The 72,089-nt window shown below is 36.8% G+C and overlaps 1 long non-coding RNA gene across 1 annotated transcript; it reads right to left on the bottom strand.

The window, feature by feature from the left end:
* Positions 1 to 31,513: 31,513 nt before the first annotated feature.
* On the bottom strand, positions 31,514 to 38,473 carry LOC130606571 (uncharacterized). Its single transcript, XR_008974015.1, has 3 exons — positions 38,406 to 38,473; positions 34,589 to 34,648; positions 31,514 to 31,648 (listed from the first exon to the last, which is right to left on the bottom strand). It is a non-coding gene; the product is annotated as an uncharacterized LOC130606571 (long non-coding RNA).
* Positions 38,474 to 72,089: the final 33,616 nt, after the last annotated feature.

The raw sequence follows: 72,089 nt of genomic DNA, 5'->3' as shown, positions 1-72,089 counted from the left end.
ACTTACTAAATGTGCATACAAAAAGTGTAGAAGGAATTTTGTGGCACCAGCACTGATGATGAGAGAAAAAACTCTTTCAAGTCTGAAAGAATCACATTTCTGTCTATAATTGGGTGCAATAGATTAGAAAGGACTATTTGAATTACTTTAAGGTAGTGTGCACCTTTAAAAGCATGTTATGCAAGTGCTGTTAATTTCCCTTTAAAACTCTAAAGGTAGGAGTATATTAGAATGTGAGGGTGGTGCCATCCATGATTCTAATTTTAATAACACTTCCTTGAAGCTCTCAGGAATTGTTTCGCATTAAGGATGAGAAATTCAGAAATAAGGGAGTGGCTGACAAATATTTTGCTCATAAACAATGCTCTCTAATAGTGGCCGTTCTTAATCATGTTGCGTGTTTCAAATCTGGGCACTCAAGAGAACTAACACAAGAGAGAGTTTCAGTCTGTGAATCAGGGAGAAGATGGAGCGACCAAGAAAGATTAAGATCAGTGTATCAAACAGGGCAAAACCTGGCTGGGTGGTTTAATCAACTGGCATCACATTTTTAAAACCAGCCTAAATGATAGGGACAGAGGTAGGACATGCAGCTTGTAGTTGTTCTTTAATCTGAGTGCTGCACCAGCTGTGTGGATATGAACAGTACCACAGAAATATATTTATGCATAAGACTTTCGCTACTGCAAAGAGTCTGCTCAGGCTGAAATCTGAAACCAAAGACTTCAGTTGGATACCTGTGGATTTTTATTTTGCTTGTTTTGTTTCCATATATTTGGTTTGAAGGATTTAAAGAATGAAAAATAAAGAATTTCACATCAGGATGAAGTTTATACTTCAGGGGGGTTTAAGGCAAACTGACCTCTCAAAAAAAAAAAAATTAGAAAATTATTTTTGAGCCTTCACCTTTTTAGCTGTGTCTTTGTTCTGGTATGAAAACTTTAAAAAAAAAAAAAAAGCTGTCTTGAAGTAGCAGAAAAAAAAGGCACATTCTACTAAAAAGAGTCAAAATTAAGTTTCTCAGATATATGGCCTTCTCTCTTATTTTCTTAACCAAAAATACTCAGTTTTGACTATAAATCATGAACATTTCAATTCCTGCCAAACTGCATTTTTAAACAGTTAATCCATTTAGGGATATTCAGATACTTTGGTATATCATAACATAGAGTTACCCTATCAGATTAACTCATTACTCTTAGATTATGATGTTTCTAAAATTGCATCTATCCATAACCAGATGTCTTATGATTTATATCACTCCACAAGACTATTTGCAGTTGGAGATAAAGGAAACACTAATGGTCCATATGTGGCTAATATAAAAATAAATGATACAGCAAAGGGAACAAACAGTTGTTCAGATTCTGTAATATATATGATTGCTGAAGAAATGCACTGTTTAAAGCAAAGAAGAAAGTTTGAAATTTTAAATTATGAGAAACTCATGTCATACTGAAGAATCGTAATCAAGGGAAAATAAAGATATTTGGAATCACACATAAAATACAAGGCCAGATAGTTTTACGCAATTGTCAATTATAACAGAAGGAACTGATTCTTTCCTAATACACATAAATTGATTTAACAAGGTAACGCTGGAAAAGAAGCACAGTATACCATGTTAAAACAATTGGCTACACAAAAACAATATCAAGTATAAACTTGACACTTCAATGTGGCCAAGTATAACTGAAAAAAAAAATCTAAACTACATGTAAAATTATAGGAAAAAAAATAAGAGACTTTTTATATGCTAAAATATTTTCAAATGATTAATTTAGAAGAATATTTGAGAACACTGCAATTTCTCCAGTAGAAGCAAAGCCACGCACTGCACCAGTTCAGTGAGTGATGATTACTGACAGATATAAGGTCACTGATCTTTCAGTTTGAAACAGGTAATTACTCAAAGCCGGAAAGTCAGTACATATCCTTTAAATCAGTAGGAATAGTAAAAAATTTAAAAATCGCCTTCTTATGACCCAGTATTCAAAACAGATTGCAAAGTATTTTTTATGGCAAGGGTACATATAAATTTAGTTGAGTCTGAAAGTCAACAAAACCAAGGTAACTAGTGACCTTGCTGTACTTTAAGGAAAAATGGGTCTGTTTTTTTCTAATATGTTTGACAGCTCCTGTTCAAATCTTACAGTTAATCTTTGTTTTGAGATTTTAAAAAACATGATTTTGAACAGATGTGATAACACAGCATTAGTAGCAAAAGGGGAAAAAGTGCTTTATCTTTCGTAGACCCACTATGTAATTGGTTAAGAAAAGGCTTGAAGAGACCGCCTGTAAATTGAACTTTGAAAAAATATGAACCTAAAATATTTTTTTTTCTCATTTTAAGGATGTATAGGTGATTTTGTGATTAAGGTTGCTTTTCATACTGATTTTTTTAAATATTGTTTTTTCTCAAGTGTTTCAAAACTGTTTCAAAATGTTGACTTAAAATATCACATTTGATTTTTTTTGTGTTTTCACACAATTCAGACCACCCAAAACTATCTCATATAAAACATAAACCAGAATTAAACCATCAAGATATACATACTAAATAATGAAATATTTTTCTCTCTTATTTGAGAGAAAAAGGAAACTTGATGCTTCCTCTAAAGCTAATCCTAGAGATCACAGTGTGAAAACAAGGAGGAAAGAGCTAAAGAGATCACGAGTAAAAGAAATTGTGACTCAGGAAGTCCAGTTTTTCAAGGGAAGACCCCCCATATCTGTTAAGCAAAAGCTTGAAAACTGTCACTTTTTCGTCTGAGTGAACAAGCATCTATCCCATATCTAGTGTTGACTCAGATCCATATTCTGTGAGAGAAGAGGCCATGTGTGTGCATTATAGTAGCAGGTACAGCTACTCTTCCCTGAGTTGCAAGACCTAGGGGCACATGCCTATACTGCAGAGACTTGATAGGGAAGTTTTTGTCAGGAAAGAAAGCAGGAGGGATCAGGTCACAGCCTCACAAAATAATTCTGGTCAGCAATGTACAGCCTACAGGTCACTGATACAGCACTCCTGTTCTAAACCACTGCAAATAAGAATACTCTCCATAGTAATTTCTCAACAAGCGAGCAGTATAGATGAAGGTCAATCACTGACCCTCCAACTATCTTTAGGAACGTAGACATGAAACACAACTGTTAGGCAGGTAAAGGTCAACAGGGCAAGCCTAGCTCTTCAAGTTTCTGCCAGAGTATTCCCAAATCAATGTCAGTTAAACTTTGCCTTAATATTGCTTTATTTATACCGATCTTGGTTTTGATTTGTTATTAAATGCCATGTGCTCAGATATCTGATTAAATCATGTGGAGCACTGCAATCATGAGTTCAGATTTCAAAAAGCTGATAACCCCATCTCTGTTGTTCATAGAACTGCATTATTTTTTATCAGGACTGATTTTTGACAATACTTATGGGTGTTTGTTTGCTGGTACTTTGCAGTAAAATAATTAAAACTTGTCCAGTATAAGGCTAGATACTGGGCTGTCTTCAGGATTCTAAGAAATTGTTTGCTGACTTGCCTTACATGAATCTGGCAAGTGGCTGAAAGGCTAACATTGACCTGGCTGTCGTAGTTACCTCACAATGTACGTAACAATGATAACTGCTCTGAAAACACTTTCTGAAGCAGACTTAATTATTATGTGTTATATTAGGAAGTGATCTAATTCTTGAAGAATTTCCTAGCCAAAAAAAGAAAGGCAGAAAATCCACATGGCAATCAAAGCACGTGACATTATTTTCAATTACTTGATTTTTCAATATCTATTTTACTGCAGAAGACTGCAAATGGAAGCCCCACTGCTTCTTAGAAGTGGACTGAAGTTTCTCCATTCTGCTGTAGGATGTTGCTTTCTAAGCATTTATACAGTAGTTTAGTAAAGAGGCAAAAATGTTTGGCTACTCTTGATGCTATTGAAGGGTACAGTGACAAACTGGCCTAATCAAAGGTTCATACACGTCTGAGACCAGATGTATGTTTCACCTTCACAGCTATCTCTCAGTTTCTTGGTCACTCCAACAAACAGCTCTGGCACTGCCTTTTGGCAAAGAGGAACTAAATCAGCATCATTCACCTTGGAACAGCCGCAAACTCCTTGAATCCTGTGGTGGGTTTTTTTATTGAAGCAAAGGGAGCAGGTCCTCTGGCAGTAGGACACAAACTGTGATCAATAACAGTATGCTATTCCTCCTCTGTGCTTTCAGCTGCGATACAGTTGGTGTTATGAGCAGGATGACCTTGTGAACCATCCATTTGTTCCTTATCCTGCACTGCAGTCATGTCACAGTAATGTGATAGTTGTCCTGCACAGCCTTCTTCAAACCTAGTATTTCTAATGTTGTTTCCCTTGATTTAACAGCTCACTGCTGCTGACAGGGTTAATTCACATTCTTCTTTCTAATCTCCTTTTCTCCCAAATACAAGTTTCTGCATCTTAACTTATGTGAGTGCTTGCCAGATTTATTTGTTAACCAATTTAACACACTTAATTACAGAAGGCAAACTCAACAAAACATTTTAGTAGAATAAGTCAACATACAGACATGTACATGAGCACAGAGTGGAAGTTAGCTCCATAGAGGTAGCAAGAGAATAATAAAGTGAGAAAAAGATGGGGAGAGAGGACAAGTAACAAGGTAAAGAAAGTTTTGAAGGTTTTATACAGCTACAGAGTTAAGTACGCAACTGTAAATAGATAATTTCCATTAAATTTCTAATTTGAGACCAGAACTCAAGAGACTTCCAAGAGTCAAAAATGAGAAGCTGACCACAAGGGGAATTCAATTTACACAGAAGAACAAATAAAACCAGTCAAGTATAAAAACCTGGTAGCACATACTTGTGAAAGGATGTTGAAGGCAGATAAAATATGGGGAGAATCTTCAAGCTGAGTAGGGAGACAAGGTATTTGTTGCACTGAATTTTCAAAATACAAGTAGAATGACATTGCAAAACCACAAAAATACTCACAGCACATAAACACAAGCCTTTGAACACAGTCACCATATCTTGCAAGAAATATATTCTTTTTTTAAATCATTCTAATAATGATAAAATGTACCTATTGAGAAATAAACATATGTACTCTTACAAAGGACATAACACTACTTGTGTTTCCCACAGAAATTAAACTGTCCAGAATTAAAAGCATTTCAGCAGAGCAGATTTCATCTACTGTAAAAAAAGAAGCAACGACATTCATGAATAGGACTTGTTTATGGGAACCGTTTGGGAGAAACCATGTCCTTTGACTGGAATACTACATTAAACAGAAATGGAACATGTATTAGATATAAATGGGACATGGGTGCACAAATGAATTTAAGGTCTGACACTATAGTAAATGAAGAGAAAAATCTACTGAAATAGAATATGGACAGCAAATCTTATCTCTCATTCTGGGAAGATAATTCCTAATAGGGGTGTACATGAACTAGCTATAAGGTTAAAACAAAAATATCTGACAGATTATGCATTAGAATTATGTCAGAAACAGAATATCTATACTGAAATGAAAATGTAACAGATTGCAAGCTCCACTGAAAGAATTGATATTGTAGAAAAACAACAAAACATGAAAATGGAAACGGAAAGAAAAACCTTACAAAAAGAGAATAGATGTGTATAAGTGCCAGAGGAATATCCAGATCATAATAAGCATCCAAATGTCATAAAGCAGTTTATAAGTAAAATAAAATAGATAATGTTAATAATGTAGGCATTTTAAAAAAAAATAGATAACAGATAGAAATATGTTACAACATATGAAATTAAGAAAGAATGTGCACAGGAATTTGGTGATATACATATAAATATACATAGAAAGTTTTTCAGGGAAAATTATCCAGAAAGTGTATTATTAGTAATTATGACTGCAAATTCTGTAATCCAACACACAAAATTGTATTTACTAGACATTATAACATGACAACGACAAATAAGAAACCACAATGTAGTCATCACAAGTTAAAAATGATATTATAGAAAACTACAATTGTGAGGGAAAAATAAAAAAATAAATTACAATATCACCAACCAGATGAAGAGAAAGCATCCACTTGAGTAATTAAAAGTCTGACGCAGAGGAAATTTCAAGAATTGTTCAGCCCTCATCTGAAGCTGTATAAAAACCCCAAAGCCTCCAATTAACCTGCCAGACCTATGCTAACCTACACTGTCAGTGCTGGGGTGCTAACCACCTGTCAAAGTACCCAGCACTAAATGCTATGAAAAGTCATCCTGAGTCAACCTTCTTCACATACACTGCACATATTTAACGTGTTTTCTCGGACAATGCAGATCTCTTTCACCTGTACCAGTCAAGTAATAATGTAGTAGTAGTTCCAAAATTTAAAGGTCTCAGCTTGGGTGACATCTGTAATTGACTTTAGACTGTGAATCCAACTTCTGCCCTCTCTGGCTTATGAAACATAGTCCTGGACAACCATAGACGCTCATGTCCAAAACAGCCAGCACTTAATTTGGAGAACAAAAGATTTCTCCTTCACACATGTTGAGGTGTACCCCCTGTTTATCATCAACCCTTCCGTTCCTTACTGAATTTATAGAGGAGCTAGGAAAAAAACATCTGCAAGATCACCTGGGTGATGCAGAGACTATATATTTGAGACTACACAGACTTCGGTCATCTCACTGAGCAGAAGCAGCTTTAGTGTTTTGTTAGATGACTGCAGCCTGTCAGTGCATAGATGCAAGATACCCACTCTCATCATCTGGAGTGATTGGCTTCACCAGCAGGAGATAATGGGGGCTTTCCTCACAGAGGTGCTGGAGGCAAGCTGAATGAATTAGAAAGATTTACATCCTTCCTGGCAGGACTTATCCAAAATAGTTATGGGAAAACATTTCTCCATGACTCAGTCCCTCATTTATCAATCCCACATTCTTTCTCCACATCTATTTGGTATCTGCTTGCAGAAGCAAGATGTGCTCAGACAACACAGGTTCCAGAGGAGGTAGTATTTACATGATGCAAATTTTGCCTTTCCCTTCAATGCCTGGGATGGCTTAGTGTTTGGAAAAAATCAGCTCATGAGTGAAGAACAGCTTATTGAAGCTGAACCTAAATGAAATACAGATAATGTTGATGGTCAGCAAAAAATCACTTTGAGAACTGGTGTTTATCATGCAGCTTTCTTTGGCTGAATATACATCATCTACTTTTCCTCAGTTGAGTCTGTAACTTTTGTCCATTCTGAGTTCCCTATTATCACCACTTTACTGGTAGTTTAAAAAAAAATTATGTACCTGTACATAACATTTTTTGTAGTCAACAGAATGGTTTCCCAGAAGACTCTTTCATCCCTGATGCAAGGTGTATTTCCCTTAAATTCTATTGGAGATGACAAGTACCAAGGCATTGATATCTTTCCAAAGTGATCTGAAACAAATAAAAGATCCAGTCAAAAGAAAATGTTGCACACCATACGTCACAGAAGGAACATACCAGACATGACAGATGTTAGTCATATGTTAGAAAGTTCCTAGTGTAACAACAGCAGCTGAATAGGATCAGACACTTGAAAGCCACCACAAACTGCAAAATACTTTTGATTTCATGTAAATAAAATACCTTACTTCTGCCTGCAGTCTGATCCTTCAATAGACTGAATGATGGAAATCATTACTTATACTGCAATACAGCAAGGAATCAGGCCCTTAGCTCTACTTACTCCTTCAAATAGTAGGTACTCAAATTTTCTGTACATATCTCAGGACTGTAAAAAGGTATAAGAATAGCAAAGAAGTTTGTATTTCTTTCTCTGCATACAGAGAAAATTGATTTTATTTCTATGTGACTTAATGAATTTGTATAGCAAAAATTTTATGTGACTTTTTTATTGCTTAATGTTTTACTTTTCAGATTATTTGGTCAGTGGTTGATTAGCACAATTATACACAGAGCTACTAAATCAGCTGCTTAGTAAGATTTAAGAAGTTTATTAGCTTCCTCAGTAATAAAACATTTGCCTAAATGTAAATGTATTATGACTTCCAACATTTAAGCAGCAAGTAAGGTATTCAGTCTTTCTAGATGAGCAATATAGTAGCTCAGTAAACCACTGAAATATGTATATCATTAGTAGGAGAACAACATGGAAAAGAAATACTAACAAATAAGCTTTTTGCATTCAGAAGCAAGTGCTTAATATTGTTAAATTATCTTTGCTGAAAGAAAATTAGTAACCAGCATAGAAAAAAGTAGTAAGAATTTTCTGATGTATATAATTGCATAATATTCACCTTATTCTCTTTCTCTGGCATAGAACAGTAGTTAACCAGATCTTAGCCTCGACATATATAATTCATATTAATGTAACAAAAATAGCTATAATGTTTTGCTCTCTCTTTTTCATGTATTCCCTACAATGCACCACTGGTGGGCAGCAGCCAAGTGCAGTGTGGGTGAAAGGGATTGTAAGATCAGAATGAAACTTTATGAATCAGTACAAAAACTTACATAAACCAGAGAGATAGCATTGTAGGCTAAGGGGGTTCTTGCTCCCAGATGTGCCTCTCCAAAAATTCAGCACACTGCTTTCTAAAAGTTAGGCTGGCCACTGAACTAATTTAGAAGTGATATCACGAATATCAGAAAAAGACACCAAAGCAGCAAAATTTAGAGTAAACCAGCAGTGATTTAAGTCACTTCAGATGGCACAGTGCCTTCCATTTTTTAAAGTTTTTTCACAAAAAAAGACAGATGTCATGTATTGGCACCAAATTACTGCAACAGTGCTCTGAAGCTGTTGTCCTAAAATTAAGAGGTGCAGGAGGAATCAGAAAAATATTTGAAAGTTGCATGAGTTCAAGGAAAAATGGTGAGAGACAAAACACACTGGCATACTAGGCATTGTGCTCAAGGTGAGGAAAACTCTCCTACTTTTGCCACTGAAGTGATGTATGACATCAGGGAAGCATTTGTTCTGCATATTTAAATTGAAACCTGAGAGCTTTTACTTGCTCTGCACAAAGAGGTCCTGTACTTGAGAGGGATTGCTAGGCATCACAGCAGTGTCCAAAGCCAATGGTAACAACTACATTAATTGCCTCATATTATAAGTAATTATTACTTATTACTATAGTTTTTTGTTGGGTTTGGGGGGGGGGTGTAGTTTTATTGTTGCTACTGCTTTGGGCAGAATAGAGCTTGGAGGGATTTAAACAAAAATTTGTTATAACTGTGTGATAATAGTCCCTTCTGAAGCTATTTCATTATGCACTTCTCTTTCATTCTCAATTTTTCATCCTTAGATCACCTGCAATGGCGAGAGCCCTCTTCACTACATTTTACAGACGAAGCTATTTGTGATGTCTCCCTTGGCCCTGTTGCAGTGGCTGCGAATGGAATTTCCTCTTTTTGTCTAATCTGTGTGAAGATACATTTTCAAGACTCAGTAAGTTTGCTCGGAACAATCCCAGATTTATGAAAGCTGTCTGCTTAGGATTGAGTTTGGTTGATTGACATTAGTATCTGCAAGGTTGTTAGCTTCAATTTAAGCTTTTGGGACATTCATAAAGTAACTCTCCTGTGTCTCTGGACAAGTGGGAATTAACACATCACTTTCGCTTGCTGTCTGGATATTTAAGAGTATCTCTGTCTTCTGAACTCCTGAAGCTTAGAGAAAGTCACATTTGTTTAAAATCAACAAAATAATTGAAAATTTGGGGAGATAGAGAAGTGGTAAATAGGCAGACAGGCGCATATCAAATCACCTATGAAATTCATCAAGCTTGAAAATGTGCATGTATGAAGAAAATTTCATAGTGTATTGATGAATGTTTCCATTGTGGAAACTCAAGAAATGAGAAGGTCCTGCTAAATGCAATTTCTGGAGACTCTTCCTTCTTGCCTACTCTTTGGTTCCCATTAAGCTAGATCCAGTTCCAGGTCCCGTTCTTGCACTCATACAAGGAGAGTTTTCAGAACAGTTGAAAAAATCCAAATGATCTCTTCTTCCACTGGGAGAACTCCTAACCATGCAGTAGTACTTTAAAAGTCATAGGAGAATGTATGGTGAGCAAACCATAGGCTATGTGCTAGATCTGCAGGCTGCAGCAAAGGAGGATAGTCCAGTTCTTCTGCCACAGCTTCTCTGAACAGCTTACGGTGTTCAAAGTAAAACACTCTACTCTGGATGCTCTTTGGCGGTATTAGCCTCAGTATGTTGCGTGATGATGCTAAACTGCCAACATTTTCCTGAAGTGCACAAGCGAGAAAAATTTCAATATTTATCTCTGCCAAAAACTGCAAGCAAAATTTCATGGGGAAAAGGGGTTTCTTAACCATTAGAGAATTTCTCCTAAATCCAGTATCAGTTCTGCTGTGAAAATAATGGAGGGATGAAAACTGTTTGAGGAACAACAAAAGTCAGAGCATCATTTCAAACGCAAGGAATCTAACATATGGGTGTAATTGCTATTCTTTCACATAAATAAGAATTTAAGAAACATGCTTGAACCAGACACGCATGAATACTTTTTGTGGGAGCAGTATAATTTATAATTTTTCCCACCACATGATCCCTATTTTCAGCTCATAACACACATGCCTGTTATTCAGGCACTCCTTAAACACATGGGGTTATCAGATCTCTTACGAAGTCAGACGAAGTCAGGGAGCTTTGGCGCAATTGTATTTGTCTTTTCTGGGGTCTTCAAGATGGGACATTTCTATATTGCTTTTTTACAAAATGGTATAGCTGCAGCTGTAATGAGGCATGTTGCCTTTCACCCCCATTTGTATTAATTATTATATCTTGATCATTCATAACACATGGTTATACCACTCCAGCTCTCCATGTTAGCGTGTTCTTGTCCACTATAAGTTGTGTCTACCTCTGGTCTGACACTAAGAATGGCTTTCAAATACAGATAAAAAAAAGAAACTAATAAAAAAACAAATAAATAGATAAAACTAACAACAAAACCAACAAATAAACAACTCCCACACAAACACACACTCACATAAACTAGAATACATGCAAGAAATAAGGAATATTACATAATATAAAAAAAAAGAAAAAAACACACAGATGAAGGTAAAAACCCAATTTAGTGGTCATTTCTCCTGATTGAAAGCTTCCACACTTCCAGATTTTGTCTGTGTCCATAACTGACACATCACTTAGGTGGCTGAGGCCATCTCAGCAGAGGCAGAGTACCTGAGCTTTTCCAGAAACAGAATGTGCCACCCGAGGATGACAGTGCACAACTGCATGACCTGTGGGCTCCCACTCAAGAGAAGCTGGTTACTAGCTGCGTTCCACCTTTACCTACACTGGGGCAAAATGAGGGACCTGCTGAGTCACATGCATAGGCTCAGAAACTCTTCAAAACTGAAAGAAACTCATTAGACTGGGGGTTATAGCTCCTCCAGAAAATGTGCCACCCTAGCTCATTCCTTCTATATATCTGAGATGTTCTTTCTTGAGTTTATAATCAATATAATCCCTCTGTTAAGGGATTTAATGTCTGCTAAACAATTTCACATAGTTGTGCTACTTAAACTTCTGATTATATTTACTACAAACTATTGGACTTTCAAGTTATTTTTTGGCTTGTGTCCTATTAGACACAATAGGTACATTAAATGTGATTTCCCCTAAACAGGGATAAAGATTACAGTAGCTGATATTCATCTACAGTAGGACAAAAGTTAACCATGAACAACTATGCCAAAATTGAGAGAGCATGTGAGTTATTACTGTAGGGTAACTGCGATTTTTATTTTTTTTTTTAAGAAATCACTTTTACCTAATAGAATGGTTAAAATGACGTCCACTCATACTACATTTGCTAATTTGCTATCAAAATAAATCTGCACCCTTCACTTTGCATGGAAAAAGACAGCTGCCTCCATTTAATTACTACAAAACATAGACAAACTGCAGCTGAAATGGTTACATGGGGTTTCCTCTTTTATACATTGCATAGAAGGTGGATAACTGGGTTTTTTTCAACTTTTTTCAAAGTAAAAATTTCAACACTTTAGTTCATCTGTATGTGACTATTAGTTTTCATAGAACCATAGAATGGTTTGGGTTGGAAGCAACCTTAAAGACCATCTAGGTCCACCCCAGCTGCCATTGAACAGAGACACTTTCCACTAGACGAGGTTCCTCAAAGCCCCACACCGCCTAGCCTTGAACACTGCCAGGGATGGGACAGTCACAGGTTTTCTGGGCAACCTGTGCCAGTGTCTCACCACCCTTATAATGAAGAATTTTTTCCTATTACAAGGAATTATCTGTTCTACATGAATTACAGTGTTATAGAAATGCTTCATTCTAGTATTCTGAAAATATTAATTTCCTTTCTGTAATATTACATAATATTTCTGTAGCATTCTTTCTATTTCCATTGCTTCCAGACTCATGGTATTTCAGTTCTTCCTGTATGCCAGTTTAATCTTTCATCATGTTGACACCACCTCTTGTCTTCTTCATATTTTATCATTTTAGCATATTTTGTTTCATAATAAAAGCATTCAGTAAGATCTGTGTTTTAAGAAAGCCCCTCCCGCCTCAAAGTTTCTTCTCTTTTTATTCTCTGGATCTACTGCAGTGAATCAATTAATCTCAAAGTCTTCTCAAAGACTTCTTCTTGGTGTCAGTATAAAGCTGTAGTGCCTCTCCTTTTATTTTGCCATATTTTTTTCCCTTAAATAAATTAACTTTCCAGTCCTTCAGGAAGCCTCCTTTAACTCCAGCACTCAGAATAGTCCCACCTATGTTAGACCAGTGGCCTCATAATATTTTTAAGGGTGCCATGTTTCCTTTCCACAATTTCTATATAACTTTTTTAAAAAAATTAGCCTCTGGCCCTGACAGTTGTGAAAAAAAAATTAACTGGATGCAGAGGTTCTGTCTGAGTCTGAAATCTTGAAAAAAAAGCTTTAGGACCTTGAGTTACCTTCTTGTCCTCTTTTGAGTCTAGTATTTCAAACATCCTGCTACGATGTTTAAAATGCCAGCATTGCTACAATCATAAAATTACCTCTGCAGAAACTGCAGAGAAGGAAGAAAACAGACCGTGTCATGAAAGGCTCATATTAAGTGTGGTGCTCAGCCTCATGCCGCTTGTGGATGATGCTCAGAAGAATGTCAGTGCCTGTTCCATCTCCTGATCCCTAGGAAAAGCTAGAGGGAGAAAAGCATAGAGAATGTTTTGCAGAGCTCACTGGTGTATACAGGCATATGTGTTTTTTCACCAGATCAGCATTTTACAAGTGACATTCAGACTCAGTCATTACTGAATTATTTTTTATCACTTTTCTTTACCGTGAGCTTGGAAATAGTCTCCTTTGCAAATTTCACAGGGCTCTGAGCCCAGAGGCCGTAAGCATCTGTGTACTGTAACCATACCTTGAACCATACATACTTGCTGGGTGGGAGCAAGCCTCAGAAGCCTAGCAAAGTACATACCATCATATTTCTAACATCAGTAACTAGTGACATCCCAAAGAGCTAGAATTGAATTAGTGGAGAAAATCTGGGATGGTACCACAGTTTTCATCATCTCAGACTCCAGCCCTCAAGAGCATATGGGCCTGAGAGCAGCTTTAGCTTTCTCTCCCAAACAACACTATGAATCAGAACTTATTTTCCTATAGGAGAGATAGATGTAATGTGTTTTGAGAAAAAAAAAAAAACAAACAACTTTGCTTTTTCCTCTTCCTTGTTTTGATGGGGTTTGTTATTGATTTGGGATTTTTTAAATGAAAAAAAAAAGAGGTAAAGCAGTCACATACCTTAATTATGTTTTGCATCAGTATTTCACTGTGGATGAAAGATCAAGATTAAGGAATTGTGCATGTAGTTAAATTTGGCACCATGTGATAAAATCTCATTTAACGGTGAATATATATTTTTTGCATTCTGTTTGGTCAGTGAATGCCAGCTGTGTGGAGCACAGTGGACCAAACTGAGATTATGACATCACAAATACATATAGAATTACTAATTTCTGTACCACATATATTTAATTTAGGTAAAATGCACTGAACTTTAATATATATATAGCATTTCTTCCAGTAAAATAAACTGAAGATTTCTCATATTTAATGTGAATATTCTATCATGATATAAAATTTTATAGTAAGTCACTGCCAGCCCAATCATTTGCCTTCCTCACTAAAGATGCTTTTTTAACTCATTTAACACCTAATTAAATATTGCCTAGCTTGACAAAGGATTAATACCAAGAATATTTTGCAAGAGATTCTTATGATAATGAGACCTGAAAGTGATTTAGAGACATACATAAACATTTCCAATCTATCTTGAACTATCATATTACTGTATGCAGATTATGAAAATTATATCAAATTTGTATTACAAGTACAATCACGTATATCATAGATGTTACCTGTTGAGTTTTTCTGAGGTGTGACAAAAGAGATACTTCAACTTTTGTCTTGCCAATATCTGGCTAGACATTTATCTATATTCCTACTAAAACTTTTGTTACACTAGATTAAACTAAATCAGTGAAACATCTGAATTGGAATAATTCAGCTTCTTCATTAAGTCAGATTTCCACATCAATACAGAAAGAAAAGATTTATCTGCCCTTTTTCAGAGATTATATTCTGGTTTCATATTGTGAGTCTACTTTGAACATGGATCACAATGATGCTTAAGATCTTGTACAGTCTAATGAATCACAAAGTTAAAAATGCTCCTACAACACTAAATGCATGCATTTTTTACATCTCAGTAGTATTATATTTCAAGCTGCATACCAAGGAAACCTCCTAGTTTGGGAATGAATTTATTCTCTAGTTTCCATCTCAGCTAGAGCCTTATACATCCTAATTATCTGAGGCATGCCTACGCTAATAAAGAGTGCAGCACTGTAAGTGCAGTCTTGCTGACAAGAGAATCTATTAAAGAACTCAGTGTTAGTGGCTGCAGCTTGCGAGGTACATACCTGTAGTGGAACTTCAGTTAGTTTTATCCAACATCTAGTCCATGTGCTAAAGCATTGTATGTGTTTATGATGTCAAGATCCATTTCAGATCCACAGTAAAATTTAGTTGACATAAGAAGTCACAAAAAGTCTTAAGGAAGAGCAAAGATGAGTGTAAAGCACCTATTCATAGAAAGATGAGTATACTTTTCTCATTGTATCACAAGTAAGTTAAGACAATTTTTGCAGGAAATCAAGACTAAAACATTGTTTATATACTTAAAGCCAGATATATATATATAATATATTATTCAAATACTTATAATGATCAGATGGTTGACAGTTACTGAAACATCTGTGTTCTTCAAAAGTACTTTGTAAGACTCAAATAAATATTTGTTCCTTAAACAGAAAGAAAAATTGACATTTCATTAAATATTCTAAGCCTAAAATATATATATATATTTGATCCTGAAAAATAACCTTATGTTAAGAAAATTCAACCATCTGAATCCTTATCTTATTACTGCTCAGTACTGCTAGCAGTGCTACTGTTAACCTGGTAGTGATGACCAATTAAACTGTAGCTTAAACATACATGTGTTCAGCAAAGTAAATCATACAGTTCATTTATGATCTGTGTTTAAGAATATATGAAAAATCACAAATCCTAGTGTCTGACCTAACACGTGTGTATTCCCTCTCCCTGAGGACCACAAGGTCTTAAACAAGGCTTCCATAATAAGCTTTCTTACACCCTGTGCTAACAGTGACTTAGCAGTGAGACAAGGAAAATTTTGCTAAAGGCATCTAACAGCTTAGTAAATGAGGAATACCTTTCTGAAGATGTTTAGATGTCAACACTTTCAGAATTCCACTACCCTCTGTTTCTGTTGGTACAGTTTGAATGACAGAATAACAGAGCTACAAAAATTTGGTGGGAAGAGGCCTCTGGAAGGCCCCAGCAGTGCCTCCTCCTTGAAACATAACTAGTAGTCAGCAACAAAACAGATCAGTCACGGATTTCTACACCTATGTCTTGCAAACTTCTTGGGACAGAGCATCCACAGTTGCTCAGGAATGCCCTGTCCTAATGTTGCACTAGTCTCCTAGTGCATGGGTACTGTTATTTTTTGTGTGCTCCCATCCACATATCCCGATAGCATCCTGTAGGTGGTGAGATGCCATCTCTGCCAGTGCACTGCATTGCTCTGACTGCTTTTGCCTATCTGTACAGTATCTTCAACTGTATTGATTACAGCTTAGTCGTCACCTCCTTTTCTTCATAATTCTTGATATTTCATTGACTACTGCAGTGTTGCTTCCCTAAAGCTAGTGTTCTGTCTTTTACCTGAAAGGTGGTGAAGGAAACCCATTTGATTTCAACTGCCTTCTATTAGATCACGAGCTTTTATGCTGATGGACCTACTACTGCAATTACTGAATCATGGCCAGGGTTCAGTGAGTATGCTTTAGAGACTTTAAATAATTAAGTATGACTACAGATTGAGGAAGGCTCCTCATGCAACTAATTGCCTTCCACATGAAAAACAAAAAAAAAAAAGAAAAAAAAACAGAAAAGGAATTCTAACTTAATTTTTCAGCTTCTAATGACTATTAACTCTTACCCATTTTTCACACAGGTGAAAGAGCTGAAAATCTCCTGCATGCATCTCCCAAGTTTATTCCCATCTCCATCTTTGGAAGAACACAATAGATAGAGATTTTACTACTCCCCTCATTTCAGGAAATATACCCAGGTCTTGAGTCATTATTCTTCAGGTACAGGGGCTGTGCCCTGCAAGGCAACTACACTCTAACATTCCTCTTGCTATCCTCCTTTTGAAAGCAAAAAGTTAAGTGGTGGCCAACATACCCATGGCTAGTTTCAACAACCAAAAGGCATTAGATTAGATTAACAAAAAGTCTTTTTAAGGACTTTAAAGAAAGGTTTATAAAATACATTTCTGTTAGGAAAACAAAGGTGGCTCCTCCTTCCTTCAGCAGTACAGACATGTTTTCTGTCAGATGACTGTCAGAGGGATTTAAGCAGAGCTATCCAGGTATTGGTTTGTAGCCTGGATGGTGCATTAATAAGTTTTGGAAAAGTCTTGAGAAAGGCTTCACTACAGAACATTTAAGAATCACAGGGGCATTTTGGCTTTACATCTATGAATGACAAAGCACATACAATCAGTGTGAAAGACATTCCATTTCTGTGATATAAATGAAATAGCAAAAAGGAAAATAATACAACTTCTTCCTTTCCCACAAAAGCTGTAAGGCTTGATGCCAGAAAGCTGTAAGGAATTTATTGCTTAAAAAATAACTGGCTGCAGGGATCTGGACTCCGCAACATGTTTATTCTGATATAAAGCCAACATTTTTTTTCTGAAAAGCTAGGAGAAACTCATCCTTTTCCTAATGAAGCAGTTAACTGCCCTCTGCCTAGAATGGTCATGAAATGGTAATTTACACAAGGCCATGAGAAAGCAAAAGAGCAGAGCCCTATGGGCTTCCACATCTCACCAATGAGGACTATCCAGTCTCTTCCCTATACCAATCAGCCTTCTCCCTGTCACTTAGGTTTGGTTTGTTCCAACAAGGGCATGATGTTTGCAGGTTTCTTCCTTACTGCAGCCTTGCTAACCCATTTGCACTTTCAAGAAGATGTTTTCATTTCCATCTTCAACATCTAATTATGAGGTTTAAAAACAATTTCTAAATTGAAAACTTATATGTCATGCAAAATTCTAGAGGTAGTGTCTTGGGTAAAAATTTTTGCCAAACTCCAGAGCAAAACCAAATACTTGGATAAAGAATGATGCCAATCAAGCAGCTGCATGGCATTTTATGAAGGATGTCATATTTTAAGCAGCCACGTAGTCTCACCCACAAAACCTATTCTGTAAGTCAGGTCACTTCAGCAAGTTATTTTTCATCTTCACTCAGCAATCATTTGCACCATCTAGAAATCTAAGTCCAGTTTTGGACTCAGAAAATAAAAATGTTGATTGAATGAAACAGGTACAACATGGAGACCACCAAGATGGTCAGAGACTGGAATACTTGCCCTTTAAGGAGAGGCTGAGGCAATAGGATTTATTTAGTACAGGGAAAAGACAGCTTTGAGGAGACCCAATGTCATCTCCAGCACCTAAGAGGAGCCTTTTGGGGAGATAAAGATAGATTCTTCTGAGTGGTGCATGGTGAAAGGATGAGAGCCAAAGGCATAAACTGAAATGAGTTCAGTCAACCAAAGACTGTGCAAGCCTAATCCTTGAGCATTTCAAGGTTTTCAAGACCAGATAAAGCCTTGAGTAACCCAGTCTAACCTCACAGATGAACATGATTTGAGCAGGAGGTTAAACTAGAGCCCTCATGAAGTCCCTCACTTTTTGCATTATCCTGTGAGCCTGACATGCTTTGTTGTGACTCAGATGTAGCTTTGCACAGCTTCATCTTAATACCTCTTACCTGGACATAAAAAGAATAATTATACACGAAACTGACATCTGATGCATAATGGTTACAGATACATTGTTCACAGAGCATTTTTTCATCAAAGTAAATTTGGTTTCTGGAAAAAAAAATCAGCTGTTGAAGATGGAACATGATATCTTCTATTTAATATTCAGATTTAATTCCAGCTTTGACCAACTTTTCTATTACCAGAAATGGCTGGATTCCTGGTTTATATGTCAAGAGTTGCATAGAAAACTCAAACATTACCACAGATGGTGCGTATATTTTTGTGACCATTTGTAACACAGTAGCTTGTGGGTCATGCCACAATAAATGGGCATCTGGAATGGCCATTAAGGTTTGACAAAATTATTACAGATTTTCAAATGACGGTGGAGGTGGGTGGGTTAGAACTTAACCTCAGTAATAAGATCCATCCATAATTGGCAGAGACTGTAACAGTACCGCAGCTGTGCCAAACCAAAGAGTGAGGATCTTCCACAGTGACAGAAGAAAATAAGCTTGCTGAGGATGCTCTCAGAAGAGGAAAATGCTTAATTAGGCAGGGTGTGCAGGAAATTCAGTAGCCTTAGCAGAATAAGGAAAGGCTTTCCACAAGTAAAAACTGTCTGGGATGTGACAGAGAAAGTAGGAATATATGGTCAGTTTTCACTATAAAGAGAAGTAATCTTTAGTGTTCAGAAGGGTCAGTACAGGGACTATGTTAAATCTGTTCATAACAGAGGGAAAGCCCTGAAGTAACTGGTGGTTTGCTGCTGCTGTTTTCTGGCAAGCGGGTGGCACTAACCCTTCTCCCGTTACTGGCCACCTCGTGAAGATAGCATTCTGGCGCTAATCCTCTGGGTTTACCCAGTAAGGCTTTTTTGATAGATCATATAAAGGTACAAACTGTAGGAGACAAAAACAATCTTAAACTTAAGCAGACCCAGACCAGAAAAGAAATAAAATGGAAAAGATGGTCCAGTATGTATGCTTCTGCGCAATAATATCTCAATGCATGGTTTTTTGCGGTATCATTAACTGTTCTACTTCAGCCATGCAAAATGGCTTCAGTTGGCAGTAAGTACAAAATAACAGAATTCAAGAACACAACCAGTAAAACCTAATTAAAAAAAAAGTCCTCAAAGAGCCAGATATGTAAGTCAAACCCCATCAAGGTAACAGACAGGTTGCAGAAGATGGTTGCTTACTGTGAAGACTAGACAGGTGTCTCCATCTTCTGCTATGCTTGGGACTGCAATGAAAGAATAGAGATAAAGGTGGTAGCAGTAGCAAAGGAGGTTGGTTACAAATAGCATGTGAAGGGGTGAAAAGTGCCATCAAATTGGTGCTGAGACACAAGAAAAGAATTTCTGTCAGCATTGGTATGCCCTTTGCTTGAATGTCTTAAGTGAAGTCATCCTAAACTTCCCTTAGAGCCATACTGTGTCTTCACAGTGTTAGGGTTTAGTGTTTTCCAACACAGTGAGGTCAGCCAGAAGGTGCAAATTTTTCAGACTTTGACAAAACACAGCTATGCCAAGAGAACTCTTAGTGCAAACCTGACCCAAGAGATTTCACAGGCAATGGATGGCTTTTTGCCTCAGCAGCCACACTAGCTTGATTATTCCTTTTCCACACATGGGGGAAAAAAAGGTCACCAGATTATTACATAATATTAATGTTAAATAGCAACAATAAAAAAGCAACACCTTATTTTTCAATATGTTATCTTTTGTACACCTGCCCCTATGGTGGGAAACTGAAGAGCTTAATCTTTGATACTACATATTTACAAGCCCTGCAGATCAAACTCAAATGGTATTTCAACTGTACTTTACCTAAAGCAAGAAATGTCTAGGCAGATAGCCCAGAGCATATTTAAAGCTGCCCTCCAGTCAGTGAGACACATGAAGTGAGTATACAACGTCAAAGTACTGTAAAAATAAGTCAGCTAGAATATAATTGGCTTGGACCATGTGTGTACAGGGCTAAGGCACCCGAGCCATTGGTAAATTACGCAGCCATTTTTACTTGATTTCCTGTTTCTTCAACTCTGAAGTGATAATTCTGTTGAAGATGATAAAGACTGTTAAGGAGATTTTATTTAATGCAGATGGACATGTTAATGCAGAGTGATCTACCCATCCCTCCAATTAGCCTACTAGGTGCAGCTTGATATAAAGCAGAGACTGGAGCCCTGAGGACATAAAGCAAGACAGGGAGAGCAACATAGCTCAGCATGTTTTCAGGAAATCCAATTATTTGTCTGAAGCTTTGAATTCAAAAGTGGATTCAGAAAGTCCTAAAGCAATTATGATTTGCACTGAAAGAGACTGGCTAAAGCCAGCAGCTAAACATTTGTATTGTTTTTGGCTTGTGTGCTCCATTTATACAGTAAGACCCTTTAGCACAATCACTTCAACATGTAACTGAAATGAGTTTAGTTTTCAATAGGATTTTTCTTTCAAATAAGTTGATAAGAAACATACCTTTTTTTTATTTTTAGTACAGACAGAAAAGCTCAGAAACAATTCTGGATTTCAAAAATTACTTGAAAAATTTTATGAGCTTGTAAGATAGTGTTATGTTAAATATCTTGTACAAGATAATAATGCTAAGACATTTGCCTGGGTGTTTACCCTTCAGTTGATCTACTGTCTCTCTTTATATACTAGAATGTATGTGCTATGCCATCATGATTACAACCTTACCTCACTTTATTAATGGTAACAAGAGATAGCTGAAATGATTCTAAAGGAACTGAGATATGCAAAATTATCTTTTCAGAGTTTAGGCACTTCTCTCTTGAATAGACACTGACCTGAACATATTTAAGTACAATTACTGATATTTTATGTGTGCATATTTTTTTCACTTTATATTTTGGTAATGAAAATGACGTTTGTATTTTGTTTTAAAAAGTCACCAAATATCATAAATGAAGTTCTGTGAGGCATCTATATCACTTGGAACTTAATTTTATAAATACATACATGTAATGCATATACTCCTAAAAAGTCTGTTTCAGTATAATTTCTTTTAATTTCAGATGCTCTTTAGAGGTCATAGCAGAAGAATAATGTGCATTTTTGATCACATTCTTCTAATTTTAAATTGTTTATGTGGCTGTAGGTCCTAGATACAAAGTTTTCTTTTTTAAATAGCAGTAAAAATACCTCATAACCAAAGCTGGCCCAAAACTGGGATTCCAAGTTCACTGGAAGTTTCTCTTTCATTTAGTTTTGATCTGACCTGTAATGGCTGTTTCCAATGTCCGTAGCCCAGGCAGACTCTGCTGGAATCCAGGCAGGGTTCTCTTTGAACTTTGCCTTGAGTTTGCTAAAACTTCATTGAACCCAAGATGTTTTAAATGAAAGACTTCAGACTGGATGAAGTAGCATTTTCTGACAAAACTTTGTTTCCTTTGATAACTTCTGAACACTTCTATTTACAACATGCTTTGATTAAAGACAGACTGTTATGATGAAATGACAGACATTTCATAATTATTCTCCTCCAAAGTCTTTTGGATGCCAGCCTCATCATAATTCACAAATGGATCAGTCTACTTCTCTTCAACTTAGTGTTTTCAGTCACTTACTGAGAACCAATGTCTACCCAGCAATCATCTCAACACAGACTGCCAAAACATAATGATGAGGATAGACTTGTGACTAATTTCCAGGATTAATTATTAGAAAAAATGAATTCTGCTCAGTATTGCAGGAAATACTGTGTCATGACTTTTGTCCTGAGGCATATAAACCTTTGAGAATGTCTATATTTGCTTTTGTGATGTGTCTTGAGGCTGGTTTCTGTGTTAATTTCCAGTCCCAAGCAATAATAATCCTTTTCTAACATGCCATCAATTTCCTTTTCTTTTCTGATTATTTCTTAAGCCTGTTGTTCATTGATTTAAAGTTTGTTTTTTGTCAACATTGAATATCTGACATGTAACCACCCCAATGTGCCAGGATAGTTACCCAGCCCTGTCCCTGTTTTGATCATTACTGAAAAAAAAACAATAGTGCAAATCCTCTGCCTTGTATGTGAGTAGCTAACAACCAATGAAACAGAAACTGTGCTGGAAAGTGCTCCAGGCACACCACCCCTCTGATTTAGCATATTTGGGCAGCTGACCAGACTGGCTGAAGGATTGTATAGTCCTGCTGTTAGTTAATTGTGCATACATAAAAGTTAGAATCCGACTGTCAAGCTGCAATTAAGAACCCAGTCTCCATATTCAGCAGCACTAATGTGGGTTTTCTGATTTGCTAAATAGTCTTGCTAGTTACTTTGCTTTCTGAAGTGTTTGCAGAAGGCAAACATATGTATATATAATTTCATATGTATATACCACTATAATGTACACAGGCATAAGTGTAAATATTTGCACATAAAGGACACAATCATAGAATCAACTAGGTTGAAAGAGACCTTTAAGATCATCTTTCCTGTTAGGGTGGTGAGGCACTGGAATGGGTTGCCCAGGGAAGCTGTGAATGCTCCATCCCTAGCAGTGTTCAAGACCAGGTTTTACGAGGCCTTGGGTGATATGGTTTAGTGTGAGGTGTCCCTGCCCTTGGCAGGGGGGTTGCAACTTGATGATCTTAAGGTCCTTTCCAACCCTAACTATTCTATGATTCTAAGTCCAATCATTACCCCAGGACTGCCAAGAGCTTTTTTTGTGCTTTAAAGGACATGGAAAATAATAATTCCAAGGGATGTAGGGTGTTTTGCACATTAATGCTTCTACAACTATTTAAATGTTTGAGAAATTTTTCACCCGCTATGAATTTTTGCTGTCTGTAAGTTGTCTCGGTCAATTCTTACAGTAAATTTCTGTTTCTCCCTCTGGTGGGTACCTACAGAAAATAGAGACTGAACCTCCCCGATTAGGGAGGTGCCACATCCTTAACTCAAGCAAAACTCACATAGAGAAAAAAGGATATTTTAACTTCCTATGGATAATCCTAGTATCACAAGCAAGGACAATCTTTTTCCATGTCATCTTTAGTTAAAAAACAAAACAAAACATAACAAAACAAAATAACTTCCATTTTTAAGGAAAGGGTACGGAAAAAACATATGTTTCTGAAATAGTAATAAATAATAAATGTACAGAATACACAATACAGCATACACAATACAGGATGCATTATGTTATCTTAGTTTGTAGCAAAAGGTGGATTCTCTTCACAAATTATAGTACATCTTATTCTACTCCGGTCCTTTTAAACTGAAAATATATTAATGTGCACACACATACATGTATACACACAAGATTGGATTTGAAAGAATTTTAAAAAGTCCAAATATTCCCCCAAAATACTATCAATATTTGCACATCAAAAATACGCTTCATATGAGCTTTAAAAATGAAATGTTTGCAGCCCATCAGAAGAGTAAAATATTGATTGTCAGACTGTGACATCAGAGAGGCAGAAGAGGCACTCATGTTGAAATTAATCTTCCTCAGTTGGGACCATGAGTAAAGCTTGTTTTGGAGAAAACTGTGATCAATAACTCCATTTTGATTGCATTTTTTTTATAAGGTTGCACCTTAATAATACTCAACGTGACAAAATTGCTGCAATTTCTGAAAAGATGCAAACAGGGATTATAGTGTAGAAATCTTTACCAGTTGATGCTTAATTCTCGGGTGGAATTTAAGACAGAGTTGACCTATAAAGGCCTAAATGTCTTGTTTTGGGCATCTAAGTGCCTCTCTCTGTATGTTACATTACATTAGATTTGTTCTTTGAAGGTATTTGAGCCATAATTCTCTGAAAACTAACACTAGGGTTAGGGATTCATGAATCCTCTTCCTGGTCTGCATTTTTGCTTCATTATGCATTACCATAGCATATTATTATGGTCTTTATAGATCTCTGGAGTTCACTGCAAAGCTAGTTTTTGGGGTTTCTTCCATATACTTTTCTAAGAAAGGCATACTCCTAATGGTAAAAAAGGTTTTAGGGTTTATGGTATAATGGTGCTTTGACAACACCAGTCCATGATGAAAAGCAACTTTTGAGTGTGGTTATTCAGCAATAAAAGTATCAAAAAGGTGCTTTCAGAAGCCATCAAACTTTTAAGAATTAAAATAAACTTTCTCTTGAATACATTTATTGCTCTTTTTATTATTCTGAAGTGCACACTTTGGGTAACAGAACTGTGAAATTATCTCTGAATTATTGTGAATAAATCCCTTGTGGAAGTTATATCCAAGTGAGGATGGTGTTGGACTGACACCTTCGTGACCATATGAACAAAACAAAACTGGTATGTAATCACAGGTATGCATAAATCCTCTGTTTACATTAAAAGTAAGTCAGACCTTTAAACACCATGGCTTAATGTTTGCCTCACGTTACATTTAAGATATTAGTAAAACCTACATTTCATGCACTTGCATCATCTGCATATATAGAAATTGTGTCAAGATGTCAGATTTTTCTCTTCTGAACATTTAAAGGGCAAGCCATAGAAAAACACTTATTGCTGAGGAGGGGTGCTGGGGAGGGGGCAGGCCAACACCTGCTTTATGGAGCCTTATGGAGAAGCTTGTGTGGAAGTCTGTGACCTGTGATTCCTTTTGGTTTCCCTTCTTCAATCACTGCCATTGCTCACTGCTTCCCTCTCCTCCACCTCCACCCTTCAGTACCTTGAAGCTCACCTTGAGTTTTAATTTCCCTGTGTCATTTATATCTTCATGTATTCAATTTTAAGAGTTGTTTGTTCTTTCTTTTTCTTGAAAGCTCCCTTTGTCAGTGTAAGAGTTATTGTCAAATAAAATTACATGACAGGAACATACCCCAAGAAAGTAGTCTGTGCATAAAAAAAGACTATTCCATTAAAAGGCTATTACATTTCTCCTAGCCTCCTGCTTTAGAAGTTAGTAATGTCTACTGCACGTGGCTCTGAGGGAAGCTATTCCAAGCTCCACTACCTTGTGAATTGCTCTGTGAGGCACATTGGGCTGGAATGATAAGCAGTCTATGTATTATGACAACAGGGATGCTCAACACCTAGCTACCTAGCAGGCTTGTGAAATCCAGCTCTCTGAGTTTCTGATCTGGTTAAAGATGAAGAAATAGATGCCTAAGAAAAAGATCCCAAGTGCCAGCATGTCTTGAGGAACTGCTAAAACTAGCTACTTATAGACACTAAGGGAAGGGAAGACTAAGTTAGCACTTGGCCAAATTGCAGCTGAACATGTTTGGGAAGAATGTAGAATATGCTTTAGCAACAGGATCAGTCTCTGGGCCTGAGTAGATTTGTAATGGTTTTTCTCTGCTTTACCTGTGGGGACAGGAAACTATTTATCTCCTTAATAGAATTTGGCTTCTGAGGAGGAAAGTTATTCATGGAAATTTTTCTTCACCTTCCCCTTCATCAGAAGTTGGTTATATGAGATAGTGAATAGAGAACCTGTAATGCAGGACATCATAACTGAGGGATAACCCACCTGTTTCTGGGGGTTGGTATACCAGAAATCACTGCCCAAAATCTTCTTATACACTTAGACATATGACAGCTCATTCACATGGAGTTTTACAGGTGTGGAAGTAGTAGACATTTCCCTCTGTACAATAGGACAACAGTCAGCTCATTGGTATTTTTTTGCTGCCAGTCTCTGCCCAAGCACTTTTCAGCTCACAGTACAGACAATACATATTTCTCAAGTGAAAGCTATAATTACTTGCTTATAGGGTTTGCTGGGGTAAATTTCTGTCATCATACTAGTGGAAGCTATGTTTGCAAAGAAAAATCAATATTAGTTAAGCTGGAGGGAAAAAAATGAATGACTTTAACCTATGGGACAAAACACTTATCCAGAAAGAGGACTTCTGAGTTCTCCTTCCTGATCCAATGAATCTTGAATTGCACTATGCCCTGGAGCTTGAAGTTAGCCAGCCCCAGGGGCAGGTAAATGGGACTCAGGCTTCAAAGTCATACAGATCTCCTGCATTGCCCTCTGGATAAAGAACAGTGTACTTGTCATGCTAGTCCTCAGAGTTTACTGTCTGTCCTGCTCCCTGTGGCAGACTGCATGGCAAGGAGGAATAGTCTGTGGAGGGCTCTGCTTTCCCCCTTTTTAGGGAAACTGTACCTAAAACACAAAGTACTGAAAATGGATAGACTTAGAGAAAGATATTGCCAACTTTCTTAATACTTTGAATAAGAATGCATGGAACATTGTTTAAACTGAATTCCCTCTTGGTTTGTGTTTCTGTATTTTCTTTCTTTTCTTTTTTTTCCCCAAAGAAAGATACATTCTCGTTTGATGATTTGTCCTTCAAAACATGCTGCTTCTTCACCAAATATAGCCTTCATACGAAATGTAACATTTCTTTGGTTAACTATGTCAATTAATCTTTGTTAATGTGGTTATATAGCTTAAAATATATTTTGATTCTTAATTTTTGCATTAGTGTATTAAGGATGAAGAATGGCCCATTATTTAACGATTAGATTATTGTTTCTTCTTCTCCCTCCCTGCAGGATTTATACTAAACAACGTTTAGATGAAAACCAGCACTGAATTAATGTGCACATATACAACATTACTGCATTCTTTTGCTAGCTAAGCTGTACTCTATTGTATGTGCCAAAAAAAAAATAACAATTTTATTAAAACATTGGTGTATTTTAAAATGGATTTATTTAGTTTAGTTTAGATGTTTCTGGTTTCCATGGATAAAATTCCAAAAAGCAAACAAATGCCTTAAAGGAACTTCAGAAGCACTTACTCCTCCTTTACTCCTTCATTGTGTAAGTGGTACTGGATAACCTAAATACCTTTGAAATTCTGCCTCATTCTTCACCCTCAGAAAATGCAAATATGCTACTGTAGCTAGAGCAGGATCTTCCCAAGAGGTCACAGGCTCCTTCAACCATCCTCCTGCTCCAGCATGGGGACCTCCATGGACTGCAGGTGAGTGTCTGCTCTACCATGGACCTCTATGGCTGCAGGGGCACAGTCAATGCCTCACCGTGCCTCATCAAGGGCTGCAGGGAAATCTCTGCTCTGGCATCTGGAGTACCTCCTCTCCTCCTTCTCCACTGCCCTCAGTGTCTGCAGAGCTGTTTCTCTCCCTTGTTCTCACTCCTCTCCAGCTGCAATTGCTATTGCATGGGATTTCTTTTTTCCCTTTCTTAATTATCTCAGATGCACTACCACTGTCGGTGATGGGCTCAGCCTTGGCCAGCAGCAGGTACAACTTGGAGCCAGCTGGCATAGGCTCTATCAGACACAGGGGAAGCTTCCAGCAGCTTCTCACAGAATGCACCCCTGTAGCCCCCTAGCTACAAAAGCCTTGACATGAAAACCCAACGCAATATGCTATGTGAACACACCTTAGTACTTATCTCTGAATCCTTAGAGTAACACCAGTAACAAGGGAATTCAGAGCAGGGCTTTGCCTGTCCTTTATCTTTTTATTTGTTTCAGATTGTTAGCAAAGGGTGAGATGACTTTTTTTATTCATCAAGAGGACAAGTTCCAAACCACTAGTCCCAGGAGTCCTAAGTAAGGTGCCCAAATCAATTGTTCTGCTGCTTATAACTTGACTTTCCCATTGGCAGGATAAGGCATTCTGCCCCTGTATATTCAACACACGCTTGCATTCCTGTTTTGTTGAACTCATAAGGGATGCCTAACTCCTCTTTCATATAGCAAAGACAAACTTTATATGGTCTGGGAAACCCAAGTTTTTGCCTTATTGCAGTTTGGCAAGTTTAGAAGGAAAACACCATCCAGACCATGGCCTTCTAAGTGTGCCAGAGCCCCATAGGTCCAAGAATGGCTGGTGTGTCAGCCACATGCACCTGGCAGGCTCACACAGTCCACACAGAAAGTAAAAAGAAAAGGAAAAATTGACTGTTCTTTCAGTAGGGTGAAATCTCAAAGCGTTACACAAGGTTATGTAATCCATTCATTAGCCAGACTTGCTTTGGGGTTAAAATTATTTTTCTGGACCTGAGCCTCACTCCCAAATAATTCTTGCAGAAATTAAGCTACTGAATTTTTCTTTATTTCTATATATGTTATGTATTTTATATTTCTTTGTATTTTGTGTAAATTACAGGAAACTGTAAGGTCTATATAATTCTTATTTAAAGTAAAATGTGTCCTATCCATGATGAGAGAGTACCCAGTGTAAATAAAGATTGTCCAATTTAGTCCCACATAAAGAGTGTACACTTTGCAATATACAATCCTTGTTATTGGATGGCTTTAGAAGGTCAGCTGCTTCCTCATTACAAAGCATTGTTAGCTTACAGGTTGCTTGTAAGAAATATCAAACTAAAATTACAGTTTCTGTTAGAAATGCTGGCAATGGCAAAAAAAAACCCTCTCAGATTTTAACCTCCCCATTTTACATGCTAAAGAACCAGCAAGACTCAACAATATGAACAGCCAAGGGTATATTAAATTAAGCAGGATTTTTCATCTACTTCCAATTTGGTCTTATTTAATTTAGCTTTTAATAAAATGCATTTCTGTTAACCATCACTTCACCCTATTGTCTCTACAGCTTCAAATGGCTGCCTTTTAAAGCTATGAATAGCCAAAGTAAAAATCTACAGTTACATTAGTTGCAGGTTATTGGTCAATAAGTGTTCATTAAACACTACATTTATTTTTTCAATTTACAGTGTTATTTGTTTTCTTATTTCATTAGCTTTGATAGGCCTTTTAAGACTTACTTCTACAAAAGTATCTGTGCCTTTGATAGTAAAGCATAGCCAAACTCTGCTCAATGCAGGTATAATTCTCAAACCCTGCTCACTCTCCTGAAACTTATGGTGATTGTTTGTTCAAAGTATATGAAGAAAAAAATTAATTCAAAGCTGAGAAGATTTTTGATATCTAATTTATTTTAACCAATATAGTTGAAGGTGTTTTTTTTTATATCAGTGGATCACAGAAAAGCTAAATGATAGCATATAAAGATTTATGGTGGAAAAAGGTACAACACAAGAGTATTAAGCTTAAATGTAATATTTTGATCTTTTAATGCTTTAAAAACTCAGAAATCTAATCCAGTATCTAATTGAATTCACAGAAATTGGTTTAAAGTCTGTAGTCACTTACAGTATGACAGTATAGAAATTTATTTTTGGTAAATGCCACCCAAGATACTTCCCAAAGACAGTGACTTTATCAAAATTTAAGTCATTTTAGCTTTAATTGCGATTAAAACAAATGAACAAATTGTGAAATAAAGGAAAACAAAAATACACAGGAAAATTCACGCTTGAGGGCACTTTAAGTTTGAGGAACTAATTTATCTTCAAAGTGAACTGTTTTTAATGTTCGACAATAGAGGTGGTTTTGTTCAGCACTACACCTCCTTAATTCTTATTCTGTTTGTGTGAGGAAACTTGCTAGTTTCCTGAAACTAAGCATAATTAGATAAACATTTTGGATGCTTTCTTTTATTGCTGACAATAAATGCATCTTAGTGTAGTCAAATACTGTTGACAACAGCCACATGTTCTTATAAAAAACAAAGATATGTGAATTTCTGACTGGGAAACTTAACTATCATCCTACCAAAAAGAAAAGGAAAAAATCACAAACAACTAACAAAAAATTAGGTGCCAAATAGATAAATAGCCATGGAATTACAGGAGAAGCAAGTAATTCTGATTGAAATATCAAATTTATCATTTGGACAACATAACAAAAAGATGTCAACCATTTTAACTGTTAGAGTAGCAGTCTTGATCTGTCACAGCAAGGTGCTCATCAGTCAATGCAAATGTTTTCATATGAAACAAGCTTTGCATCCATAGCTGGGAAGATCTACTGTTATATTTTATCTGAAATAAAATTTTGTACTACACTGTGCCTTTCTAAGTAGGGTCCTGATCCAAGGAATAATGATACTGTTTAACAACAATAGAGAGAAATTGGTGAAGGAGTCTTCAAATGTCATCCCTGTTCTGGGAATCCTACTGAAAGTGAATAAGATCATGAAAATCTATACGGATAGAAATGTTTTGAGCAAGCAGACTTATCAGCTAATGACTTAAAATCTACTTTACACTTCAGTTTATTTTTACATCACTCTTTTCATTCCTTGATTTTAGTTTCATTAATGATTTCTTACTTTCAATGATTCAGTGCAACTACAGCAATAAAAAGTAATGTGCCAGATTCAGCAGGTCAGCTTGTTAATGTATGACAACATTTTGTTTTATAAATGCTATGCAGAATCACCTCTATTCCAAATTTTTTTTCCCTATCTGTATACAAATATTTATAATCGTAATAATGCATTTCTTTTTCAGCCTCACTTTGTCCACCCTCCTCATTCCTTCTCAATGGTGTGCATTCTCTGGCCTTGTGGATTTAACCACAGTGCTTCCCAAGCCAGACTGAGCTGTGTGTTTTCTGCCTTTTCTTCTCTACCATTTCTTCCAGTGCCAGCTTTAACAGACCAGTTAATAAGCTAACCTTTTTAAAGAACAAGTAGTTCAGTGAATAAGGAAGATTTCTTTTTCAACCCACTTAATGTTATTTTCAAAGAAGATATTCAATGGCAAATCCATCATTTGTTAAAGCTGTCTGATAAAATTTCATGGTTTTTCCATGCCCACACGGCTATGTTGCAGGAGCGTACTTGGGAAAAGTCAAGAAGAAATTTGTTCTTCCAGGAGCTGTCCACAGTCCATGGCTGAACCTACTGTCAGAAGAATGTGTTTGGCCAAAGGATGTTTGTAGTTAATGTGAACTCTCCCCAGACCATTATGGTGAACTATTAGAGGGACATGAGTCTTTCTTTGCTGAGCCACAGTTACATTCTACTCAAATAAAATCTCATAAGTGCCAGGGCAAAACCAAGTAAAGTCTTCATTCATTTTTATTTATTTCGGAAGTGCTACAGTAAGCGACAGTTCATCGGGTTCAATCTATAAGATAAGTATGTAAGAAAAGTATCTCACACTCTTCTCAGCCATGCTGTTAGGAAAGTCTTCTCAGTCTGATTGAAGTGCCATATATTTTCATTCTGTGAAACATTAGTTCATTTTTAAAATATTCTCAATTCCGGTTTCACTATTTTCACTGTTCTTTCAACAGTGTAATTCAATCTGTTCTCAAAATTGTTGTTATCAAATGTTTCCAAGCTGTCAAATGGTCCCTGTGTCCCTGCCAGATACCAGGTGATGGCCCAAGCTACCACTGAAAATGGCTAGTACTTAGGGACTCTTCAGTCCTAAAACACAGAAAAGTTGTTAGTTGATTACTCAAGCACAAAACTGAACATTCTCAAAAAAGACAAAATAATAAGATACAAAGGCTTCATTGAGACATAATTTAAATCTTTCTACATGTTAGAATGTCTGCCCTGTAATGCCACTAAATAATTAAATTCATCAGAAAATGTATTCTTAATATTATTTCTACTAGTAAGAAAGTAGAACGTGATAAAAAAAAAAAAACAAAAGAAAAAGATGTAAAGTTACAGAGAAAAAAAAAGCAAAACAAAACACCACACTTCTCAGAAGCAGATTATTTAAACCTTGATTTTTCTATGACAGAGTGGGAAGGCAAGAGGAAAGTCTTCCCTTTGAGACTGCTGAACTATAGTTGAACCACTTTCTACTTTCCTTTCTCTCCTTCCATTTTCTTCAGTTTACCTTTCATTTTTCCCTAGTCTATAACTTAACTAAGAGAGTTTGATAGTCTGCTTTTAAAGTCAGCTGATCATTTTCTTCTGCCTGAGACTGTCCATTACAAAGACTGCCAATGGTAGACTATGGTAGATGTTAAATTATTTTTCTTTTTTTTCCTCAAGACCTGTTTGTCTACCATGTGAAGCCTGGATCTAAAAAAAAAAAAAGCCTATTTTACATATGTGTGTAATAATGGCTTGCAGTCTTTCCAGTACACCAGATTTTTAAAGCCCAGAATAGGACCAAAATATTTGCTGTAAATTTCCCTTCAGCATCCAGGCAATTAGCTCATTTTCTTTTATCTTCCATAAGCTCAGTACTCTTTGATGTTTTCAAAACTGTCAGGGAAGTGGCCTTTGATGTCTTCAAATCAAAACTAGATATCCATCTGGAAGATACACTTTAGTCAAATACACATTATTCAGCTCAGTGCAGGGATAACCAGGTGAAATTCTACAGCCCATGTTTCAAAGGTAGTCAACCAGATTAGCTAATGGTATTTTTACCATTACATTTTATGAAGCTATAAAAATGAAGGACTATGTACCTTTATGCAGACCCTGGGAAGGGGATCGTAAAAAGAAGTGTGAGAGAAAGCAGACATGGTTACAAAATAATGAATTTTTTAGACTATGGTAGCACATACAACAGTGAGGAAAGATCAGAGATGGTCAATTTTTTCTACCAGAATGCCCACTGCAGAGAGAATTGCAGAGCTTCCATTACACTGTTACTCTTTATTGACAATAGCAATGTAAAGGTAGCATAAAAGATGTCCAAAAGAAACATAACTATCTAGCAATCAATATCTGACTATGGCAGAGTTAAGTCTGACTTTTTTGCTGCCTGTATTCTTGTCTGGGCAAGTTACTAAATTCCATAATCACTCCTCTAAGATGTCTTCAGCGGCACTTTAACAAATCTGAAAATGCCAGCATAAAGCTTGCATCTAGTAACAGTAGATCTATCTCATTGACTGGATCATGATTTTGAAATTTGTTCTCACAGTTTCTTTTTATACAGTCTTTGCAATATCAATAATCCCATTTTTGAGGTAAAAAACATCTAGCACCTAAAGACTACTCTCCATTTACACACCTGAGAGTAAACATCAGCCCACACTGTCACATCACATCACAGAAGTTTACACTAAATATTTGTTGATTTTTGCTCCTAAATGTTTTGAAAGGAAATTCTTATGAATTCTTTTTATATATATATTTTTCCAAAAGAGAGATGAGTTACATTTGAAGAAGTGTGTTATTTAAGTAGGTCCATGTAATCTAGTGATTTACATTGTTTAGTGAGACTTCTTCCATTCCTTGAGCAAGGTGCAAGTTCTTGGAACACATTGATATTTCATCCTATCATCATCCACGCTGTTTTTCTTCCCTTTTTTTTATTAAAATTAAATTGGTCTATCATAATTTATTAATTTTCTGTTCTTTTTCTAAGTTCTTTTCTTGCATTATAACATATTCTTTGTAAATATGCTAACTTAGGTTTCTCTGCATTGCTTTGCTGAGAAAAAGTTACTGCTTTCCCTGGATTCCCTGGCTGAATCAAAGAAGAAACACAGTTAATAAACAAAGTATCTACTGACTGTACTAACTCAGTTCCTTTCTTGGACTTGCTTATTGTTCTCATTATTCTTTTGAGCCAAATAAAAAGATGGAAGTTATATAAAACAACTTCATTTTCTAACTGAGTTTTTTCCTAGACAGAACCCTGTCCAAGAATGGGCTATCCATGCTTGAAGAAGAGCCTGATTTGCAAACCTACCTTCTTTTCCCATTATACAGACAAACTGTTTATTTCCCACTCAGATGCTCAGGCATGCAGCCATTTAGAAGACTTTTCCTGGTGTCTTTCAGTACGTCTGATAACTCTGGTACAGTCTGACCGAAAAAAGAAATTTCTAAATGTGCATTCATTAGCATGCACATGTCCTTGTACCAATGTATATGTCCCACACCGTGCTGGTGTGAGAAATGGCTGGTATAAAACATGCTTGTCTGACAACAGGATTTACTTTCTTACATGTATATTCATTCACCTGGCACTATTCTGGAATTAAATTCTTGTAACTAAAGCAGAATTCAGTGGTCTTCACACTAGGAATGAATAATTAAAATTTCAGAGAAAAGTTAGAATATTATCATAAGTGCAAATATTTAAAATTTTGCACACAAAAATATATGCAAAACACTAGGTGGCTGCACACAAGCTGCAAATGCATACAAATGCAAAAACGTTTTTTGAATAATGTTTTTAGATGTGGTGTCTACTGTGCACAGAATGCCTCTCGTTAAGTCCTTCAGGCTTCAAAATTATCTTTTGTTGTTTGGTTGGGTTTTTTTGCTTGGTTTGGTTTGGTTTTTGCGTTTTTTTAAGGAGTTTTAAATTACTAAAATTAAGCTCTAGGAATAAAAAAGAGACAACCCCAATCAGGATTCGTACTGGCATTTCTTCTAACACACCTATACCTCCAAGTGTGAAGCCCTGTATTTATATAACTTCATTTCAATTCTGACTTTCACCTATGCAATCAGAGAAGAAACTGTTATTTTTAGGGAGGTTGTTATGCAATCCACTGTACTAAAATAATGTCCAGCAAAGTAGTTTTAATTACTGCTGAGATATGAAAAGCCCCTTTGTGAGAAGTGTTCTGGCACTCACAAGCCTCTCTGAGAAAGGCTGCTGAGTACATCCCTTTTGAAACTTTTCATTTTTTCCCTTTTTCCCCTGAGTTAAGCCACCATATCTCAGGTCATAGCAAAGGCAGCAGCAGGCCAGTGTGAAGGCTGCTCATGCTGTTGCACATTGAAGAGAGAGTGTTGACCGCTGTGAGAATCATAAACCTCTCAGTTTGATGATCAACTGAGCAGTAAATTAATTAATCATCATTTTATGCCTCATCAAGCACTTTGCTGAGACTCTCAACAGGGGCCAGCTCAATTAGCCAATGGGAAGCAGACTGTTTTGTTTAGCTGGGTGAGTCTTCCATAAACAGAGGAAGCTTTGACAAGCTAATAAATATGTCATCTGTCTGTGTCACCAGCTGCAATGTGGCTCCACCTGTAAAGTTGTGGGATTCTGCTCGGTGTGGTAGATAGCAACTTGAAAGAATGACAGTGAGGTATCCTAACTCCTTCTTAAACAAAGCACTTCTCACAGCTTATCAGGATCCTTAGCCAGTGAACTTGGAAATAATTATTAGGAATCGGATACTTATTTTTGATTACAGATTCCTCTATTAGGCATAGTGAAACCAGTCAGGTGCATTTATAATTTTAAAATGCTCCTTTTCTTTTCCTTTGTTCTCTAGAGGAAAAAAAAAAAAAAAGAAAAAAACAAACCAAAAAAAAACCCTCTCTTCTCACAATAAATGCTTATGGCAACAAGCTTCTCAAAGTAAAAGTTTTTGATTAAGTGGTAATAATGCTTCTGTCAAAACAGACAGGTCTGAAAAGTCCTTGTATCAAATCCTGCGGTTCCACTGAAGTTACCAGAGTTACATCAGTCTAACTGCAGCCAGAATTCAGCTCCTGTCACATTAGACATTTCATCATTCAGAATGGAAAACAGAAATCTGCATTTAGAAGTTTCAGCCTTGAACCAAATCATTGACTGCTGCAAATTTTTGCCATTGACTTTCATGTACCTTCATGGCCATAAGGCCCCATTATGAGTTTCTAATCTGATTTTCTGCATAACACTGCCCGTAACCTCTGGCTGAACAAGAGATAATCACTAACATATCCAATCTTTGCTGAAAGATTTCAGGTGGTGGAAAATTTAGCACATCCTTTGATGATCTACTCCTATAATTAACTATCATCACCAATAAAAATGTGCCTCTTATTTCAGACTTTATTTTATGTGGCTTCAAATTCCAAACATTTTATTTTCTTAAATCCTGTTTCAGGGCAAGCAACCCTAAATTTCTTGTAACACATGTATCAAAAGAAGCAGTTTCACCCAATTTTTTTACACTCTTTCCTCTTTTTAGAAGATAAAAAATGCTTTTAGGAGGCTGAATGGCGTTTTCATTCACTCAGCATCCCATGGCCTTTTGCATAATGCTGGTGAGCATTATACACAAGGCATTTTTTTCTTTCCATAAAGCTGGAAGAAGCCACCTTCTCCCTCCTTGCTCCTGGCCATACACACTCAATCTCTAAACAGATACATGTGTTACTTTTCTACAATTTTAAGAGTATTATGCCACCCTCCTGGTTTTGGACCCCCAAGGCTGACCACAGTGGTAAGATCCTAACACTTTCATACAGTGGTGATGTGGGGGCAGAATTGATTAAAGGGTGACTTGTTAGGAAATGTGTCCAGAGAACCCCCATATGACTAAAGTGTCAGGGCACAGCATAACTCTTGCCCTAATGCAGAAAATGCTTTGGTTTCCCAAAAGGAAGGGGAAGAAACATCAACAACATTTGGTAGTGACTCCAGGGTTTCCTCAAGAGTCCATAGATGCTACAAAGACAATTCACTACACCTGTTGCTCCAGCAGTAGGAATGGTAGCAGCTCAACAGGAAACAATAGCTCAGATTTCGGAAACCAATTTATAAATCATAGCCAGCCTTAATACTTCCTCCTAGTGTTAGATCATAATGTGAAGGAGCGCAGGAGATACTTACATGTTACTCAATTTAGTCACTAAAGAGGATTTTGTCAGTTGTGTGCTCCTACCTTAAAATGCTCTTTTTTTTTTTCCTGGTGCACAGTTTACCAAAATGTTTACATTGCTCCCTGTATGAATACTTCATTTGTATAGCTCCATCAGTCTTTGTACTTATTACCAAAGGTTTTCTATAGACTTTCCAAAGGATAGAGGGTAACCTCTGCGTTCCCTCGTAAATGACTGCACACAGCAATGACTCCTTTTAGCTGCTTTTATTTTAAAGTCAGTCTGGTTTTAATCCATTTACTTTTCTGCACTGATTTCACACAGGACTAATTTTTGGCTATGTGAAGCAACATGCGTTAGAGACTTCCAAGTGTAAAAGGAAACAAAACCAAAAACAACTATAAACCAAAATGAGCTCTTCGTCTCTGTAAAGGTTACTATATTGACATTCTAAATTATGTTCTTTCCCATACAAAGGGAAAAGAAACAACAGAAATTGGGGAATGATGGAAAGAAGGAAAACAGGAATCTGCCATCTATGCAGCTTCAAGGATGGTGAGGGTCTTCTGGTAGAGAGGAAGGAGTAACAGGGTTAATGAGTGCATGTGAGGAATGGTGAGACAGGAAAGTGGCACACAGTGACCTTTCCACAGAAGACCTGGTGATACAACACATCTGACCTAGAGAAGCAGAAATTGTTCCTACTCCTTATCAGGATGGTGAGCCCTACATACATCTGTATGGATACACCTACAGAGGCCACTCCGTAAGCAAATTCTAATTCCACTGAAAATACCAATTTTATTTGATCAACTTGCATCCTACTTCCCACAGACCAGACTGATCATCACTGAGTTTCCAGTACCTGGAGATGTGTTTTCATGTTTATCTTGAAAAGTTTCTCAAGGGAAACATGCATGGAAATTAATCATTTTGTTAGCATATATGTGCATGAGAAGGCATATTTGTATCCCTTCATACTTCTTCTCAGACTCCTGTAAGCAAATGCAAGTGTACATGCACTCCTCAATATGTTGCTCCTGTTGCCTAGGTAAGTGGGTATCAGTCTATTACTCTATTTCTCACAAAATATTTTACAATATGTGATTATTTCAAGGGATGGGAGGGTGACAAACGATGCAGCAATAAATTTCGTAAATTAAAAATAATGAGTTTGTTTTGTGGGTATTCATGGAATATTATTTTTTTTCCTTGACTATTCAGATGAATGGCTGATATTTCTTCCTAACTCAGCAATTTTGCCTGTCAAGGGTTGGTGTGAACACCAGTTTCTTCTTCAGGTCATGTGGGTTCAAAGCTCTAGAATTTCACTTTGAATTTGGTGATTGCGTACTGAGAACCATTTGTCTTCACTTGCATAAATCAACCTACATTCAGCAAGAACAGGCCCTGGTTTCCTCAGCGCTTCGAAAAAGAAAGAATGAGCTTCTAGAATATTTTTAATGCTTATAGGTTTCATAGTGAAAACTTTGTAGAGTGGTGCTCAGAACAATTCTTTAGAAAATACATATGCTTCTAGTCAGCATATCTTTCACACTTGTTTCAATGTCTTTTGAGAATAACAGAGACTTTTTTCAAGCCTGTGATTTAATAAGAAACCCAACCTGAAATGGACTTCTAGTGCACTCACGTGGGCTCTGACCCGGTTCTCATTAGAGTCTGATGAGGGGCTTTCAGCTACCTTAGGGAACAAGGGACTGCGGGGCATTAGTAGCAATATGTTATTATGAAACCAAGTAGAGACACATAACATAAAGAACCTTCCCCCCATTTTTCTTTTACTTTCCTTTTCTAGAAATCTCTATATATACTAGTTAAGGTCTAGTGCAGGACAAAATCTGAAAGACTTTAGCTCATTTTTCCATTTTGCTTTTGTTGATAATTTTCAGTGATAATTTTTCTTTGTTCACAATGTGAAATTCACTCTGCCTTGTTCCATTTTACAATAACCATTCTTAAAGATACTTTGAAGTGAACAACTCAGAATAATCATAAATCTCACTGTCATACAGACATATGTGAACTTTCTTTTGAAAGCTTCATTGTTACTCATCTATTCTGTCTGGGATTATCCCAACCCCATACTTTTCATCCTTTATCCCTTTTATGAAGGGCAGAAACTTTAAATATTTGACAAACTCTAATCTCAACTCAATTACAATTTGACTAATTACATCCCATGAATTTTACCCCTTTTGTTTTTGTCCAAGATTAATACTGGAATGTCTCAGATAAGTTTATAGGCAGTCCCTTTATGCATCCGAAGTGTAATGCTGAAATGAAGAAATACATAGCACAAAGAAACCTCACTTAAGAGCATTGGGAATATGACTATGCTGGTCATTAAACAATGAGATCTAATCTGGTTTCAGGCCTACAGCTGAAAATCATCTTTTGTAGAATTGTGCCTGCCAAGGTTATTGTAAAATTATCCCAGGCACCAAAGTGATGAATGGTCCCAGCATTTGCTGTGATATGGATGCCATCCCTGTGGGGCTTCACCAAGCGGGATTTTTCATGTGGACAGACTCACATGGAGGACAGATGGGAAAGAAAACAAAATTAGTTGATCTGAGCTAGAGCAAAAATCCATCTTTTCTTTGCTACCCAGATTGTGCACTTGCTTTTTTGCAGACACGGAAATGTGTTCTTAAATTATATGACTCTTCCTTTTTTTCCTTTGTGGAGTGATCTGAATGTTTTATGCTGACCTTAGGTTTAGTGTTGATTTTCCTCCTTGAACTTTCATGCTGTCCTAATTTTAGACATGCTAAGCAGCAAGCCTAATATCTAAGTTAGCACAAAAATACTGTGTCTCCAGTTGCATTAATAACAGCTTTAGTCTGATTTTGAAGACAAGCAGCTCTTAACAGTAAAAAAGTTCCAAATGGAAACAATCACTCAACCTTAGCTTTGTCAAAGTCCAACTAATGAGCTAGTCGAAGAGGAAGAGTTTCATTTAGCAGAAAGTAAGGCTTCCTAGGCCCCAGTCCTGCGATGATACCAGCAATCCCACTCACAAAAGCACTGTAATCAGTGCTTTGCAGAATCGGAGTAAAACATGGTTTGGGCAACACATCTGAGAAAAATCAGCCCTTGGACACCTTAAATGCTTGACGGTGAAAAGCAGTCTCTTTGATACTTTCATCATTATGTGCTTGTGGCAGAGAAGGAGGTAAGGAGTTAAACTATCCTCTGTTGCATCTGAAAGTGGTGCAGTTTGATTCTGAGATAACAGAAAAGTTGCAAATATCATAATATATTTGCCTAAAAAGCAGATTTAGGATAAGTCACTATTAGACTGCTCTAAATTGCTCGCATAATTATAAAGCAGTTAAATATACATCATTGTGTTTTGGGTGTAGGAAGTATTATACCAACAACTGTTCCAAAGGGGAGAGAAATGCAACAAATACTTGGTGTATTTTTTGTCTACATTTCTCTCTTAATCAGATTTCCCAGGGTGAGAGGTTAAACTTAGAAAGCCAGCAGAGATGTTAGGATTATTTAACTGCAATATAACTAACACCTTAAGAACTGATTTGTCAGAATGAATTGCAGCCCAGAGTGTTCTGAGTTTTCAAACTAATTTTGTTCTTAAGATAAAAGGCACTTTTTAAAGAATCATAGCTTTTGTTCTAACCATTCCCCCACCTTCGCCTCCAAGGCATTTCTTATAACTCTGATAATATCACAGACCAGGTGCTCCAAGACTTTCAAAATAATAAATTCCAATCTGTCACTAAAAAATAAAAGGTTAAACAAGTTTATAGGAGGAGTTCTCTGCCAGGTGTTATTTTGAAAGTGTATGCCTAATTTATCATTTTTCAGTAACAGTTACAAGTGATAAAGATCATGTAAATACTCTGTATTAGAAATAAGATTTCATTTTGTCATGCAGATAGTACTAATGACTAAATAGACTTTAATCAGGAGATCTCCACCTACTAATGTTAGGACTTCTTAGCAGTAACACTATAATCAGATTTTCTCTAAAATAAAATGCTTACACTGTAGAAACAAAAAAAAAAAAACAAAATGAAACTCAAATATTGGTTATATACCAGTTTTTATAAGAACCAGAAGCATGAAAACTTTTCACAAATCACCTACTTTGGAATGGACCTTGTATAGGTTCAGTGGGTATGTCTACCAAGTGGAACGAGGCAATGGAAACTGCTAACATCTTCCATATGTCACAGCCTTTAAATTATAATACCATTTTGGTTACAGTGAACAGACTGTTCTAAAGCAGCAGAATGTCAGATGGGTGGCTGGATTTCCCTGTAGTCCCTCTTTCACTGTTTTTAGTCACTTTTACACAGTTCTAATTCTGCTATCTTGTCCATTATTTATTAAAGTTTGTAGCCGAAAAAATAGCACAGGTTTTGCCCAAGAGGTCTGAAATATGTGCCATAAATGAAATGTCTGAAATATGGACCACCATAAATCAAGCAGAATGTTGTATTTCTCAGACATTTTAAAGCCAGGAAGAAAATCCAGACCCCAGTTAAACAGAATGCCTGGATATGTTCTTGCTTCCCATTCAGTTTAGTGGGGTTTTTTTCTCTGCAGAATGGGTTGCTCCATCTCTGTAACATCCTGTGGTTTCTAAATAAGGTATGGCAATATTTTGGGTAGCATTATGCTGCAAGCAGATAGTAAAGGCTTACGGGTAGGCTTACACACACACACGTATATAGATGTATATATATATATCTATATATATCTGTATTTCACAGGCTCCATAAAGAGGCTACCTCACTCACCAAGAAAAAAATTCTCTCCTGTTACTTCCCTCTGTGCTATTCTAAAATCTTTCTCTTGTTTCCCCAGCTTTCAAAATTACTTTTTTTCAATTGTTCTTTGTTTTTAGCTACTTTCCTCCCTCATCCCGTACAAATATAGAGGCACAAGTTAACTGCCCTGAAACTTTCCTGTTGAACTAATTTTCAGGAAAGTCATAAACAGGTCTCATTCTAAGCTTAGCTTCTATAGATTGCAGAAGTGAACTTACAGACTTTTCAAATACAATTAAGAGATCAATTTAGGGCACTTTCCTGTATAAAACTTGAACAGGGTAAAATCGCAGATTGAACAGAAATGAAAACTGAGTTTCCTCACGCATGGTTAAAGACTGTTCTTTAAAAGAAAAAAAAAAGGTCTTCCCCACAAAATCTCCTATCACATTTTGAAATTCTAGGGAATATTTATACCAACTTCCCTCTAGGAGCAAAAATGAAGATGCATAACTGTAGCTATACTACATAGCTATACTGAGGCTTCTCAATCTGGAAGTAAGCTTCTGCTGTTGACACATGCAAGCTGAAGTTTCCATTACTTACTCATAATATTACAATGCAAGTTTCACAATGCATACAATGGCAAAGCTTTGCAGTGTTGTGGCTGATTCTGTGTGTTTAACTCTGTTAGATTTTAATATACTATGATTACTCTTAAACGTGGAGTCTTTTAGCAAGGCAAGTAAATTACCCTAAATTAATACTCTCAATTTCTTAGGAACAGTAAAAGAACCATTCTCCAAATAATTTGTGGTAGTTCTTATTAAATACTAAGCAGCTGAGCTATTCAGTATGACTTGAACTGAGATAAATGAACTTGTAATCTCTTGAAACTAAAAACTACTCAATTTAGTACATAAAAATAACACTTAGAAAAGTTACTCCTAATTAATAGATTTAGTTCTTACTTAGATGCCATAAATAGTTATGCCCTTTTATGTACTCCCGTAGAGTATGCAAGACTTGCAAAATGAACATTTTGTTTGCCTCTTCAAGGTAAATGATTTTCTCTATTATTACTGCATTTCTTTCATTTAAATCTTCCTCTTTTTTTTTTTTTTGAAGATCAGAAATATTTGGGCACACCAATGATGTTATGGCTCCTGATAAATGATGAAAAGAGCTAATATTTCAGTGTTTCACCAAACTTTTATTTTACAGAGCTGGAAGGAAATGGTGGTACTGAGCTTCAGCACCAGAGAGCAGCAGCATATAAGAATTGTGAGTCAAAGTTGCTCCGTTGAACCCCAATCTTGCTCTGGACCAAACAGACATGGCCTCCCTTCTTTCGGGTATAGAGTATGTAATTGTCCTTTTGGATAACTTTCCTAACTGATACATTTAAAGAGGAAACAACAGCAATGCTTGGGGGGTTTTACCACTTTGATACATACCCAGCGCACGGGCTGTGGAATAGGACTGATAAGTAGCCCAAATTTTCACACCAGATTGGTCTAGATCTGTTCCAGAGTTTGAGCATTCCAGGTGAGAGAAAACAAGAAACAAATAGAGAACTCACAACTGGTTTATTAATATAGGAAAATATAAGGAATCTAACAGATACAGTAAAGGATATTTCTGAAGACTGTATATATTACCAACCCCAAGGACACTCTGAAGACTATCAGAAAACCAGCTCTGAAGATCAACATCGCAGTGCAAGGAGGCAGGCTCTACCATGGCTGGCATCCCAGAGGAGGCGACGTGGACCTGGATGATACGAAGTTCTGCAACCTCACATCGCATGAGGCTCGGGCTTTTATGATGGCAAAAACGCACACTCGTTCTGATGTAGGGGGCCAGCCTACACCAGAAGAAGTGGTCAGTTATATCTAGAAAGGTCTCCAAGGGTCGAGATTTTTCAAGGGAGTTCTAAAGCAGAACTTTCCGGGTAGGAACCAAAACTGGACCTTCCGGGGAGGAGCTAAAGCAGGACACGGTGGAAGGGGGGGGGGGCTGCACCTCTGACCATTACCACAAGGTCTCAGATGATCAGGAAAAGGACTGTCAACCATAAGACCAGGTGCATACCCCAAGCAGATGGATTTGGGTGAGCGATATCTACTCCTTTATTTTCTTTTGTTTAGGATTCAGAAATAACAATAATGTCAAAGTAACCAGTAGCCATTACTGTTCTCCTTGGGAACAGTTCAGCAATGCCCTCTGGCAGTTTTTGGGCTGAGCATGGGAGAGCAAAAGAAAGTCTAAAAAACATGCAGTTACCTCCAGGAAATAATTACAATGCATAAAGCACTGGATGGTACAAGTGACATTCCAGTGAATGAGGTGAACTTGTATCATTGCCCTGCTTTGCCTCAGGGATATTCCTGCCAAAGGAATATCATCCACCTCCAAGAACAGTCAAGGACAGAGGTGGGGCTGTGCATCAGCTGTCCCAGGTCCAAGCCTCAGGGAGCCAGAAGTTGTGGACAAAGGAAACTCCTGCTAAGCCAAGCACTGACATTGCAACTCTTGAAAGCCAGGATAGCAGAGCTTGATTGGGGTGATTTTTAACCACCAGGTTGGAAACCAAACCACACCTGGAGAAGACTGTCTTATACATAAGACTTTCTTATTCCAAATGTAATGATTAAGAGGAATATGGGAGAGTATTTTTTATGCCTAATTCTTTTCACACTCACTCTCATGGGAATAGGATCAAACTCCTCTCTTCTTGGACTATGTTAAATTTCAAAGTTTAAACAAGTTCTGAATTTATTTCAATTCTAACCTTCTTTCAGTCTTTGCTGAAGGAGTCCATGTCTCTCTGCAGTAGGTAGAAGCCGTATTCAAACCACATTGCAGAAAGAGTGACTGAAGAGCAAACAATCAAGATGAATGGAACTGGAGTTTATGCAGCAACTTTTCCCACTCACTACCTCTTAAGCCAACTCAACTGGCCTCACATATGCACACAAAACCTGTATTTACCTAACTGCTGTTTCCAGAGACACAACAGACAGTAGCATTTGGTACATGGTACTATTGTTTTCTTTACTTACTTTCAAAATATCTTTAAATATTGCTTATTGACCATTTTCAGAATTGGAATCAACCGTTCCATATGATGCCTTCTGGGAATATACAAAAAAATGCTTATATGACAAGAAATTAATGCACTTACATACCTCTTTTCTGTCCCTGGATTATCACTATCATAAAAATGGAATTTGACTTGAAAGTCTGTGGTGTCTAAATACACTTTTGGCACCCTCAGGTGATCCATACTATACAGGTCTGTACTGCAGTGCTGCGCTCTATACAGTTGGTGAAACCAAACCCTTCTTCTGAGGCTTCCAAAGCATGCTGTTGGTAATACTTAGAGATGGGCCTGCCAAAACCATCAGATTACCCGCTCTCCAAATAAAACAAGTAAATATACAAAAATGCTTGAGTTGAACTTGCTTCAAGCACTTTTAACTCACATAACCAGCACTTTTGGAAAGGTCTCATTGACCTTGGCAGCATATTTGGACATGGCTGAACAGTTTTTGAGCAATTTTTCCAATGAATTAGGCACAAACAGGCATGTGTCATTGGGCACACATGCAGCCTTTCTATCTCCTCTTTCCCCTTAAAAATAAATAATTTCTCAAAACTGACATGCAAAGAAAGTCACAGCAAGCATCATGTCTTAGTGTATTACTGGCTCATGTTTGGTATTTGAAATTACTTAACTAGATGCTTTCTAAACGCCACAGAGTTGGGTTCTGACCAGAACCCAGTTAGCCAAATGCCTTTATCTTTTCTGACATTCATCTTAATCACAGAATTATCATAAACTGTATATGTGAACTACCTGTGCGTAGCTTCATTGCCAAAGAGAGAAGACTCATGGATTTGGAAGCATTGACACTTTGTATTAAACTCAGTCATCAACTTTTCACAAATGCAAAAAGCTGCACCAGTGAAAGCAGAGAATAGTGATAAAAGTATTACATGCTGTGCATGAAGTCTATCCATTCCCTAGTTTTAAAATGCTTTAGGGAAATGTACAAAAACCATCCCATTGCTGCAACTGTAGTCTCACGCAAGCCTTCAGCTCTTATTTTATTGCCAGGTGATTCTACAGATCTGCTCTTCTTCCTGGCAATTGGTGTCAGACATCTTTACCCGAGCACTATCAGTGTTTTCATCTGGGCAAGGAATCAGTGTTACACTGATGCTGCTACAATGATGCGTACCCCCTACTTGACTGCCTTTCTCCATTTCCTCACGTGTCCCATCAAGTGCCATTCTGCCCATCAGTCATTCTTTTCTGCACCCATACTGTAACTCACAAGTTGGCCTTCCTTCTTTCATGAACTTTGTAATTCCACTACCTTTCTTTAACTTCTGTTTCTACATTTTCCATGTTTCATACTAAAAAAAAAAAAAAAAATCCGAAAACTTGGGAGAAAGGAAAGAGAAAGTGAAACGCTGTGTTATAAGTCACCATCTCAACTAGAAAAAATCTATGGCTTTTGGCACACATCTTTCTTGTACCCTGACTGGCACCAAATACAAACATCTGTTACCATGAAAATCTTCACTCACCATTCTACCTTGTTACTTCACACTTTCCCACATTGATTACATGTTTCAAGACCACCTTTCTTGCTTCGACATTATGTATTATGAACACAGTATTGGGCTGCTATGAAACACTCTTCCCAACTCAATCAAAACGTAACACATCTGTGGCTGTCAGGACACAGTATAAAGTTCAATGTTGCTATCCTACTTCATAAACACAAAGACCAAGAAAGAGAAACTGATTAACCCAGCAAACCAGTAGCGTAGCCACATATGGAGGCCATGTCTTTTGAATCTTTTACCTGTTTCCAGACCCACAAAGAAAGTAAGAAAGTAATCTACAGTCTGAGTAGAAGTCCAGTCACTGTTACAGCTTCAGCTGGAACTTCAGATACTCAAAGCATGCTGGGCTCAATTCATATAGGGGATTTAATGATATTTTCTTACTTTCCTATCATGTTTAAAATTAAAATGCCTACATTGGGCATGTAGAAAACATCCAGCAAAACTTAGGAGTAAGTATAGATCAATATTACTTTTAAAGACTAGCTAGATACAGAGGATTTTATGAAATGTTAAAAATAAAATTATACCATTTTCCGCAATAGCATGCTAAGTCAATACAATTCCACAGTTTCTTTCAAATTTATATTTGCAACATATATTTGCTTTAGTTTATAACAGGGCAGTAAGTTAGTAAACTGCACTATTCCAAACTCCGCTATTCATTGACACAAGTAAGTACAGACAATTAGATATCTTAGAACTTTTATTTAGAATTAAGAGAGGAGGGAAACATGAGAGCAGTTGAAAACAATCAAGCAAACAAACAAACTTATTTAATGTTCATTTCAATTTGGTTTTATGTTTATTTGGGGCTTGGGTTTGTTTTTTTTCAGTTTGCAGTAAGCACCTTGTTACAAACATGTGAAACGTTATTAGAGAAAAGAAGAAAGCTTTTTAGGGTTTATTTGTTCCAACAAAAGCTAGGAGAATTAAATAACAAACCGAACACAGATTATGTAAAGATAGTACACTTGGTAAATTAATAGCTTATTTTTAAAGAGGAAATATAATAAAGCAATGTTGTTAGCTATTTGAAAACTGGAAAAATTATACTTAAACGTGCCGAGAATGTTGGCAAGTTTTCCTACCTGAGCTGGAGTACAAATAGCTAGTTATTATACTTGCTGTATTTGCAATCAGAATGAACTAGATGACAACATTATTCAAATATGTGACTGTAAATATCATTGGCTTTCCAAAATATCTCATGGCATAAGTAATGTAGGTTTTCATTGTAGGATTTTTTAAATCGAGGTGTTCTCTCATGTTCATTGTGTCTGTAATTCCATGACATGAACCTAAACTACTACAGTTCATCGTCAGGGAATGCTGATACAGTTTTGTATCTCGAAAATAATTTTTGTTGTTGTAATATACTGAAAGAATTTAAATCAGTATGATACTGTAAAGAAAAATGTTCCTCTCCAAAATATATAATAATGATTAAAAAGAATCTAAAATCAACTTATTGTCACAATCTTAATATAAGTAGTATTAATGATAGCACAAATGTTTGGGTTTTAAGTGTCTGCACAGAAAATATATGTTTGATGTGACAGTTACCATGGCAACTACTCAGTTGCAGTGCATACTAGAGCATATAGTTGTGTAAAATCTGTCGATGCATGAGACCTCATTGTGACAGCCTTACAATGTATATTTATCTATAATTGTTTTATTCTTTTCTTAAATAGAAAAATTTCAAGTGAGTAACATTTAGTTGTCCTGCACCTTACCGTTGGTTTATGTGTGGTTGTAAAATCTTTTATACCAATGTAAAAGAAACAGCTACACAGAGAACCAACAAAAAAGGAGAAAAAGTTTTCACTTCATTGTATTTTCATACTTAGCATTTCTCAAGATTTCTGTCTGTCTAAACAAATTTGTGGTTTGAAATTATTTTTCATTTCTTGCTCATTTTTTTGCGCAGGCAAAATTTTGCTTTGGATTTTCCAATCTGAGTACATGTATAACTCAACTATTTCTAGAAAAATAATTTTAATAAATATAAATTTAAAAAAAAACAACCTGGCATTTTAACCTGTCTTGTATATGTCATACAAAGTCTACAATAATTTTACATCTAGGGAGAGAGTTATGTTCTTCATGGGGAGGAGATGGTGGGGAGTACAAAGGTTAGTGAAAAGCAAACAAAGCCAGGAAATCTCAGAAATTTATAAAGACCTAGCATGGGCACATCTGAAGCATGAGTTCTGAAAAATAAAACCTTTGGTTTTGGAAAGAGTTTGGTACAAGGTGTTAATGAAAACTGCTTCTGAGAAGCGGTAGCTGGACTTCATAAATACTTTTCCTAAGAACCTAAGTGAGAAATTTCCAAACCACAAAACCTTGTTTCCTGTTAAGTTCTAAAACTCACCAAAGGACCATTGAGGCCTCACCGGAGAGGATGCACCTGAACTTTCTTGTCTGGCTGTTACCATTCATGGCAACATGGTATTTACTATGTCAGCTTTGAAGCTGCTGGAAGCTGCTTTGAAGCTGCTTGAGGCTGCTTTGAAGCTGCTGAAGCTCGACAGCTGGTATCCCATGTAATGAGGTGGAAAGAGGCTTACAGAGCTTGGTATACTCAACAACAGAGTCCTGAAGTTTGGCTTTTGACTGAAGAGTTGGGTGACACATGTTTTCCAAGACAGAGGAGGGTCAGAAAGAGCCTTCTCTCTTCTTCTATACTTGTGTGAAAAGCTTCCCCATAGCCAGGCTAAGCAGTGGGGCCAAACCAGAATTAATTCAGCTTCCTCCTGGTTGACACACCTCTGTCTCTTTCCTACCAAGGTTTTTTAAGAGGGCAGGGAGGAGCAGGAGGACAGGAGCAGGAGCAAAGGGAAAATTTAGCCCTATCTTCTCTTACCCAGATATAAGGTGGGAACACACCCACATCAGACGGCTCTGAATTAGTCTAGGCAAAGCCAGCCGTTCAGGTCTCATTCCCTCCAGCTCTCCTACCCAGCTGCCTGAAGCCAGCTGTCTTCATGGTTATGTGGTCTACCTCAGGTTTAGCTCACCCCATCTGTGTGTACCTGCCACACATCACCAGGCCTGTGTAAAGAGGGAAGTATTGGTGGAGTCTGGAGAACCAAGAGATAACCCCAAGCTACATTCCAGAGAAAATAGCAGTCTCGGGTGCTGCCCCAAGGCAAAGATATCTGTCTGCTTCTCCCAGCTGTCTCTCCCAAAGGACATGCGGGGAGGGATGGTTTAACAGGTTTCAAAATGTGTGCTGATGAAGGGAAGGTAGAGAACACAATGTAAGCCTGAAAAAAAAGCATTTCAGATGTTCTTTTAGTTCTTATTACCGCCCCTCTGGTGATGTCTGAAGCTCATATACTTCCCAGCAGGCTGTCACTTTTGAATGCCATATTAAATACCTGTATGCAGGTTCAGTTCCAAGATCTTCAAATTTTTATGATTTTCTAACATTAAAATTTTAAACATTTATTTTCACAGATGCCTGAACCTTTTTGTATTGAACATGATTGCCCTTATTAATTTGTTCACTCATATATGTTTAGAAAAGGAAACTTAATCTCAAAATCTGTGCCAAACGTAGTTCCTTGTGTAGAGCCTTCCAAGGCTCTATCATTCCTTCTGCTAGTACCCATGGCATCATTTTTCTGTGGTAGATGCAGGAGAAACTCTTCATGATGACCTCAGATATATCGATGTTGTCCTTTCCACTGGAATGGTGGAGGCAAAGGAGAACCAAGCAAAAAGCATACCTAGGCTTTATTAGGCCTAACAGAAAAAGATATTTCTCTTCCTAAAGGGGGGACTTCTATGAGGGTCTGAAGTTAGCCACTTGGATGCTTATTTTCTCCATTGTGTTACCTTGTCATTTTTCAATGATGTCAAATTAGAGCAGTGACAAAGGTCATCCATGCACACAGACTGAAAAGAGTACTCCTTTTCACGTAATAACTACTATAATCCCTTCCTTGCTATGGATTTAGGGGAAAAACTTCACCCACTTCAGACAGTAGAAAAGCAGATGCTGCAACTGTTCACAGGGATTGACCTCAGAATCACATGGACATCATTTGTAGTCCTAATACATGAGCTGCACTCACATCCTCATGATACACAAACAAGGTAAGGGATAGAGTTACCAGACAAAAGTACCACAGATGATAACATAGGATTCTTTCTGCAGGGTCACTAAAAGCTCCTCTGCAGAATGACGTGAAACAGCTTGTGAGGATATCTGTTTCTTCTCACTCCTTTTTGCTTGAATAATCTTGGAAATTACATTATCAATTACTTTGTTTCTATTATTAGAACTATGAATAAAGAAAATATTGTTATTATTGTGAAAAAAAGAATGCTGCAATGATATGTGCAAGCCAACTGAGAAACCACTTCAATTTGAGGAAGCAATATATCTTTTTCCATTTTTCTGAAAGAAAAGAATAGCTGACAATGAAATAGTACAATGAGAGGTATTGAACTAGTACAGTGAGAGTTACTATCCAACACAGCCACACCAGAGGCCCTAGGCTTGAAACTGAAAAATGAGTGTAACTGAAAGGTTTACCAGTCATTGCCAAGACTCTTACATGTAAGCATGCTGCAGAACATGCCTGCATAGATGGTCACATGAGTAAATCAAATCCTTACTGGAAGTTTAATGCTTGCTGCTCTTGAGTTTGACTGGAACTGTGTTGGAAGACAATAGAAAAATTGTGATGCTTTTGTGACTTTTGCATTATCAGGCTTTATCTATGAACTGTAATCAAAAATTGCATCACAGGTTATACAAAAAGTTTTGTAGCTACAACTATGTGAATGACTGTCCTTTAGTGACATCAGATGTAGCACTAACTCAGTGTATAAAAGCAATTGCTTTATCCAGCATAAACCATACAGGCTACTGAAAAATTCCTTAAAAGTGTCAGGTTGGGCAAGTTCCCAAGGAAACACAAAATACTTTAAAGACTTGAAAGACTTGCAATCTAGTACTCCACAAAGTTACTGCATTGGTACTTTAATGAATATAAACAAGGCAAAACTGTTTAGTGGTTTATCTCAAGTTAGTATAATTCAGCGCAGCTTCTTTTAACATCCAGAACCCTACTCACTGATAAACCTTAAAGCTGCTCTTGTCTAATGGGCAAGTGGTCTGTGACTGGGTCAGCAGAAGTGTCTATCTGGATATATTCATGTAGCAGCCAAATCAAGGAAACAGTGAAATTGCTCGTACAAGCAGTGAAGATACAACCAATAAAACTACTCATTAGAGAGAAGATATCGTCCTGTTAGCATAAGTGTCTGCCATGTAGGCATCCTTCTCTTCTCTCATTTTCTAAACAAGTTTAATTTTATAACTCGGACTTAGAAAAGACTGGACTGGTATGTCAGACTTGTATTAGCCCAGTGATTGATTCTGCATACAGTACAAGCACATCTTCAAACTTGACTGTGCAGCCTGTATCTTACCTACGTCTTACCTCCTAGACTATTTCTCCTTCCCATCAAGGTCTACAGCCCTAGATGCTTGGAAACCAGCTTCCTCCTATTCTAAACAGTAGAATACAAAGTACTAACAAGGAAGAAAATAATTGATTTTTGAAGATCATATTAGCCACAGGCTCACCTATTGTCTCTCTGCTGGCAAGAGAATAGATACACCCCAGATGATATTTTATTGCTGATCCTTATGGGTAATAAAATGTTTAACATCCTTTTATGCAGCTGAGTTTGCATGAAGGCCAAGAGTAACTCAATTGTTGGCATTCTGAAGTAGGGTACAGAAGGTTTACATTCTGATAGCGACCTCGGTGGTGATACTTTTGGCTGTCTACAATGACATTACAGGGTGGTTTTTTTCCTTCTTTTAAAGGCTTGTGACATTCACATGATGCAAAACTCTCTTACAAGCTTTATAATGAAAAAGCCTTTACAGTCTTTCAGTTATGGCCTGCCACAAAAGAAAACACAGTTGTTATATATTCTTAGAACTTAGAGTACACTGTTATTGTGTCATATTTTGGCAGGCTTGAAAGTTCAAATATATAATTGCAAATTTTAAGAAAGAGGTCTGCCATTTCCCTGCGGCAGCCTGTAACTTGAATGTCATTGGCAAAATGGGAGTCAGTGGCCAGTCTGACCACTACTGATGCTGCAACTGTCTGAACATAAGTATTTCCATTCTGCTTATTGGCTAAAATACCATTGTGAGTTGTTGGAAACAATGGCCATTTTGGTAAACAGTTATTGAAATAACATTGGAAAAAATAAACAAAGGTGGTAAATTTTATAGACAAAATTTCATTTCTTGCAATGTATATTTGAAAGTTAGTGGGACAGTAACTATCAGATTTTTGGAGAAGCCAAAAGGTTGTACAGGAACCATTTATTAGTAAAAGGGTTCCAAATATGTTCAAATGGTTCTAAAATGATATCTTCAATAATTTTGCCTTCAAATTTGAGCTCATAAGTTTTGAGGATATGCACTAAATTATTCATATAAAACAGAAGCTACAAAGAGAGTTAAATGGGAAATTAAACCAAACCTTAAGTCAGAAACATTGCAGTAATGAGATCATATTTTTCCCCTTATTTTCTCCAGCTTCAGCTCCTTCCTGAAGTTCTCAAAGGAAGCAAATAAAAAACATGTTCTGGTGATCTTGAGTGTTTTTAGATACAGGGACATTGAGTTAGCTGAGCTCTTCTGTGCATTCATGCCACAGATGTACTGTATTATTCTTCTTTTGTGTTAGTCCAAAACCACTTAAGTAAACCATCAGTATATAAAGTATTATGACACCATCACACCAAGACAGGAAAAAAACCCATTGCCTAGGTTGGCCTCAACCTTGTTGCTTTGTTTCTTCAAGTCAGGAATATAACTCAGTAGAGAGATGGCACATCACTCTTCCTGCCTCCTTTGCAATGAAAAGACACATTTCTCCTTCAGGATCACTTGCATAACCATGTATAATAATCATGCCCATTGCAAATCAGAAATATATACATACTTTCTCCACACAATGATGTTCATACATGCAGTTCTTTCTAACACAAGCAGGTTTTTTTGTTTTACTCACAGTATTTCCAGAGCTGAGGATGGCTCAACAAGCGTCAGAAAAACTAGCAAATTCTAGTTTGCCTTTTATAATGAGAGCAATTTTTACTATAAAGTTCAAATGTCTTCTGACAGTAAGCCAGATTTTCATTTTTTTTCAGCTTTAATAGTAGAATAAATTAAATAATACAAAAAAGTCTAATACAGGAAGGGGACCCTTATTAAAACAAAATGGAACTTCATGTGTTTCTGACTGTTTGAGCCTGAGGCTTCTCCCAGGTGCTAGTAATAAATTGGCAGCCAAAGTCAGGCAAAAGTTCAAGGAAACACTTCTCTGCTTTTAAAAATCTGACAAACAAAACTTCCAGTTACTGTTTTGAATAAATGATTTATAGCCAACTTTCTTAGGAACAGTTATCTGTCAAGTATATTTTGCTGTGATCCCACCTCTTGAAAAAAATCTGTTGATTAACTGCTCTACCCAGGTAGTGAACTATTTATTGAAATATAGCCCTCCCATTTATGGCATAGAGCTTTTTTGCATGATCCTAATCACAAAGAAAAAGTAGTCATTCAGCCTTGGGAAAAAAAACTTAACTTTGCACTTTAATGCATCCATGATCCACCTTTTCTTTCCTTTGACTTTTACTGCTGTGATTTCCATTACGTTATAATACACCAAGAAGTCTGACTGTGATACCACTCTCCAGCCTTCACCAGTAGCCTCAGCTTTTCAGAAGTGTTCTGTTCTCTCCTGAAGATTAAAAAATGATGTTGCTTTTTTTTTAATAACAAAATGCAGAAAGAATTATTTCAAATTATAAATGCCTTTTTTTTTTCTTTAGCAAAATTTAGTAACTTAATGCAAGCTTATATTTAACTCATTTTAAGGCTATTTTATACTTATAAGGTAGTATGCAGAGGTTTTAGTTTAACTGAACATATACTCATATTATTTAAGGATAAGATTGTTTTAATGCATAATACTGTGCCCAATCCAGTATTTTATAATCAGCACAAGATACACTGAGATAGTGAAACATGCAGAGATAAAGTTGTGATCTAAATGTTTGCTATCTAATAAACGAGCTCCCAAGTTCCAAATAATGTTTTTTGTGCTTTTATCACACTTTCAAAATGGAGACAATATACCTACTCACTGTGTTGGACTGCATTCTGTGCATTAATAATGTGGGAATCTTTACAGAAAGAAGCATAATCCTGGAACTCTAAACAGCGAGCACATCTAGGGTGTAAGCACATCTAGGGTGCATTTTTGAGAAAAAAAATCAACACAGTTGTCGATTTTTAGTCATTCTTTTTCCTCATTCAGCTACTGTCATCTGCACTTATGCTTTCTTCTTGCAATTCCAAAATTAAGATCCCAGCTAATAAAAATCCTTAATGAGTTCTCTGTTTTGGACTTAGACACTGTCCTGCTAAACCCAGGACAGACACCCAAGATGAATGCTAATGCATAAGTTATATGTTAAGTTCACAGTAACATATACACCTCAGCCACAACACTGGCAATATTAAAGCCTTCCACCATTTTTAATATTTTGGCAAACGGAGTAATTCTTTATTCTCTTGATTGGGTTAGATTTTAGAGGTGGAGGGTGAAAGGTCCCTTATAGCTCCTTATAAGTGACAAAGATTGGAGATTTTAATTCCTTGTTGAGCTTTTTTTTCATTTTAAATTGCATTTTAAATGGAGGCAGTGTTTTACAATCAGTTTCTCATGACCCTACTCAAAGGATCTGCGGCATGGTACAAATGTCTGAGAAGTGATTTCTTAAATGCCAATATAACTAGACTGCACTACATTAACATTTGGCTTCTCTGGAATGGAAGACTTACCACTACAAAAGTAGATGAGAGAAAGGCAATATGTAAAGTATAACAGATTAGAAAGGGAGAAAATCTAAACTTAAGTGGAAGAGTACTAGAAAATATTTCACATTCTGCTTAAATAAAGACCAGAAATGAAGTTGGTTTTATTTTTCTTTGAAAAGGGATTGTTAGAGATATCAGTTAGTGGGAAGTGAGATAAATAAATTAAACAGAACGTAAAACCAACTTGGTCTTTAATATTTGTATATGTATATTTGGATTGTTCTGCTCTCTGTGTGTGTTTTCACCCATTCTTCAATCCACCATAAGACATTTTTCTAGAAGAAACTGCAAAATGTGGCATATACCCCAGAAGGCAGGATCAGACTACAAATTTCTAAGGAGATGTGGCTAAGGATTACCATATTCATCACCAGACACTGTGTCTGAGACTTGACAAAGGCAATCAACTACATGAAGTAAAGAACTTCCTTTCAAATTGTAGATCTATCCATAGCCAAAATAAACTATTCAATTAAAACATGCTTCTGAATTCTTGGATTTATTCCCAGTTTAACTGGCACTTATTTAGCTATTTTGGTGGGGATAACTTCCTTAGTCTGGGTAAAGTATTGAAATGTATTTTCAGGTGTAAAAAGGTAGATATTGGATTTTCTTGGCCCCTCAGAGTTAGAAAACATTATTCTGGCAATTTGCAAAACAATTAAGGACTAATTAAGTAAGGACTAATTCTGATTTATGTACGGTTGATAAGCACCATACCAGAAGTATGAAGAAGTATTAAATGCATATAGTCCATTTAACATACTCATAGTCTGTTACACCATCCTTAATTTGGTTGTCGGTTCCTATTATAGCCAGGTATTCAAACTTCTGGACTTCTGCGCTGTAAACGTACTTTGGTACTTTGGAACTAGGAATGCAGCCACTACCATTGAAACATGAACAGAACAGTAAAAACAAATGGTTAAGAGAAACCCCAGCTAAAATACAGAAGGAATAGTGGTATTAAAATGTTTAACTGTCTGATTCTTTCTAGTTTGCTATGTGTTATGATTTTTCAGAGAAGCTGTATCTAAGCATCCAGAGCACAGCTACATCTGTGATTTGTCCTGGCTTTGCAGCCGGAGTCTGAAGGGAGCTTGTGGCTGGAGGGGAGACTGCTCTTCCCTGGAGTCACATCAAACACACACAGCTGGGTGCTGGTTTTGGAACACCTGGTGAAAATGGCAATGGGGGAGAAACACCACAGGAAGCAAACCTGCAGCAAGGGTGCAGAGTAAGAGACATGCTGTGAGGAGCGCAAGGAATAAAAAGCATCAGGAATCACAGAAAGAAGGTGATTTTCCAGGAGACTTGAGGAAATATTTGTAGTTTTTCCAGTTAAAGGATACAGAGATTGTTGATGGATGGGATCTGCAGCAAAGGGACATTGTGGGCAAGACCTCCTTTTGCACCTTCAGAAGGTTAACTTCTAGGTAAATCTCTTCTGTTTTCGTAAAGCTCCACTTGAGACACTGGATCCCTTCTGCTGAGCTCACTCCAAAGGAAAAGGAGGCAAAGGACGAATCACTGTGGTACTGAAGCATTTCTCAACAGCAGTCACCTCACACCTAGAAAACACAAATCTCACAACAATGTAAACAGTTTTGATTACAGATTTTCTTTGGTTTTGCTTAACTGAAGATCGTGCCTTGAAACCTTCCTAGATCTTTGTAGGTAGCTTCTGTTACAAACACATAATGGTTCATACCAACATTAACCTCATGTTTACTATATATAAATATATATTTCATATATATATATTTATGTATGCATACATTAAAATTATGCATTGTGTATAAACACATATACATATATTTATATATAGCTTTGTAGACTTCAATTAATACCCAGCAATAAAACATAGACTCGCTGGTCCCCAGATACAGCATATGTCCAGTTTGTGATGTCTTTCAGTACTGAGAATTTATCTATTTGATACAAAAGAATTAAAAACTTTACTGGAACAGAATCCTGTCTGATAAGTTCAAGAGGCTTCTCATGCTGTGGTTTGGAAACTGCTGAAATGAATGCCATAAAGCAAGTCAAGCCAATTTAATAAAAGATAAAAATAAAAATTAAGAGCCCTATTTTCTTTTCTAATCTTGTTGGTTCCAGTTATAAAATGTCCCCTAAAAGAATTATGTTTTAACAAGAACCAATGTTGACCATCCAGTTTTATCAGGATTTAAACTTGGAAATATCCCTATGGTTAAAGAAGAAAATCAGAACCTCACATCCTTCAAGCAGAGCCCTCAAGATAAGATTTAGGCCTTTGGCAGTCAGGATTGTTATGTTTAGTAAATGATATAAGTAGCTGAGCTTATTGTTTATTGCTGATACAGAAGCTGTTTTCTAGTTAAGCAGAGCTATTATTGCTTCTTTTTTGTTGTGTAAATATTTTAAGAGTCTGTGCAAGTCTGACAGTTGCTTCTGCAGGACATAATCTCATAGAAATATGTTTGAAATGGTTTTTCCCCCTTTTTGATTTCAAAAGCTTTGAATTCAGAACTGCTAAATGGATTTTCTTTTCTTCTGGAAAAGAGAATTTAGAGCTCTTTATAATCATCCAGGCCTTCTTGACCTATGAGCCTACTCTGAAGAAAGTGACAATTTGATAAGTAATGTGTATTTTTCACTGACTACTTACATATCTCCCTTTTGTTTTATGCTGGTCACCTATTACAATCTAAGCAGATAATATATAGTTGAAGTAAGCAACCTAACAGTAAGTCAATTCACTGTTTCCGAAGAAACAGTGTTTCCTGTCCCTATTAAAACTTTTTGCCCTCAGATTTACTACTGGACAAGAACAAAGTCCAAGATGAAATAATCTGTCCTGAAAAGTCAATGCAAAGTTGCAGAAATAAATTTTTTCATTAATAAACAATTAAAATTTTAATAATGTTCACAGCTGTTATTTAGGGTCTTCTCCAAAGACATCACTGAGTCATTCAGGCTGAGGAACTTCTAACAAGTGTTCCCCTATCAGTTTTCAACCTTGGAGAACTGGCTACTGCCTTTGATAGTAGTCTGTTGTTTCTACTGATTCTTAAACCTTGGGATGCAGGTGCTGCTCTTTGGATCTGATTGCTCGTGTTTCTTTGAAGTTTCCTTGAAGGAACAGAAGTTAGATGGGTGTCTTTCCTTCTTTATGTAAAATACAAGTTCTACACGTTAACACTCAAAAATGGCATTGGAAATACTGCTCCTAATTAAAATAAATAAAATATATATATAGCCTGGAGAAGAGAAGGCTGTGTGGAGACCTCATAGCAGCCTTCCAGTATCTGAAGGGGGCCTATGGGGATGCTGGGGAGGGACTCTTCATTAGGGACTGTAGTGACAGCACAAGGGGTAACGGGTTAAAACGTAAACAGAGGAAGTTTAGATTGGGTATAAGGAGGAAATTCTTTCCTGTTAGAGTGGTGAGGCACTGGAATAGGTTGCCCAGGGAGGTTGTGAATGCTCCATCCCTGGCAGTGTTCAAGACCAGGCTGGACGAGGCCTTGGGCGATATGGTTTAGTGTGAGGTGTCCCTGCCCATGGCAGGGGGGTTGGAACTTGATGATCTTAAGGTCCTTTCCAACCCTAACTATTCTATGATTCTATGATTCTATATGGCTCTATTAATTTATTAAGAAGCTACACTAGCCACAGGAAATCATCTGGATTCAAAAGACAAGAAGACAGAAAGACAAGGTGACTTCAAGAGATTCAAGATTCTATTTTCAAATACAGATGAGGAAATTCAGGTTCATTAATCATGTTTAGAGATTAATAACACCATATTTGTTAATCCACATTTAAAGAGCTCAGTAATCTAATCAGACTCAATTGTTCTAATTAGCAGCTTCTCTCATTGCCATCCAGAATGAGAATAAAAACAGTTGCTGAACTTAAGCACTTTTTAAAACACTGGCATTGGATATTCCAATTCTGCAGAAAAGCACTTAGAGCTTTGTCTTTTTAGATACATCTTTTATCTCCAGCAATTTATAATCATCCACAACACTAGTATCTAAGCATAGATGCAAATGTTTTCCTACAGTAGAAATAGCTCAGGGGAGAAACAATGACTAAATATTTGCTGTGTGTAACTCTGTCTCATGTTAGCATGTTTCTTTGGGATCTTAAGAGATGTGGACTTTCCTTTGAAGAGTGACATGAAGCCTCATTTCCATGCTGTAGGTGACCATTCTTCTGTGTTTGCAGAAAGAGTGGATCTGAACTCTACAGCAGATATGAAACATGCAGATCCACTGCCTCCTGTGCCAAACACAAGAAGCCAGAAGAATTTGGTCAGGATGTCAATTAGTGTTTGTCCTGATGCGTGCAACTTCTGTGGCTCAGCTCGTCTCACTTGTGCCATTGGCATGACGACCAATTGGCAACAAATACTTATGGACTTGGCAGCCGTCCTCATGCCTAAACTGTCAGACATGTAGATTAAGCCTGCCTTCACTGTGTTGGAGTATAAACAGCAGAAAAGAAATCTGTTATGAAGGCAGATACAGTCTGCACCGGTGACTGACCAATATATACTCTGCTCTTCTGCAGATCCTGAGAGCTGGGCTAATGACAGTGTATGATTGATAATTACATCTGTTCTTTCTCTTCTGTCTGCCTGTTCAGCAGAAAGTGTCTTGGCTCTCTGCAAAGACAGGGAGAGCTTACTTTTTACATGCAGCCACACATGGTTTCAAAGGTATCATTTCTCCTACTGGAAGAGTATAACTTTCTGATGAAGTCATTGACATACAACTTGAAATACGATACCATATGGAATCTGTTCTTTTGATTTCACGCACTTATCACAAGAATGACCTGTGACATTCTGCTAACTTCTGGTTTCAGTCTTGTCAGTCTTAAAATAAAGTACCTTTTTTCACATATAACACAGTGGCTTCACCATTTTTAACTGATTTAAAATGTCTCCATATTGCATGATTTGAATTATCTATTAGAAAGAAAACATGGTGTTGTTTGGTCAAGTATGTTCAGATCCTTCTGTTTTACAGTGTAACACTGCAGGCTGATAGGCATTTATCACTTCAAAAGAATCTCTTGTAAATCAGACAGAATACTGAGACCAGCTACCTAATTTATCATCAAGTACAATCAAAGATTACAGTTCATCAAATACCAAGAGCAAAACTGTTTTTCTATAGGATTTTTCATAGCTCTCTTAAATTACAAGAGGCTTCATTCACTTTGATAATATATAAATAATAAATAAGTGTCTGCTTTTACTTTTCTTACGAGCTTCTGTAGCAACCCTGTGGTGATGAAAACAGCAATCATCTGCTAACTTGTTTAACTGGCATGGGTTTAAGAACTCTGAAGCCCTGCTTCAAGGCATAACTATATGTCAACAGAGAGGCATATTTCCCACCTACACAAGTAGGCTCATCAGTTGTGATTGGAGGAACACTTGCAGTATATTTGTTCTCATTAACAAGAATTTCGCAGCCTATTTCTATGAATAGATCAGTAAAAAAAGTCTAAAAGGCTTAGATACCTAATGCAGGACTTAGGCAAGAGACTGCTATGCTTTCATCTGTGGATAAATTTGTCGCCACCTGAAGACTTCTCAGGTGCCATTAAGACCAATATTTACTGTTATGGATGACCTTAAAGGTTATAGGTTACACAGTTACCTAGTTATTCCACACATGTTTAGAGGTATGACACCACTAATATGAGCTGGCCTCACGTTAGTGCTGAGGGCCTTTCAGTAAGCTCAGCTACCTGATCTTGTTGGTTATTTGGAGCATGTGTTCCTGAAGCATTGTATTCCCAGCAAAACACAATAGCCACTGTTGCTGTCTCTGCAGACAAAAAGGCATGAACTAGTGGTACTGCTGCTTTGTTTTCCCTAGTTATGGTCACCTACAACATGCAGAGCAGGCTTCTCCACTCCTCATCAGAGGAATTCAAACATGTATCTTTCAGATACCAAAGAAGCATACTAACACTTAAGCTATAGGCAGTCAGACTGGAGAAGGGAATGTAGGACATGTTCTTTCTCCCTTGTCTCTCCCTTGTCTATACAGAAGAACAGGATTGAGTAGACTGAAACCCTAGGCTACGTAAGGACAGCACAAGAAATAAGAATTAGCAACTAAGACACCAAGAGGAAAGAGGCAACTTTAATGTTTTATTGATGACCATAAATTTTAAGCTACTAAAATTACCTTCTTTTAGAAGAGGCTTCTGAACTCAAAACTCTAAATGACAAAGGTTCTTTCCTCCATACTGTTGTGGGAATTTCATACAGGTTAACTGCACTCTCACTGCAGCCTTTTCTTGCTGCCAAGCCCAGAAATCCAAATGTCCCATTTGACATATGGTTGTTTCAGTTCCTAAATCATCCAATATGTCACATAAAAAAAAAAAAAAAGTTAAAAAATCCCATATACTTAGGTATCTGAATTCTGCAGACTAACCTGCCTAAAATGTAGGCTTTTAATCCTTATCCCTTAGTAATTTAATGAATTAGATCATAAATGACTTGCTCAAGATCACACAGGAACCCTATGCCTGTAACTGAAGCCCTGTCTTCTCAGGATTGGTCTAGTGCTTTACCTGACACTGAATTTACTTGTTAAAAACAACACCAGAGTGCTCACTTATACCAATATACCTATGCAAATCAGTGGTGTATCACATTAGATTTATATACGTGAAGAAGACCGTAATCATCCTTGCACTTTATCACTAATATGTGACCATGAAGGATGACTTCTTGAAGAATATCTACTAGATTCCTCATGAAACCTTACAAGCATTGCAATTATTGTGGAGTTTGTGATGAGAATTCCTAACCACGGAAACCAGAATGAAATCACTGAGCTAGTTTCATGAGACAACTAACATATACTTATTCCTCCCCACATGTGCCACTCTTCTCTATCCTGGATCTTCAAATTTACTTCTGTTAGCCAGCAAACATTATTTTTTCTGAAACCTGAGTTCTTGAATAATGATGTAAGAATAAGTGGCTAGCAAGACTGACACAACAATAATGTGCCGATAGCCAGAATAAACACAAAGAAATGAAAGAAACTCCACACGAAATGCTCCATGTTGCATGGAGCTGGCAGTGTGAGAAAATTCTGCTTTTCATTTCATCCAATTCCAAAACTTACGGCTTCCTTAGATGATTCAATGAAAAATGTACTAAAGAAGGCAAGGAGAAATATGAGATAAATGTCGTGAAGCATGCTTAAAATTTCAACTTTTCAACATGTGACACAAGGCACAGTTGAGGGAAACCTAAACTAAATGAATGGGGGTTTCCTGTACTGCTCTAAAACACAGTGAACTTGTCTCTATCTTCTCACTTAGTTAATAGAAAATCTATATTTGTGTTCTGCCTTTACCAGCGGGATTTCCTGAGAGACTGTCCTATATAAGTTCAAAGCTTTTCTATAGTAACTGGGTGTAATGCACTTTTCACTGATTTTGGAGCTTTTTCACTTTTTGTTCCATTTTTATGTCACAAATAGTGACTGAAATGGAAAAAGGCTCCCCAGTTCAGTATATGAACAATGAATTCCATTTGCTGCTCCATCAAATATGTAAAGATAAAGGTGTAATATCTCCCTCCTTACAGGGATGTTCTGAACACCAAGCCTCATATTCCGTGTCTCTCTCTCCTACCTCTCGTTCCCCAAACACTGTTGCATACACATGCATCTGTTCATTCACACAAAATAGAATTACAGATGGAAAGCTATGAAGTCAGTGATTTCTCTGTGGCCTGGCTGTTAGGGTGCTGCCTGGCCAAATACAGATTTGAGTCTTTCTCAAAATGTCAGCTATCATTTAGCCTAATCAGAATTCCTGCACAGTACTGATTGTTCAGGCCTCCCCTGAAAGTCCTAATGCTCAGCTATTGCAGAACTCCTTGTGGTGTGTTAGTGAATTCTATCATGCATCAGTAATTAAAATTCAAATAATTGCTCATCACCAAGTAAGCAATGAACATTTTGACTAACAAATAGCAATTGCTTTATATTTTAGTATACCACTTTTTTGTCCTCTGGAGTATGAAAGAACCTGTTTCTCTTCTAATATTCATGTACTGAAAACTTCAGATGGGCATATCTCTTACTATGGAATTGTTATTGCACAGGGTGTCAGAGCAGCAAAGGATGAAGGAAAGTTCTTAAGTAATTGCTCCAGTTGTTTTCCTTCCCACTTGCCTAATTTCGGCCTCTTCTACCAAAATAACCAATAAAACCTGGCTTATTACTTTTCAGACTAAGTGTTTGGCACAGAAAAGTTGTGCTAGAAATGTTTGAGTTTAGAAGCCTTGTCTTTAGTCTTACCTAGGAGTTGCTCTGTGTGTTATTACTCATATATACATGCCCAAGAACAGCATTTAGTAAGAAATACGTAATAAGAAAATAAACCTCCTGTTTACTTTTGTTCACCACTAATTAGATATAATATTTTCCTCAGCATTTGGCAAATCATAATTACATAAAATTAAGGAAATTGAGAGAATGTTCAAAAGGAAGGCAAACACACAAGTCAGTGAGAATTTTTTCCTCTGTCAGGTAAATAAATTCCATCCATCTACACACCCAAACCAAATTCTCCCCAAATCAATGGAAAGGCTCCCATTGGCCTTAGTAGCTTCTGGATCAGACCCAGCCTATTCCCATAAAAGTCATCTCAGGACTTGAGCTAGATCATGATGTAACTGAATTAATTAGCATTAAATTATGAGAAACTACTCTGCATTACTACAAATTACTTGTAAAATAGCCAAGCTTTGTTAGTATTAATGATTTCAGCAGTGTTAGATGAGAATTTCTTTCCATGAATATTACTAATTACAACTTTAGGACCAAGTTCCGGCTTTCAGATTCCCATTGCCATTTTATAGTAACAGGCATACAAAAGCATGGGTGCCACATCACTGCATTAGTTACCACCAGCTTGAGCTGGGCAGGATCAAATCCGTCATCATGACTCTTCTCCTGGACTATAAGCTTTATTGTGTTGGACGATCACAAAATCCTATTTCTTAGAATTTTTGTACAGCCTGAAAGTCCTCTGCTGTGAACTTTTAAGCTGTTTGGATTCAGTACTCTGATTTAATATATATAAGAGCTTCAAGCTGGGAATTTGGTGCTAGGTCTGTACTTCTGGCTCAAGCCCAGCTGTCTACGTTTGGAAATGTATTTGATTTTGGAACACACTTTTCTGGAGGAGAATGTCAAGAAAATACATAATCAAGAGGGTATCATAGATAACGAGCTACAAAAACCTGTTTGTCACCCTCCTCCCACAGTGGTGAAGAGCCTTCTACAGCTGCTAATTAGAAAATTAGAACACCACAAATGGTTTATATTTTACTGGCAGCATAGCGTCTTCCCCCCAGTGTTTTAAAGTACTTTTTGAATTGTTTGCTGTCAGCAAAACAAGTGTGCTACCTGCGATCCTATAGACAACAAAGCCCGGCAGCAGGATTTCAGTCAGGTGATGTCACCCAGGTAAAATTGTACTGACAAGCTTTTAATTAAAGTTTTCCCACACATCTTCTGCTGGTCCCCAGGAGCTATTATTCATTATGTGCCGACTGTCAGCCAATTGTGAGTCGGGAGGGAAGTGTTTTATTTTCAAAGCCCTTGCTGACAGCTAGAGAACACTTTGTTATACAATCTGTTTACTTTTTTCACACACACAGTCTTGCTAAAGGGGAAATGGTCATGCAGTAGTGTTTACAGTTTATGGCAATAATTAAATGCATCTGGCAGAGCAGTAGCTGAAAGAAGGTTGGTGTGGGTGTGGGTGAAAAGCCATAAAATTCCTCCTATAAACAGTTACTCTCACCTTGCAGAGCCCCTAGCGTTTTAAGACAAAGTTTCTTTGGGAAAGGGCAGGTCCAAACAGGTGCACAGATTTTGAAATGGGAATACTTGATTTTAGCTATGTGGTACTTGATGCCAAGAAACACCGTCCAGGAATCAGGGTAACACTGCTCTCATCTGTGACTAGAACAGTTTGAAGTGGTTATAAAACAGCTGCTTGTCCTTTGCATTGTTAAATCCCAAAGTACTTATCTCTATAAGAAGAAAAGTACACTAAGAAATAACTTGCCACCAGATGAAAGCTTATTTCACGCTTAATACTCACAGAGGAACAATCATCTCAAAAATTTTAATTGCTTACAATAAAATCCTTTTTATCAGTTGATCAATGATGATAAATATTTAGAGTTATGAAAAATCACAGTAAAACATTGTAAGCAATAATTATTGTCTCACCTGAAAGTATTTAATATTTCTGTTTATTAAGAATAATAGGAAGTCAATGAGTAGTACTAAAATTCTATTAGATTGATTAAAACTAGATCAATATTCAAATATAGAGGTAAAAAAGAAATTGTATAGTACTTGCTGTCAGGCCATTGGTAATTCTAATGGAGTTCACTTCCACTACCAAGCAAAGAAACTGGAAAATAAATTAATTGGTGAATATTTAGATACCATTTTTACTGATACTATTATAAATTACTATGAAAATTATAGAAAGGATACACAGTTCCATTGTTAATGAATGAAAATCTTTCACTATTTTTAAGTGCCTTTAAATAACTACATTTTTAGGAAATAATTTACATAGATGGAAAAAAGTTAAGGAAATCAAGGAATAAGTTCTTTAAAATGGACTGTTTCTGCAGTTAGTGAGCATTTAACAGTGGGCCTTGGTTGTATATAGACAGGGATGGGAGACAGTTGCTGTAGACAATGCAGTATGCCTGCCTTAAAAAGCCTTGTCTGTTTGTATATCATAAAATGTCTTTAGTCCACCAGCATATGAACTCACCAGTGCAGGTTTCATTAATGGAAAGGAAAACATTTAAAATTCTAATTGTAACTTTCAGTCTTAGTTGTTGCGTTGGAAATTGTGCTCTCCCACTATTACTGTAATTTTTCTTCTCTAATGAAAGTTTTATTTCATTATTTTTTAATTTTACTGGATGATAGAAGCAAGACAATATTTTTTGTTGTTTCAGTCACAGGCAGCAAATAGATGTTAATATACTACAGTTACATTCAAATTAACATATTTGTGATTATACCATATTCATCTTCCCAAGCTTAACAAAACCAACATACTTTGAATAATGTAAGCAGTTAATGTTAATCTTTACCTTAAGATTAATGTTATAAGGGGGTATTATTACTTTAGGATCAGCATTATAAACACTAACAGCAAGATTTATCAGAGATTTCAGAAATCAAAGTATAGAGATTAGGTAACTTGCCTGAGATTTATGGGGTAGAAAAAGTAAGGAAGCTCTTGCTTCGTAGTTCAAAGCTGCCCGTGCATTTTATTCACTGATTATTGCATCCAAAATGCATGAAGCAATAAGCACAGTCCTAAGCTTCTCACTGATAAGAGGAAAAGGGCTCATCAGCCAATCATGACCATTGTACTCTCTTCCACATGTTTTCTAGAGTCTGGGGGAGCTGCAAGGCAAAAGAGCCAAATATCTTCAGACATAGCAGGTACTTGAATCCAACAGGGATCATTCCCTCAGGCAAAGTACTGTGTTAATGTGATTGCACATCTTCCTGCTAGAGGTACTCAGCATCTAGCTGATCTGAAGTGATAGTAAACAACTGTCTGCAACCCTCCGTAGGAATGTGCCTTCCTTTGGGATCCTTAGCTCAGGACTCTTAACTGCAATGCACAGGAGTACCACTAGCTCAACTCTCATCAACTTTCGCATGCAAAAAGAAATTGTTTATCAGAAAAAGCTGCAAAAATTGAGCAGATGATTTAAACTGATACATTTTGAAGTCACCAGGAAGTTGCAGAGTATAAATTTTATGAAGAAAAAAAAAAAAAAAATATTTTTCAAATAAATCTAGTAAGGATTTTTGAGAAAATAATCAGGTCCATATGCCAAGGCTTGATTGATTTGTATGTACATATGTGGTTGGACTTTTATCACACATTGGACAGGAGGTAAGTCAAAATGGCACAAGACAACACTAACCAAGACCCAACACACATATACTGGTGAACTGATGTTGACACATGTACCAGAACCTCTTCATTGCTACTGATACGTGGCTCAGTTAGAGCAGCAAAGACTACTGGCGTTATAAAAATGCAGTCACACTGAGTAAAACATGAGAGAGAGATAACGAAGTATTAGTGACACACTACATCAATGGAGACAATATTAAATTATATATAAATAAGTTCAAATGGGCACTCACTAACTAGCCTATTCCTAGCAGTGCTCTGAAAGGTTATGGTTTTTGCCCAAGACAATTTGATATTATAATCAAAGGTCTGAAAGGTAGCTAAAATTATAAAGACTGGTCAGTCATGCTGCTCCTGAAATAAAAAAAAAAAAATGTCTTTAATAATAACCATATAAGCATGAACTGCCCTCCTTATTCCAGGATATGTGACTATTTAAGTATCTTCATATGCCCTGGATTCTCAGTTGCCCACCATCACCCATTACTTCCCATATTTGCTGTTTCTTTCAGATCCTGGACTGAATTTTCGGAACTGCTTAAGTTGAGGGAAGAAATTTAAAAAGAATCACAGACAATATTTTGTGGGGCATTTTTCACATATTACAAGCACTTGCAAAAGGGTATCTCTGCAACTACTGCCCAAAATGATCTGTTTAGAGTACAAAACAGATCTGCATCTGGGAAAGAAGAAGAAAAAAAACACCAAACAACAACACAAAACAAACCCAACAACTTTGGCAGTTTGACTACCTTCCCCAGTTTCACCTCTCACCTTTCATTTCTAGATAGGATCTGAATATTCACCAGAGAAACCAATCATGCTGCTTCTTCTAATGTGATATCCCCTCTAGCTATGTAACATATTTCTAGCCTAATAAAGGAGAACCAATTCTGTCTTGAGTATACCCAGTGCAGACGTCAAAATTTTAATCTTTAGCTGCTCAAAAATAGAGGGTTTTATCAGAGTCACTATATGGAATGATTACTTCTATACCAAAAAAAGTTACTTGGCATGACAAAGATCATAGCTTGACAATGGACTACAGCCCAGCTATCTGTCATTTGATGTACTCCTATTGGTTGTCTAAGAAACTAAATAACTGTACCTATTTTCTGCCGTTTGTGTCTTCCTTGACAAAAAAAATATTACCTTTCAATACATTTCTCATTAACTTGCTGCCATTCAGTTGGATTGGCATATAGTCTTCTTCCTGCAACATGTTTTAGCTGATGTGGAGTTACCATAAAGTGCTATTTTAATTCTAAAGTGAGATTACGAAAAGGTCCCTCTAGAAACAGACAGTGCCCTGCAAGGCTTTTCCCTCAGGCATCTGAGATACCATGAAGATACCATAAAGGCTTCTGTTTGAACAATTCTTACTTCTTCACCTTCAGACAAGTAAAACTGCAGGTTAGACTTGCAGATGTTTTGCCTGTCTTACTTTCTCTTCTTCTTTTGCCTCTGTTTATATTTTCAGTGAACTGTTGCATCTTCAAACATGCCCATTCTATTTCACATTAGTCAGTACAGGAAATTGCTCTAGTTGTGGTCTCTCTCTTTTATTTTTCTATTCAGATGCTGCAATATGAATTTGTCCTCATTTACAAGTTCTTACAGTGCAGTACCTCTTTTAGGGTGTTATGTGTGTAGGTGTTTTCTTAAAGCACAGGGAAAAAAAAGGATATTAACAGGTATCTTCCAGTAACACAGACCATTCTTATCCCTCTTCCTTCACTGCTTTTACAACACTGTAAGTGAGGTAAGCATTAGGGATAGGAGGCAAACTGCATGAAGAAACCCATATAGACAGCCTGAAGATGTGCACTGTAACTCACCGTTCATGACTGCCCAGATGTGCTGGAGCTATCAGTTCACTCATGCTTCGTGTCTCTGCAGTGCAATGCAAAGAGTAGGTAGCATTTCTTTTCTTCCACTCATCAGCTCCGGTCTTCCTATCATCAACCCCCATAAAGCAGGCTCAACTCTGGTCTAATTGAGACTTCTGTACTTCCTCAGCAAAATGAGCACAAATATGAGGCTCACTCTACAAGCAGCTGACACATGCAAGCTTATGGGAAGCCAGTCTTCATGTGGCTCAGCCTCTTCCTTTGAACACAGAATGAAGTTCAAACCTCACACCTCAGCTACCACAGCCATTTGTCTGGTGTCAGAGTCATAGTGTCTTTTGAGGCACAGGCTTCAGAGCAGCCAGTGTCTGAAAGGAAATGAACAGATGAAAACAGAAGTGCAGCAACACCTTGTCAGACCAAAGATCCCTGTAATCCTTTCTCTGACAATATCTATCAGAAGACACCTCTGGAACAGTTAGGAAACAGGACAAACTCCTGCTGATATTTCAGCTGGATAATCTGTCATCCTTCAATTGCAACTCAAACTTCCAAGCCAGAAAAAACACTTTCATATTCATATTTTTTCTTCCATTAGTTTGTCCCGTCACTTTTAATCTCAGGTAAATTTCTAGCACTCAGAACATCTTTTTGGCAGGGGATTACACAACTAACCACACATTATAATAAAAACTGCCTTCCTTGTTTGGGACCTGCCAACGACTTGTTTCATTTGATGACTTCAAAGTTATAACAAAGGGAGAAACTGCTAATTATTCTTCTTACCTTCCCATCGTGAATATATAGATCTGTGTCACATCTCTCCTATGACATTTCCTTTACAAAAAATGCCAGTTGTGTGAGATATGTACTTGCATGGAAGTCATTCCATATCTCTGATTGCTCCTGGGGTCCTTTGACTTTCTCAGATCCTGTGCTCCTTTTAAAGTTGGATACCAGTTCCATATCCAGATAGTCATGATGCAGATGGGGGATTTACACAGAACAGCAGTAACATCCTCTATTTCACATTATATCCACTGACAGAAAGTAGGCTGCACCTTGTTTCATAGGTTTCTTACTTTCCAGCCAATCAATAGTCATGCTTAAAACAAGTAGAGGCTCCACAGTTTGCTCATAATACTTCAAAGCACCATTCCACAAAGTCAAAAGGTAAATCTACTTCCTTTTAGAAAACCAGGTTCCTGGGATTGTTCATGGTGCCAGAGAGGAACCAGAAACCTTAGTGGAAACAAGTTACTTATTTTTTAAAACTGTTCTAAGAGAATTATAAATAGATGTAGAAGTTGGTCACTTTAGAGATGGTGGTATCTCGAGAACTCCTTAGCTAAAGTAACCTGGGTCTTAGCACGGCAAGACAATCTTACAGAACAAATTCATGACGCTTTTGAACCTTACTAAAAACAAACAACAAAAAAAAACATAAAATTTAAATACAAAAATATTTTTGCAGTCCCTAGACACATACACCAACAAACAAGTGAATATAGAATCTCCTCCGTCTCAGTTAGAAGGGAAAAATAATTTCTGTATTCGGTACAGAGTGTTTTGCTTCCACCAAACAGTTTCCAGCCAAACTGTTGAGTAAAACCTGAAGTGAATGAGGGTATTTCACATTAAAACATTATTTGCCTTCTTGAGACTCAGCATAATACAAGGAACATATTTTAAGTTCTTGGGAAAATTGTTTCTTCCAACTAATGCTCAGATCTACTACACGCAATTAAAACTGTGTAAAAATAATCAAAATAAATGTTCATATGTTTTTTAATTCTGTAAAAAAAAAAAAAAACAGTTTGGTTAACTGTTCTGCTCCATACAGAGTAGCGCACTGGAATAACAAATGGACCAGTCAGTGAAAGGCTTTACAGAGAACAAAATATAGGTACTTTGTTTCATTGGAGAACTGCCAGTATCATGGGATAGTTACACTATACGTTTGAGCAAGGAAACAGGACAGTGCATTAGATTAATGCTTTGCCTTTTCAACCTATTAATCTACCACCTTTGGGACATGATTTTTAATCCACTGCAGAGCAAAGTGACTGAAAATCATTCCATCCTGACAGCTTTAAAAGATCACAAGTGGAACATGTTAAGAAGGTCTCAACCCATCTGATACTGAACAGAAGCAGTCATCTCAGAAGATACCCAGCACTGGTCTTCTTTCAGTGTTTTCACCAAAACAGATAGCTTTATTACTATTTCATACTAGACTGGTGACAAAATGACTGAAATGTATTCTAAAGCAGCCCAGGATGAGTGCATTACAGTTTTGCTGTCAAAAAATATTGTATGTCCATTAGTCACGTATAAAAACTTACTATAAAGTCATGTATAAATTTTTCCCTACTGTTGCTGATATAAAAAAAAGCAGAAGAATACAGTGAAAAATAATGCATTTTAAGTTCTTAGACTGGATAAGAGAATGAGAAAATTACCTGAAAGGCAGAAAGAAGCTAGGTAAACTGTTCTGCAGCAATAATGCGCTACTTTAAATTCTAACTGTAAATTCTCTAGCTGATCTTTTCTAACAACAGTAAGGGTTTTTTTAAAGCATTTTTTCAAAGATGCAATATATTCCAACAACTGCTGTGGTTTCTTTTCTCTCACTAATAAATGTGAGTAAAGACAAATGACAGCTTTAGTACTTTTCCCGCTGGCGAATTCCTAATTAAATAGTTTATTAGTAGATTATCTAACCTTCATTTAATGAGGCCCTCCAGATGTTGTGTCTTAAGTGAAGCAAAAAAGGAAAACAGCTGAATGCTAAGCACAACATAATTGGTTATGGTCAGCTTGGAAAAAAAATGCATTCTCATGTTACCATTACTGTAAGAACATATGATTTTCTCTAGAAATGGTCAATGAGTGATGACCTACAGAAAATCCTTTAACTACCTCCAGTTATAATTTTAAATATACTCAGGTGTATTTGCTTCGCTTTCATTTAACATTAGTCTTCTCCCCCCTACTTTTGTGCAGCTGCCTCTAACACTTTGAGATTCCAGCTTGCACTCTTCTGCTCACTTCATAACCTGTAAGATTTTTATGAAGTTTCTTCTATTTGTTCCTCCCAAAGAACTATGTCCAGTACAGATTCATAT

Source organism: Pezoporus wallicus, unplaced genomic scaffold, assembly GCF_028554395.1.
Source record: "Pezoporus wallicus isolate ANWC-B61680 ecotype Strahan unplaced genomic scaffold, APGP_CSIRO_Pwel_v1 contig_749, whole genome shotgun sequence".
Taxonomy (NCBI): Eukaryota; Metazoa; Chordata; class Aves; order Psittaciformes; family Psittacidae; genus Pezoporus; species Pezoporus wallicus.
This window is presented reverse-complemented; position numbering and strand designations above follow the sequence as displayed.